This window comes from Cyprinodon tularosa, unplaced genomic scaffold, assembly GCF_016077235.1.
Source record: "Cyprinodon tularosa strain WSP-4 unplaced genomic scaffold, ASM1607723v1 ctg582, whole genome shotgun sequence".
NCBI lineage: Eukaryota > Metazoa > Chordata > Actinopteri > Cyprinodontiformes > Cyprinodontidae > Cyprinodon > Cyprinodon tularosa.
Window position 1 is genome coordinate 577,055 of NW_024039321.1, and position 68,850 is coordinate 645,904.

Below are 68,850 nucleotides of genomic sequence, written 5' to 3' on the forward strand. Positions count from 1 at the left end.
TCGCCACAGAGTCACTTTTACCTCACATGACTAATAGGGTGACCATTTCTATAGCACCAAAGAGGAGGCCATTATGAGGTGTATCAATAAATTACTAAGGTGCACATACCAATCTTTCAGTTATAGTACAATTTTGAGGTTTTAAAACAGGATACTTGTGTAGTTTAATAGGAAAAAATATGACTGAAAAGTCAAAAAGTATTGGTTCACGGTATTTGAATTTATTCAATACATTGTGGTGTTCAAAAAGTGATTACTGCTACCTTTTAAGTGAATACTGCCAAAAAACATACCATATGTGGACTTCAATGTAAAATTAATTAATTAATTAATTAATTAACAGTTGATGCATTTCTTTACATTCTAATATTGGATACTATGCTGTAGCTCAGCAACAATGGAAATAAATCTGCTCTTCAAGCCTCTTGGCTCATAAATGATGACCATTATGTGTCCTGCTGGATGCTTGGCCAGACACCAAAAAGGCCTAAATCAAACATCTGGTCACTTTAATAACTAATCAGCTGATTCTGCCGTTGGCATCTTCCTGGTTGTTCCTATTATGTATTGTTGGGGCATAAACCCTAATATTAATTTTGGACATTCAGGACCAATGTTCATGCTGATATTTAACTTGGTCATTGGTTTGGGAGTTGACTCAAACAAATGTAATTGCTGCAGAGCCTTCTACATAAAGACAGTATTCACAACACAATGCTAAAGAAATGCATTTCTACCCCCCATGGTGTTTTGAGGACAGAAAACACCAAATTCAGAGGTTTTTTTTAGGGATGTCTGATAATATCGGCCGGCTGATATTATTGGTTGAGATTAGCATAATAATGTATCTGTCCATTTCCTTATGGCTTTTCCCCTGATAATGGAAAGCAAATAATAAAATGCCTAGTTTTTTTGAAATATCCTAAAATTTGTGCTTTTGCGAACATGTGGGGCTCCTTGATGACATCACTGAACTGCACAGGACAGCAAACTGTGTAGCAGAAGCGAAGCTAACCAGCAGCCTGCTGTTTGCAATTAAAACAATAAATCTGTGGTGTAAAATTTTTTCAAAGTTTCAAATGCTGATTTTATGCTTCGTGCAATTTCCATTGAATTTGAGGTCCTTGTCATGCATGGGGAAACCTCGTCCTTCAGCAATTCGAATTTAATACCTCAATTCAGGAGGTACCACCCGGAGAAACACACAGCATTTCTTCAGCAAAGCCACGCAACCTTGAAACGACTTATGCAAAGAAAAACAACACAACTGTTTCTTAGAGACTGAACCAAGAAGAGACAGAAATACAATCAAGAACACCTAAGAGCGAAAATGAGTTATCAGAAAACCATTGAGCGTATTGGGAAGTCAACCAGCTATTTTCCATGGTGCAAGATTTTGTATTAAAAAAACTAAAATTTCTCAATCTACGCTTTGACATGCCAAGTCGGTGATATTTCTGTAAAATTTGCCTCCCCTAGCTGTATGGTTTTGTTCATGTACAAAACAAGAGGTTAATATCTGATAGTATAGCTATTAGTTTTTATTACGCACATATGGTCCTCAAGTTTTAACCAAGTTAGCATGCTGAGCTTGACATCATTTATGATGTTACGGGCTCAGGACATGCAACGCTGGGATGAAATGTCTTTCGTGAAGGGAAGAGGAGCTCAGATGATCTTCTCTGCTGTTCTCACCACTCTCCTCACTTTCTTCCAGTTTGAGGCCCTGCAGCCTCCACACCACATAGTGTGACAGCTGGTCAGAATGCTCTCTATGCTGCTTCTGTAGAAGGCGGTGCGGATGGGTGGGGCCAGGTGAGCTCTCCTCATCCTCATCTGCAAGAAATACATGCGCTTCTGTGCCCTTTTGACCATTTTGGGTGTTTATATTCCAGGTGAGGGTGTCTGTGATGTGCACCCCAAGGAATTTGATGCTATTGACCACCTCTACAGCTAAACTGTTGATGACCAGTGGAGCATGGTTAGGCCGGTTTTTCCTGAAGTCCAAGATGATCTCCTCTGTCTTCTCCACATTCAGGATCAGGCTGTTATCTTTGCACCAGTCCACCAGCTGCTCCACCTCCTCTCTGTAATCCAGGTCGTTGTCATCTCTGATGAGGCCCACCACCATGGTGTTGTATGCAAACTTCACGATGTGATTGGTGGTGAAGTTGTATTGAAGTATATAAAAAAATATATATATATATTTTCTCACCCCTCGTGGGGTGGTATGTGTCATCCTCAAGCTCGGGTCCCCTACCAGAGGCCTGGGAGTTTCAGGGTTCTGCGCAGTATCTTAGCTGTTCCTAGAACTGCACTCTTCTGGACAGAGACCTCTGATGTTTTACCTGGAATCTGCTGTAGCCACTCTCCCAGTTTTGGGGGTAACAGCCCCCAGTGCTCTGATTACCACTGGCACTACTGCTGCTCTTACTTTCCACATCTTTTCTAGCTCCTCTTTCAGCCCTTGGTATTTCTCAAGCTTCTCGTGTTCCTTCTTCTTGATTTTGCTGTCGCTTGGGATTGCCACATCTATCACTACTGCCCTTTTCTGCTGTTTGTAGATCAACACCATGTCTGGTTGGTTAGCCATCACCTGTTTGTCAGTCTGGATCTTGAAGCCCCATAGGATCTTAGCTTGGTCATTCTCAACTACCTTAGGAGGTGTCTTCCATTTTGACCTTGGTACTTCCAGTCCATACTCATGGCAGATGTTCCTGTACTCTATGACAGCTACCTGGTTATGGTGTTCCATGTATGCACTTCTTGCCTGCATTTTACACCCTGCTGTTATGTGATGTATTGTTTTAGAGGCATCTTTGCACAGTCTGCACCGGGGGTCCTGCCTAGTGTGATAGACCCCAGCCTCTAGTGATCTTGTACTGAATGCCTGTTCATGTACTGCCATGATTAGTGCCTCTGTGCTGTCCTTTAGTCCAGCCTTTTCCAGCCACTGGTAGGATTTTTTGATTTGGGCTAACAAGGTCCGCGTCAGTTGCTAGGGAACTATGGCAACCAGGGCACCTTGATGAGAAATGGGCTACTTGAACAAGACACACATGAACAAGAGCAGAGAACTTGGATATATATGATGTATGTATATATATATATATATATATATATATATATATATATATATATATATATATATATATATATATATATATATATATATATATATATATATATATATATATATATATATATATTGGCAATCATTTTGGGGAATCCCACTTTGGATAGTGCAGCTCTTCTTTCTAGGAATCTGGCCACATTTATTAGTCCTCCAAAACCCTGACCACCCAGGGTGCAGACCAGGAAGCAGAGTTGTAGTTTAACACACATCTCTTGCCCATGACCAAAATCTAATAAATTAGCAAAGATTCCCAAAGGAGTAAATCATGATAATCTAATTAAAATCAAAATAACTCCAATTGGGGAAAAAGTTAAAACAATTAAATGTGGTCTGTTTAACATAAGATCTCTTTCCTCTAAAAGTCTGCTAGTTAATGACTTGATTTGTGATAATCACATTGACTTGTGTTGCCTTACAGAAACCTGGCTGCAGCAAGAGGATTATGTGAGACTAAATGAGGCAACTCCTTCAAGCTATTTAAATTTTCACATACCCAGAGGTTCTGGGCGAGGAGGAGGAGTAGCAACAATCTTCCAGTCTGACTTACTGATTACTCCCAAAACAGTTAATACCTACAACTCTTTTGAACATTTAACCCTTAATTTCCCTGATCCAAATTTCAAGGCAAGAAAACCTCTTCTTTTTGTAACTTTGTATCGTCCACAAGGTCCTTACTCTGAATTTTTAGATGAGTTTTCAGAGTTCCTTTCTGATTTGGTATTAAAAACTGACAGGGTCATCATAGTGGGATATTTTAACATCCATGCTGACATTGAAGGTGATAGCTTAAGAGCAGCCTTTAATGCTATCTTAGACACTATTGGCTTTGTTCAAAATGTGAATAATCCCACACATTCTCATCTTCATACTTTGGATCTTGTGCTGACATACGGCATAGAATGTGAAGAAATAACAGTATTTCCTCACAACCCTGTCCTCTCTGACCACTTTCTAATAACCTTCAGGATTACTATAACAGAGTTCTCTTCCCCCAAAAGAAGGTTCAATTTTAGTAGATTTTTATTAGATAGTGCAGTTATACATTTTAAAGAATCTGCTTCACTTTCTCTCTCCTCTGTGTCGCTGAGCAGTGCTGCAGAGTGCAAAAGCATAGCTTATTCCCCTTCACAGGTTGATGATTTTGTTGATAGGGTTGCTAGTTCTCTGCGTACTGCCTTAGACAACGCAGCTATTTTTAAAAAGAAAACCGTTGAAAATAGAAAGCTTGCTGCTTGGTTTAATGCAGAGCTGCGCACTTTGAAGCAAAATGCTAGGAAACTGGAGAGAAAATATCGCTCCACAGGCCTGCGGGAGTCCTTCCTAGTCTGGAAAAATAGTTTACTGCTGTATAAGAGGACCCTTTGTAAAGCAAGAGCAGCATACTTCTCCTTATTAATACAGGAGAATAAGAATAATCCTAGATTTCTTTTTAATACAGTTGCCAAACTCACCCAGAGCCATAGCTCTGTTGAACCATCCATTCCACCTGCTCTTAGCAGCAATGAGTTTATGGGATTCTTTATAAATAAGATTGATCTTATTAAAAATAAGATCATAAGCACTCCTCCATCCGCGATTGTATCTGAGGTAGTCATGGAATCTGAACTGGGTTTTGACTGCTTTGATCCAGTTAAACTTTCTGTGTTAGCAAAATTATTGTCTTCATCTAAGTCTTCAACTTGTATGTTAGATCCAGTTCCAACCAGGTTATTTAAGGAGGTATTCCCTTTGATCTCCTCCTCCATTTTAGATGTGATTAATCTATCTCTGTTACAGGAATATGTACCTAAAGCTTTTAAGGTTGCTGTAATTAAACCTCTGCTTAAGAAACCGTCTCTTGACCCAGATGACTTGATCAATTATAGACCTATATCCAATCTTCCTTTCTTATCTAAAATTCTTGAGAAAGTAGTTGCCAAACAAGTTTGCGATCACTTACACCATAATGAACTTTTTGAAGAGTTTCAGTCTGACTTTAGAGCTCATCATAGCACTGAAACCGCTCTGGTGAAAGTCACTAATGATATTCTTATGGCCTCCGATAATAGACTTGTATCTCTGCTCCTCCCGTTGGATCTCAGTGCTGCATTTGATACAATTGACCATAATATTCTTTTAGAAAGGCTTGAATATTTTGTTGGAATTAAAGGAACAGCACTAGACTGGTTTAAAACTTATCTATCTGATCGAAATCAGTTTGTTCATGTTAATGACAGATCTTCCTCATGCTCAAAGGTTACCTGTGGAGTACCACAGGGATCAGTGCTAGGACCAATTCGCTTTACTTTATTAATGCTCCCAATCGGTAGAGTTATTAGACAGCATGGGATTAATTTTCACTGTTATGCTGATGATACCCAGCTATATCTGTCTATAAATCCAGATGAAGCTAACCCATTACATAAATCACAGGCATGTCTTGAAGACATAAAAACCTGGATGACTCTTAACTTTCTCCTTCTGAATGCAGACAAAACAGAAGTTTTAGTCATTGGACCAGAGTCTTTGAAAAAGAAGCTGATTAGTCAGTCACTTCATTTGGATGGGATTAAACTGATTTCAGATAATAAAGTAAAAAATCTTGGTGTTATTTTTGATCAGGACCTATAATTTAAATCCCATATCAAAGAGGTTTCTAGAATTTCCTTCTTTCATCTGAGGAATATAGCAAAAATTTGAAATATCCAGGGTGATGCTGAGAAACTAGTCCATGCATTTGTTACTTCAAGGCTGGACTATTGTAATTCTTTACTATCAGGAAGTCCACAAACTGTAGTTAAAAGCCTTCAGCTGATCCAAAATGCTGTAGCCAGAGTTCTGATAAAAATTAAAAAGAGAGATCATATCTCTCCTATCCTGGCTTCTCTTCATTGGCTTCCTGTTAAATCCAGAATAGAGTTTAAAATCCTCCTTCTCACATATAAAGCCTTAAATGGCCAAGCTCCATCTGATATCAGAGATCTGATTGTTCCTTATGTTCCTAACAGAGGACTTCGCTCTCAATCTGCAAGTTTACTAGGGGTTCCTAGAATTTCTAAAAATAGAATGGGAGGCAGATCTTTCAGTTATCAGGCTCCTCTCCTGTGGAACCAACTACCAGTTTTAGTCCGTGAGGCAGACACCCTGTCTACTTTTAAGGCTAGGCTTAAAACTTTCATTTTTGATAAAGCTTATAGTTAGGGTGGCTCAGGTTATCCTGAGCTATCTCTATAGTTATGCTGCTATAGGCTTAGACTTCTGGAGGACATAGGGACCCCCATTTCATCATTCTGCTTCATTCTCTCTCCATTCTCCTATTCTGCAGAATCTGTTAGTCCAGTCTCTATCATTCTGCTCTCTCTGCTTTTCCTCAGAGTAGCTTTGCCTCATCTGTTCCTGTTTGGCTGTGACGGCATCCTGGAAAGAAACATCAGCTGTGATGCTTCCATCAACACCCTTGTTTATAGATGCTGGAGATCGGCCTGTTTTTCTGTTTCTCTGACCGTGACTGAGTTGATGTGCTCTCTTCGTCCTCTGGCATGGGAGCTGGCTCGGAGCTCGTCTGCCTGGCTGTGTGTTTCCTGGACGGGGCCGCCTTTTACAGCTACTTTTTGTATCTCTGCTTCTGTCTCCTTGAACCCCAGTCGGCCTCAGCAGATGGTCGCTCCCACTTAGCCTGGTACTGCTGGAGGTTTCTTCCTGTTAAAAGGGAGTTTTTCCTCTCCACTGTCGCTACAAGCATGCTTAATGTGAGGGATTGTATTTGAGTCAATGAGTCAATGCAATCAACTGGTTTTCCTTAGATAGAAAACTTTGTATCAATTTGACTGTATGATCTGGTTGAAGTGTAAAGTGCCTTGAGATGACATGTGTTGTGAATTTGACGCTGTATAAATAAACTGAATTGAATTGAATTGAATATATATATATATATATATATATATATATATATATATATATATATATATATATATATATATATATATATATATATATATATATATATATATATATATATATATATATATATAACTTCAGTATGAGCGGCCAACTGCCGAGGGTGACTGGGGTTGAGGGCGACTGGGGTTGAGGGCGACTGGGACTGAGATTAATAAATGGCAACAAGCTATTGTTATTTAGTCAATTATTGGGATTGGGCGCATTGATAACAGAAGAAGGAATGGAAATCTGGTTGAATAAAAAATTTTTTTTTACAAAAGCAGTCCAGAAGGCAATCACCTGTGTAGCAACTGACGCGGACCTTGTTAGCCCAAATCAAAAAATCCTACCAGTGGCTGGAAAAGGCTGGACTAAAGGACAGCACAGAGGCACTAATCATGGCAGTACATGAACAGGCACTCAGTACAAGATCACTAGAGGCTGGGGTCTACCACACTAGGCTGTGAAGACGCAATTTTTCAATAATTCTGTCTCTGTCATGTTTCATAGGCACAGTAAATAAAGCTTACAAATGTGTGAAACAATATATTAATTAATTTGACACTTTTCAGACTATTTGAGCGTAAAGACACTGACTGTGTCTAAAATTTTAAAGTCAGCTAATTTAAGGACATGTTTCATCGTCTATTACCAATCATTTTAAATGGGAAGCCAAAATAGCTTAAGAAGACAATGCAAGCAGTGGTGTAGTCTATGTTATATGCGGGTATATGCAGTATACCCACTAGAAAAGCTTGTGAATTTTCATATAACCACTTAAAAGTGCCCAATAATGCTCCGTTCACACCGGACACAGCAGTTGCAGCGAGTTTACATGCAAAGTCAATGGTTGACGCGCGCGATGCGCCGCAAACGAGCTGCTGCTCGAGATGGAAAAATAGAACTTTTGCTGCTCGACGCGCCGCATCAACGCCTAAATTAACTGAAAATGCTGAAATCTGCCGACAAAGCTTGTTTGCTTTTATTATCCTGGTGCCTGCAGTTTGGATTACGTTCATGAAAAGCGCTTCCAGCCGCCGCGGCGAACCGCGAGGTGGTGACCGGGCCAGAGGCTGCTGTTGAATGGGATTCCTACTGACAGCCCACCGCTGGTATATGGGGGTCTGAGCGGCTCCGACAGAAATAATATTGCAAGGCAGGATGGTAATCTGGATGTACTGACTGCACTGATGAAGTTTTCAGGTGGACTTACTCCTACTTAAAAACATATTAAAACTACTTTATTCCCACTGATCACAGCAAATATAGCTGCAAGGCAAATAAAGGATAGAGCAGGGAGCCTGAAAACCTTAAACCACTGATCACTTGCATGCAAACCATTCCATGTAGCACAGCTGAGTGTGAAAGAGGGTTCAGCTTAATGAACAATATCTGTACAGATAAAAGATCTTCTCTGTTGTTGTCAAATATAAGTCATCTCATGATGATCAGTATAAATGGGCCTCCTGTTAATCTTCTTGAGAAACCACCGCTCTGCAACAGAAACAAGAAGACAAGAGAAACATAAGGAGCCTCAAAACAAACATGTCTGGAACATTTTATAGACACAGTTTTAACCTGCATAGTACTTCTGTACTTACATGTAGTACTTGATACTTAAGCATGTTTTGTTGTACTGTTTTATAGATTGTACGTCTTTTCAATGCAAAGCCAACTGTAGTACAGTTTGTTGTTTATTGATTCAAATGTAAGCAACAGAGAAATTAAGCAATGTTAAATATGCCTAAAAAAAAAAAAATGGTTAAATTACATTGCACTTACTGGCGTGCTTATTTCTAAGCACAGTATACCCACTACAATAATGTTGACTACACCACTGAATGCAAGGTAAGGTCAGTTTGTTTTGTATTACATTTAGAATAAAGTTTAATGAAAAAAAACAACTAAAACGCCAATGTGCATTGTCTGAACAGAGGAAGAGCTTTTAGCTCTCGTGTATAAAGTGGTTTCAGATCACAAAGAGTACTTTCTATCCATTAGCTGAGGTATGATGTGTGCAGTTTGAGCCACAGAAGAATCAGAAACAACAGTGAGTTTGGACAGTCAAATTTATGCAAATTCTTCTTTGGTCGTGACATAGAGCAAGTCACACACACCCTCTGGATGGACGGAAGGACAAATGGATGGATGGACAAAAAGACAGAAATACATACAATATGCAACATCATGCCTGAAGTCAAACTACCTGATAAAAATGAAAACGTAACACAAACAAGTGAAAGATGAGACAGTAGCAGACATAAATCCTCCAGCAGCTTAATGAATGTTTGGTAAATATAAAAAGAGGTTTGCAATTTATTATTCTTTCATCATAACAGAATTAAGTTAAGTGACATTTAAAAGAAGTTATGAGGAAGGTTTTTTTTTTTTACCTATTCAGAACTACTAATCAAAATGAAAATTCTGATCAGGCTCATGCATAAACTTTGGAAGATAAGTACTTCAGGATACCATAGGGACACTATGCATTCAATGGGGAAATGGTTTACTTAAACATCAAGCAAAAGCCAACAAACACTCAAAACAACTGTTTCAAAATGGGCAAAGTATGACAAAAATTACTGGGCCACATCATAGCAAGGAATTAGCTCTGTAACTGCATTAGTTGAAGCGCAATCTCAGAAATTCCAATGTTTGGCACATTATTAAGTTCAAGTATAAGCCAGCGCCATAGGCATACATTTCTGAAGAAGCCAATAGAAACTCGAGATGGGCACAGCTGTCTGTGTTCAGAGCATTTTCACTCAAGGTTTTTTTTCTCTCTCTCCCACTGTCGCCAATTCCTGCCAACTGGTGTAACATTACACCATATAACATCACTAGATCTGTCCGGAGCCCTGCAGGTAATTCTCCCAACCCTAACACCTAACTCTGTTACTTTGAGAAATTAGCCTATATGATTGGCGGTCAAAAGGGCACATAAGCATATGTACTTTCTGCAGACGATGAGAAGAGCCCACCTGTCCCCACCTATCCTCACAACCTCCTACAGAAGCACCATAGAGAGTGTTCTGACCAGCGGCCTCACTGTGTGTTATGGGGTCTGCAGCTTCACAGATTGGAAGAAGATGAGAAGAGTAAGGAGAACTGCAGAGATCATTGGGGCCCCTCTTCTCTCCATAAAACACATTTCATCCCAGCTCTCCATGTCCCGAGCCCGTAACATCATCAATGCACCTCACACCCCCACTGCTGCTCTCTGGGAGGAGCCTTCGCAGCATTCAATGCAGGTCCAGCAGATTCCAAAACAGACATTTGAATTGAGAAAGCTTTCTGTAGGGGAAGCGAAATGTCTTCAATCCTTGGAAACCAAGTCCAGTAGATTGTTTTTTAAACTTTAACAGAAAGCTTCTTCCCCACCGCCATCAGTCAGCTAAATGTTGAAAAAACTCTAAATCATGTTACAGACTCTGCATCAAACAGATACATGTAACATCAATGCGTTCAATGCAAATGTTTTTTTTCTTTTCCCCAATGAGGTTAGGATTCCAGTTTGTGGAGCTTGTTTATGTTATTTTGCAGTTCATCGTGCACCCAGTAGATGAGCCATTGTCCTCTGCTGGTCTAGAGGGTGTTCCTGTTCTTCTCACCTCACACCTGCAGCCTATTGGGTCATCAGTCCCTTAGGAGTATTTAATGAGCAGACTGTCTTCACTTCCTCACCAGAGTGTTTGCCAGTATTGGGTACTCTAGCCCCTTTGAGTTTGCTGAGTCAACCTTTGAGTCTAAGTGTCTTCTAACCTTATTTAGGACTCTTTTATTCTTTGGCAGGATTTTCCTGATCCTCTGGATAAGCTGGCACTTCAAGTCTGGAAGGAAAACACTCGTCACACAGAAAAGGAGACAGATCTCCTCATCTGAACACAGCCCTTCAGGAACCAAGAGTCAGTCTGCTAAGTTGCTCCTTAGGATTCACATAGTCTGCCCGTCCGCCCTCCAACGAACCAAGCCTTCTACAGATCAAGCCTCCGCAAACGGGATCTTAGGAACCCTCCCCTTCTACCACAGTGAGTCCAAGGAACCTTGTATTGAGACCTTCGGCCCGTTTTCCCACAGTCCTTGAGCTCACCACTCTGAACTCTTCCTAGAGCTTCTGCTTCAGGTTCACCAGATCGCTGGAACCTCCCCAAACTGAATACCGTTTTTCCCATCTGTGTACAGAACCTTACAATAAACTGTTAAATCTTTTTCTGTCTCTGTGAAGTGCTTCTGCATGTGGGTCAAACATATTAGACCCATCATGACAAATGTTTACATTTGATCACTGCTGCTCTTAGAGTAAATGGAAATGTCATAAGCTGTAAAAAACTACATTTTTTTTGTATACAATCTGTGTACACACTGCGTACGTTGTAGTGATCAGAGGAGAGACAACACACTGTAGCAGTAAATTTAAACAGGGCTTTTATTTTGGACTAAGAGTTATGGGACAGGTTGGTTTAAAAAAAAAGTGACACTGCTGAAAAAGCCTTTAAATATACACAGCTTTAAAAACATCATCAGCAAAAGAGTTTTTATGCTAAGCAGGTTAGTATTATAAGGCAATAGGTTTGACACACCTTGGCATTTAAAAGTTGTGTTCCTCTTTACTATGTCAAAAAAAAATTCTGCTCAGCTCCTCAGAGGATAATGACACTGAGTTACAAGTAAAAATTAACTCATATTTATCGTTTTCTTATTTAACAGAAATTTACCAGACTGTAACAGTTCTAGAGATCCCAATTGCTGAGTTCTTAAAGTCACGCAGAGGTGACTTGAATATTAGTTTCTCTAGCATCATTTTAGGAGTCAACATCTTAATGCCATGTGTTTTCCAGCAGAGCACAGACACAGAACAGGGACAGCTTCAGACTTAAAGATTTACTGGGATATGAAACATACAGTACAATCTCAGAAATATTTTACAAGAAAAAACATGTTATATTATATTTAAATTAGCAATGTTATGATTTTGGTTCTGTTAAAATTTTATCTTTTAGTTTTCATTGTTTTTTATTTCCAGTTTGTGTTATTCAAGTTATTTTTGATTGTATTTGAGTTCTTAGGTATTTCCTGTTTGCCTTTGGTGCCCTCATGTCCCAGTCTCCTTTTCTCTAGCTCCCATCTAGACTCCTCTGTCCGCACGTGCTCCCAAACGGCTAATTATCCTGGTCTATGTTTCTCTCTCCCATACATCCACCTCCTGCTCAGTCACTGTTTGCTGGTTCATCGTCATTTCTTTGCCATTGCAGTGAGTATTCCTGGTTCTTAGTATTTTGTGGATTTATGTTTTTGGATTTTTGCTTATGTTGCCACCTTTTAAATTAAATCTGTTAGAAAACACCTTCAGATTAAGTCACTACATTTGGGTCCTCCGCTCAGTCCTCCACCAAACCTGACAGAACCAGCCGAATCAGCTGTAGAGCCAGACTCGAGAGAAAATTTCAATTTAAGAATCTTACAAGATTCAAAGCACTGTTAGGGTTAGGATTATTCAATGATGATTATAAAATGAATGTGTGCTTATGAAACATTTTTGCAAGGGGATGCTCCACTCCTGTCTCATGATTCAGTCAGGAGACCATCCTGCCTTGTCATTCTGATGGAGAATTCTGTCTTCATGAACTGATAAATTGTTCTGTCAGAACAATACCCGTTTGTAACCATGCGTCATGTTCTGTTAATAAACGCTCTGCAGAGGAGGTCCAGTGGGAGACAGTGTGTTTGAGTTTGGGGTTCAACTGTCTCTCCTTCCTGCAGGAATTGTATCAATAAGTCTGTATTTCAGTTCTTCTTAAGAAAAAACCTATTTATGAACCCGACAAGCACATACAGTAAAAATCTGTGAATCTAAAATTTGATATACAACCTTCAATATTCAGACTTAGCCATAGGTATGTGTGGGAAAAAACATTCAGTTTTTCCTATTTTCTTAATTCAGTTAATTCTTAATTAAAATTGTATAAATGCAGGGATGCCCAATATATCGCTATTGAAATCAGCTGTTACTATTTGTTTTGTAAATATATATCGATTTTTCTAGTATTGTTCCTGGTGATTTAGAATGCTTTATAAATGAGACACCAAAATATCTGTCTATTTACCTGTAATCATATATATTTGTGTATTTTTGCCACTGTTGCGTTCTCACAATAAGAAAGCATTAAATAGACATATGGCTTTCCCATTTGTGTTTGTACTCATTTCTTGCAGAATATCAAAAAACCTAATGGAAGTCGCTGGGTCCTGTGGCTGCAGCACCCACACTTGTAGAGTGTCCCCACCAACTTTAATAACAAAGTCACACCCTTGCTCCACTGACTTGCTTAAAGTCAAGGAACACCCCAGTTGTTCCTTGACCACTGTTGTTTGAGTCATTGTGGACTTAATGGGAGAGGATCAAGGAGGAAACCATTGTTAAAAGCAAACAGGCATAAAGAGGCGAGCCTGGAATTTGCCAAATTTTGTTTTGACCAGCCATAAACCTTCTGGGAGAATTTCACAAAAAGGAAAGTTTCAATGGCGCCTCTCAGATAAAAAGGTTGTACAATTAACTACTCAGTTAAGGATACCGTCATTTTTGTCCAGGCTAGTTTAATGAGTTTATTATATAATTCATTCTGTTAAAGCCTGCTTAAAAATCAATTTTACTTCATGTGCACAATTTTTGATATTTCTAATTTATTTATTACTACTTTTGTCATATTCTGGTTATTTCTGTTATGGGGTTTTCTTTCATTTAAAAAATGCTTATAATAATTTTGTCAACGTGTGTACAGAAATTGTGAATACTTTGTCTGTCAAACCACTTGATTATGCATACAATCAGGTTAAAAGAAAGCTGATTCTTGGTGTGAAATGACATTCTGTTAGTGGGGCTGTTTAATTTGTCACAGTTTTTGCTGGAAATTGGTCTACACCCTTCTGCTTATGAAAGGCAAATGATCTTATCCTTTGCTTTAAATGTTAAGGTTCAAAACAAGGGAACATTCAAATACATCTATGAGCCAGTGACATCCAAAAAAAATGTTTTGTATATACTTTGTTAAACAGATGTGTTGTCAATCGCAACCCTTCTGTATATCTTAAGTAATTTACCTCTAAGTAATATTCCTCTTTAAGTAATTTTCCTCTGGGATTATTAAAGTATTTCTGATTCTGATATCTCACAATATGTGTGTCTACTTTTTTAAACAAACAGCGAACCAGTGAAACAATGGTTGATGTACCTAAATGATGACCTTAGATGAAAAAGATACTTCCTTGAGACATTTTGACCTTTTCACCTAATTCAATAAACTTTATTTATGCCAAATAAATAAATACTGGATAAACCATTGTTGTCCCATAAACCCTGATAATAATTTTGGACATTGAGAACTAATGTCCATGTTTCACATATCATGATCACTGTAGAAGAGATTGCAGTTTAGCTTATAAAACAGTGGTGAGACCTTTCTTCTCTCCACGGGACCCCTCCCACAGAGGTGTGCCTTGGCCCCCCCACTGAGCTGAAAACAGTAAAAAACACAGCACAGAGGATTTCTCTCTGTCCGTAGAGCTGCCTGGGGGTTCACATTGGAAGAGGACACCACCATGGCGCCAGGCCCAAAGGCCCAGGTGTCCAGAACGACCAAGGATAAGTCATGATGGTTGAAATTTCAGAACCGAACTGCTGCAAAGCAGACTTTTTGTAACACATTTCTCTGAGTTTCAGAACTTACAGAGCCGGACTGGAGGGGAAAATAACCTGAAGAAGCCTTTCACTTGGTGTGGGCCACATGGTTCAAAGAAAGAATTGCCTTGCTAAGCTGCTGCTGGATGAAAACTCAAAACTTCCAAAATGCACAAGAACAGAGGTATAAGGTCTGGCAGGGTTATGAACAGATTCTATTTAAACAATATGTATTTTGATGATATTGATCATTTCATGTGTTTACTGATAGTAAAGACAAAGCTAACAGGATGGATTGCATGGTGCACTATGCTACAATAATATGTTTTGAGCTGTTGTTGAAGCTTGAACTAGCTTTATTTCAGTAAGGGGTTTAAACAATGATATAACATTAGTGTTCATGTGTTTCCTCATATGCTCATTACATTTGGATTACCGAATTATGACCAAAAGTCATTTAATGGAATCCTCATGTCTATTCGCTGCTAGCCATTTCAAAGAGGGTAAAGAAGCCTTTATTTAAAGGTTACTAGTTCCCCATTAAGCAAATTATTTAATAAAACATTATTTGGTCAAATAATGTTTTATTCGCCTCATGGATTGCATTGTGAATTGATTTGAAAACATTCCAATTGCTCTAAATGACTGAAAAGTTAATTGGATCACATCCCAATTTCTTTAAGATTAAATTTGGTTCTCAAACACAACTCCATCCTTAACAGTGATATGTTTTTCAATCACGTTTCCTCTTCAAACATTGTAGTTTTGTTTAGTTTAGTTGAGGTTTATTAGTTTCAGTGCTATGGTGTCCCAGCTGGCTGGGAATTGTATACAACAGTTATTTACAACACCATTAACAATAATTTAATCAAATAATTAATCAGAAACTGAATCAAAAGAAGCTTTTATTTATTATGAATAATAAAAAAATTATTATTATTCATAATAAATAAAAGCTCAGAACCTAAGGATTCCTAGCTCTATGCCCTAAACACTAGGCCGTCACTCCCAAACCAGTGTATGTGTATGCATTTGGGCAATTTGACTGACAAAATCTAAATTACAGATTTACTGCAGATTTATCAAGCAAAATAATATTCAACAGACAAGATAGATCTGATGTTAAAATAGATTATAAAAAAACAAAAAACAAAAGTGAGATCGGAAGCAATGTCTACAACAGAAGAGTGAAGGGAAATCTAGTTAAATAAAAAACAAGTTTTATAAAAAAAATGAATGGTTGATCCAAAGGCACATCACCTGTTACTTTGTGTTACTACTAACTTAAATAAAGATTCAGTTTTCAAACCATCTATTTATGTGAACAGTACATAAATCTTAAATATCTGTTAAAAATATAAATAAATGCATTAATTAATTCGGCAAAGAATCTATTGTTTTTATTTAAATTAGACGCAGGCACTATTTTCCATCACCAATAATATTCAACATATTCTTATTATGAGTGCGTATGAAATCGTACGAAAAGTTATGCACACTATTTCGTACGTTTTGGACGTTTTTCCTCAAAAAACCACATCAGTGCGCATGCGCTGGCAGATCCACGGACGGACGTAAAAATGGGAAAAACAGTGCAATCATCACTTATTCAGGTCTCTAACTACATTGCTTGCTGTTTTATATCTTAGGGTTAGGGTCAGGGTTAGGGCTAATTGTAATTTATATTCTATATTCACGAATGGTGCCTCAGATGTGCATGCACATACGACGAAAAAAACGTCCAAAACGTACGAAATTACGGTGCATAACTTTTCGTACAATTTCATACGCACTCATAATGAGAATAGGTTTTAATATTAGATGAGCAACTTTCCTTGAATGCCAAATCCAAACCACCGAACAGCTAGAGAATACCTACGCCATGTTTTCTTGCCATGACACCCTTCCTGCTGGTGAGACGAAGTGTTGGCAAAGTGCCCCCTCATTTGCCCATGCTCATTGAACCAGCTGTTAGTTTTTTATCCTCTGAATCTACATAGCCAGGTAGGCCTCAGACTTATGTTGTCCGAGGAAGTTGTGTAGACAGAGACATTTGAAGACAATGGTGATAACCTTGTCTGGATCCAGGCGAATCTGAAAACCAGAACCGATTCACCAGAATTCCAAAAGCATTCTCCACAACACGGCATGCTCTGGGTAGTTGAAGACGGTAGTTGAAGATGCGCTGATCGGTGTTTAGGTTCCGAAAGGGATATGGTTTCATAAGATCTGGTCGGTGGGGATATGCTTCATCAACAATTAGCATGTAGGGCATCGGATTATTAGTGCCTGGCAAGGTGTCATCAGGGGGGACAGTCAGTGTGCCTGTGTCCATAGCATCTCTAAGATCAAAGTGAGTGAGCACTCCGGCATCAGACGCTCTTCCTTGCCCTAATATACACAAACCGGTGGTTTGCGTCAACAACTGCCATAAGTAAGATGGCAAAACTTGACTTGTAGTTGTAAAACATGCTTCCGCTTTTGCCAGGGGGTCGAATAAATACATATTTCCCATCTATTGCTCCTAAGCAGTGTGAAACTGCCATTTCTCTTCAAAGTCTCTGGCAATCACCTTCCATTCAGATTCAGTTGATGTTGTCTGTGAAACATAAAATTTGATGTATGAAATAAATATTTTGTGAAGACATGTTTTCCATGTCATAAACACTTTTTCATAACCCATTTCGCAAGGACTAAAAAAATGCAACTAAGACTTTAGATTAACTTGTAGAATATATTTAACAAATGTTCAGTAAACCATGAAACATTTTAAAAATAACGAAAACATAATTTTCATTACAATTTACCTTTAAGTAAACATTACGCAGCACAGCATTAAGGGCTTTGCAGGTCTCCATCGCTATCCTACCCAGTGTTGTGCTTCCAACCTGGTATTGAAAAATTAATGACCTGATGGTCTCACCTGCCAAAACAAAGAAAGTGCTTTAAACATTGGGGTGTATTTATATCAGTTGTAACCAACCTCATTGGTGTAGTGTCATATGAAAGGCTACAACCAGATAAGACCTCTGAACTAGAAAATTCTGCATTCACCTCTACTTTGTTTTATATAAACACATTTTAAAAGCTTTGTAGAAATAAAAAGTTGTAGATGCAGCTTAAGGATGAATAGGTCTATTTTAGATCAGGCTCATGGCAGCACAACGACCTTGGGGCTACTTGGTACCTGCGGGCAACATGTTAGTAACCCCAGATTTAGATGCTTTATGTAAAGGAGAATGGGCATGGATGGTGCTTGACAGATTAACATCTACTTATTTATGTGCTGTTGAATAGAATATAGTGGTCCTATGAAGGACAGATATCCACTTACAGGGTAATTGTAGCTGTACAATTACGGACAGGGTTACCCAGAATGCGGTTGCTTGTAGATGAACGGAGAAGACTGACTGCCACTCAGATTTCCTGCGGTACTTGAACGGACTGTGGTGCTGATGAATCCCTTGCTCAGCGTGAAACTCAAACGATTCCTCAGGGGAAAGTGGATCCAAACCTCCGGTTTGTATCCCCAGCTCAGTTTTAAGCTCAGTAGATCCTTCCAGGGAGAGAAGGTACGAAAATCCAGTTTGCAGGATGACTTCCTGCCGAGAGGCAAAAACAAAAAAACAACGTAAAGACTCAGGTTGACAAAAACTTAGTTTGACTCAGCAAAACTCAGCTTGGCTAACCAAAACTGGCAAAAACTCTGGCGTCGAGGTAGTAGCAGTCAGCAGCTTAAGAGCACTCTGTTAATGAGATAACCCCTTGCAGGTAGGCGAGGAGGAGAATCAGAACCAGGCGCCCCCTGGTGGAGGAAGGAAGACATACATACAAAAAACACAGACCACACAGACTGGAGCCCTAACATTTTGTCTTTAAAATTAGTGTTTTATTATGACAGCTTTTAGGTCATGTGACACAAATCTAATATAAAATCATTATACTAGGACAAAAGATGCAGACTTGCATTAACTAACTTTAGTTAACTTTTATAATAGAGAAAAAAATGGTTTATTTTAATATATATTTTTTTTTATTGAGTTTAATTTATTGTCAGTTCCTAATCAAAACCCATGAAAAATTTGTTTTTGCAGCATATTTTTTGGTTCATGTTTGTGTATTTACTGTGAATTTGTAGGTCTTATCCACCATAGTTATCAACTGTTTGAAAACTAAATAGTTAAAAAAGCACAAACTCAGGAGATGTTTGCTTATCCTCCAACCTTTGGAGATAAGTCACATCACATTGCCCAACTACAATATTACTGATTATTGAGAACATTCTGCATTCCTCTTTGACCAAAGTGTTTCACTAAAATAAGTTTTTTTGTGATCTATAATGTTTTTGTGATCTATAATGTGAACAATGTGATCTATAATGGCTACTGCATTGTTTCAACATCCTCTTCAAGTGTGGGAATCCTAAACAACATACTTCAAAGGTAATACCAAAGCACTTTTTGGTTTAATGTAAAATTCCCATTCTAGTCAGTCATTCACACATCGAATAGCTTCTTTTCCTCCACAATTAACTTGTATAAATGTTTAAGTAATATCTGCTCTTTAAAACTGATATTTTGATTTAATCACTGTATATTATGTTAAATCTTATGACAATTGATTCCTATACCTTATACCATGAAAAGTAAAGACTATAACATATACAAAGGATAAAATGTTTAATTTGGTACAGTTAATTTGGAATTTTAATGCTGGAATTTTAATGCTGACTTATAAAATTTGTAAAATCAATTTAATTTAATTGAATTCAGTTTATTTATATAGTGCCAATTCACAACAAATGTCATCTCAAGGTATTTTACAGTTCAACCAGATCATACAGTCAAATTGATTCAAAGTTTTCTATCTAAGGAAAACCAGTTGATTGCATCAACTCATTCACTCAAATGCAATCCCTCACACTAAGCATGCTTATAGCGACAGTGGAGAGGAAAAACTCCCTTTGAACAGGAGGAAACTTCCAGCACAACCAAGCTCAGTGTGAGCGGCCATCTGCTGAGGCCAACTGGGGTTCAAGGAGACAGAAGCAGAGATACAAAAAGCAGCTGTAAAAGGCGGCCCCGTCTAGGAAACACACAGCCAGGCAGACAAGCTCCGAGCCAGCTCCCATGTCAGAGGATGAAGAGAGCTCATCCAGCCAGTCACGGTCAGAAAAACAGGACTACACTGGAAAACAGGCCGATCTCCGGCATCTATACACAAGAGTGTTGTTGGAAGCAGCACAGCTGATATTTCTCTCCAGGATGGAGTCACAGCCAAACAGGAACAGACTAGGCAAAGGTACTATGAGAAAAAGCAGAGAGAGCAGAAGGTTAGAGATTGAACTAGCAGATTCAGCAGAGTGAGAGAATACAGATAGAGTGAAGAAGAATGATGAAATGGGGGTCCCTATATCCTCCAGAAGTTTAAGCCTATAGCAACATAACTTCAGAGATCGCTAAGGATAACCTGAGCCACTCTAATTATAAGCTTTATCAAAAAGGAAAGTTTTAAGCCTGGCCTTAAAAGTAGACAGGGTGTCTGCTTCACGGACTAAAACTGGTAGTTGGTTCCACAGGAGAGGAGCCTGATAACTAAAAGATCTGCCTCCCATTCTATTTTTAGAAATTCTAGGAACCACTAGTAAACCTGCTACGTGCTTTGTTAGGAGCATAAGGAACAATCAGAGAAGGAGGATTTTAAATTCTATTCTGCATTTTTTTTTCTCCAGTGTCCTGTCTGGAAATGTGGCAATAAGAATAATTGTCTTGATGCCAAAAAGAGCCCAACAGATTTTACTATCACAAGTGTAGCAGTATGGCAATTACCATATGGCTACACTTGTTTCATGCATATAAATTGCTTTATTATAATTATGCAGGGAATTTTACACTTTATATGGACATTGCAATGTAAATAGAACAGAACAAGAAAAACAGAAGAAGAAAAAGGGAGAAAAAAGAGAAAAGATGAAAGAAATAGGAGATAGAAAGGAGACAATGACAAAACATTTTCAGTCTGCTTCATAACCTGCAACAAGATGCAAAAAAAAACGTCACAACCGAAAGACATGGTACGAGACATACAATAAAGCAACACCTTGAAACTATCACTGAAGTACTATTATTTAGTCTGACATGTACTCTGTGTTACCTGAAGATAAGAGTGTGGGCTTTCTGTATGGAAGTGAATCTCTGAGTACCTGGAACTAAGCACCTGTAGTTGTTTGTTAGAGTGCACTTGTGCATGTAAAGTTTATCCATAGAGAAAATGCTCAATAGTGGTTGTGGAGAGCCGAAGAGGCCCCCCCCAGAGCACTGAGTCCAGCGCCGGGAGACCCAAAGCCCCAGGCGCCCAAAGGGATCCCAAGAGCGAGGGCATCAAGGAGGGTCCAGCCCAGGAAATCCGACCTCCACCAAGGGAGGAGGAGAGACAGCCCCGAGGAAGTCCCACAGTCACCGCAATGTCGGCGCCGCGGGGACGAGTCCGCAGGCTCCGCCGGCAGCCGGCCACCCTGAAGTAAATCCGGCCCTGGGCCCCAGGGATCTGAGGCCCCAGGGGCGCCCGACCCCCAGGCAGGAGCCCCAGCAAGGCCCCGGCCTGCCGGGCCACGCAAAGAGGCTGCCAGGAATGAGCCCAGAGAGATCGGTCGGATGGGGATGCAGATGCTGTCTCAAGATTAATATGATCCAACAACAGATCTATATACTGATTGAGTTTATCCTTACTTTTCCAATTCATGAGGATAGCTTTCTTTGCGATACATAATGCAGTAGGTTGTGATATTCATAGGGAAAATTGGAAAGGTCAGACACTGAAACGGGCTGTGGAGAACAGTGAGGCTGGGAGGAAAATGCTGACTGTAAACATTGGTAAAGACAGGATGAGCTCCAGGATTCAATCTGTGAGCTGGACCAGTTAATGTGGGGATCGTGTTTCCAGAGGCACTGGATTATGGGCCCTCCTGAGGCCCAAGGAGGGCAGACAGACCACCAGAGAAGGACTGACAAGAGCTCCCAGATCCCAACACTTGAAGGGCCCGGGGGGCCAAACTATAGTGCCAGGGTCCCAGGGGGCCACGGCAGTGAGCCCATGGGCTCTGCTGGCAGTCAACGGTTCCCTGGTCTAATGTCAGGCGAGCAAGTATGATGAAAGGGGGGCACCCCTTTCAGGTCTGAATTCCACATGGAGAGAGAGCATTCCACTCAGATCAGGGAATACTCTAACCTGACAACAGCCAGATGCATGTCTCGCTCCGCCCAGCTCCACTCACATACATCTGGGAACCCGCTCATTGAAAGTGATTTCCCCAACCGAATTTATGGTCTGTCCAATCAGGACGCAGGGCGGGTGTGTCCTGGAGTGGAGAAGCGACCGTGAGATTCCACAACAATGGCGGCTCGCATTGAGGAAGCAAGCGTTAGCATTGATGCTGCTATTTCTTCTGTGTTGTCCAATCTATCTGATATTGTTTCATTAAAAGAACATCAGAGAACGGCTTTGAAGGCTTTTGTTGGTGGATACAATGTTTTCGCCCTTCTCCCGACCGAATTTGGCAAGAGCTTGATCTACGAAATGGCTCCTCCTCTCACAGCGTCATGGGTTAGCTTCGGTGTGAGTGGTTGAAATAGCACGTCAATAAAGATGACAGACAAGTGGCTTATCCAATCATATGCAAGGAGTTTTGATAAGGCCCAGCCTTCAGTAAAGGCAATTCCTATGGCGGGTTCCCAGATGTATGTGAGCGGAGCTAGGCGGAGCGAGACATGCATCTGGCTGTTGTCAGGTTAGGAATACTCATGAAAGGGCAGGAAGAAAAAAAACAAATGTTAGTGGAACGAAGAGTTTTCCGATGTTTTAAATGAATGCAAACCATTTTTAGGAAAGAAATGTCATCTTGTTGCCCCCTTTACTTCCTATCCCATCTAGAGCAAACACACTTTTGATTTTTTATCCATTAATTTTTACGACTTTTAATTTTACTTCATTATTTATGCCCTACTTACTTTATTAATTTGCAGTTATTAGTTATGCGTTATTTATTTCCTATAAAGGTTTTGGAGTCTTTAAAAGCACTCCAAAAATAAAAATACAATAATAACATTATTATCATTACATGATTTAATTATCATTATTATTATTATTAGATTAATGTAAGGCATTGGCGTAACGACACAACTATAGGCCCATAAGCAACATTATCTTGGTGTGACGTCTTGCATGCTGCACGCATCTTACGTACGTAATATGTTCAGTCAGTTCATCATAACCCATACCTCATAATTCCAAGTCGTAGTGCAAAAAATAAAATACTCAAATACATTGTTCTTTTAAGATCTTTATTGTGGTTTGAAACATTATATGAGTATAGTTAAAGTGTATTTTTAAACCAACCGTCCAATGAACTATACACAGTTACTAACATAGTAATTACAAATACCACTGCTTTGCTACTGGTGTCATTTTTAAACGGCTCACCATCATGTTGAAATCTGGCATGTGTTTCGGTATAAATACGGTCTGATGCGGTCAGTCACTTCAGTATCAGGTGTGAATTTTCCGCACCATTTCATAAGCAAAGAAACGTCCTATTCTACAGTTGCATAGGGCGCCCCACAGGTGTCAGTGATGGGGGGCCCGAAGAGGTCGTAAGCATCTGCTGTCTTTGCTTACCGACAGTTACATCATTGAAGTAAGGTTAAAACACTGCCTTTAAACTTAGGCTAATTTTAACCTGTTTTTCTCTGGATCTATGGAGATTTTTTGGAACCTTGTCTCTAGTTCTATTATGTTGGAACTGCAAATTTTATCCATCATCCACAAGTAATTTGCCCATAATCAATATGCACAACGTGTCAACATGGATAAATGGTAAAATCAAGTATCCTCTGGCGATACCTACAGCCATGCCCCTAGTCCTTTATCCTTATTTATCATAGGGGAGTCCTCTCACTTCCCTGTGGAGGTTTTCATGTTCTTAAGTGGAAAACCCAAATCCACCTTTGTCCCCAAGTACAAACTGTTACCTCTATATTAATTTTAAAATCTAAAAATATTTGAGGCAAGCTGGTTGAACATTTCTCACCGTTTCAAAAAAAATAAATTAATTAAGTTTGGAATGTCCTGCCGACCTCTCGGAAAAGTCAGAATTCCTCCATCCCTTATAGCTGTATTGGGGTTGAGGCCAGCACATTCCCACACTCCCATTGAAATCAGTGAATTTATCCTTTTAAAACATGCTAACAAGATTAATTCATTGTATGTGCTGGGCAGAGATGGCAAAAGAACTCACTTTCTGTACTTGAGTAAAAGTACAGATACTTGTGTTAAAAAATACTCTGGTAAAAGTGGAAGTAATGATTAAACTTCTTTACTCAAGTAAAAGTAACAAAGTACTTGTAAATTTACTTAGAGTATAAAAGTAAAAGTAGAAACCACTTTTTTCATGCCGTTGCCTACATTTTAAATGGATGTCTGCCAATAGGACTAGATCTCCGTTGTGTTCATTTCAATCATCTCGTCGTCCATACTACTATGCTAATGCCACCGCCACCAAGCTGCAATGATTTGCCGCAAATGAATACCGCCAATCTGTCAATTCATCTTGTAGTGGTGCGTCAAATGCAACGTAGATTCCCATCCAATTAGATTGAATTTGGTATTGATGATGTGAAAAATAATAACGGTAACTCCATTGAAATGATTCAAAACTAAAGTAACGAGCCAATTTTTTAAAATGTAAGGAGTAGAAGTAAAAAGTCGCCATAAAAATAAGTAGTAAAGTAAAGTAAAAATATCAGAAAAATCTACTTGAGTACAGTAACAAAGTATTTGTACTTCGTTACTTCCCATCTCTGGTGCTGGGTGTATTTTCATGTGTATGTAGTTATATGTTTGCATGTATGTCTATGTGAACATTTATATGTGCATAAATTGGAATAACATGCTTAATCCTAAACTGGGATTCAAACCGCCAACCCCTCTGCATCTTATGCTACAATTCCAAAGACCACTACTTTTGTTTTCAGACTAAGCAACTGATGCATTGACTGTACTTTTAACATACATCACCAATACTGGGAATTTTAACTTTTTTTTTTTTTTTTAGTGTAGCATTAATGGGTGATTTAAGGAGTCATTGCCTGAAAATTTGTCTTTCTCATGTTAAAACATGTGTTTTAACACCCTGGAAGGGTGCTAATATTCCATTAAGCTATTGCCACTCCTGTGTGGTTCCACCAGTCAGGGATTCACCTACAGGTGGTCTGTAAATATTTCTGCTTGTTTAACTTTTTTTCCAATTATGTATGAAACCGGAAAAGGATAGTGAATAAACTATCAAAAGTGTCAATGCCATTAAATCTAAATCCAGATGAATGTTCTTATATTCAAGATAAATTCTTGAGCGTACTGTTATGAGAAAAAAAGCTGTATGGAAAAGGAAACTAAATGCAAAAGGCAGAAGCAAAAGCATGAATTTAAAGTCAATGTCTGATTGCATAATTAAAACACACGGTTATTTCCTTCAGACAACAAACACACACACAAACTAAAATCAAAATAAATACTTTCTGACTGAAGGTTTTTTTGTTTTATTTGCCAAACATAAAAAAACAGCTTTCAGTGTGGAATAAACAGCTTTAAATTAACTTTCAGGATGTCTTCTATCTGCAAAGTCGACCCTCGAGAACCACTGTCCTACAGGTTTTAGAGGTTTCCCTGCTTCAACAGAACTTTTTCCATTTCGACCTGATTAACAGGCTTTTGCTGAACTTCAATCATCAGAATCAGCTGTACTGAAGCAGGTAAACTTCTAAAACCGGCAGGAAAGTGGCCCTCGAGGGCCGATTTTGGGCCCTGCCATAGATCTTTAAGGAGGAGTGTCTTATTGATATTTTACAGCTTCATGGACTCCGTATGTGTGATTAAGGCATATGACTGCTTGTAGTCGACCCAGGCAGTCCAGCATTTGTTAGTATGGTACATCAATCATGGTTAACTGCTATGCACACCAGAAGGAGAAATTTTACTCCTTTGCTAGAACTCCCAACCTCCTTCTAGTCTCCTTCTAGTGTATATTTACTTTTGCTGCCACAATGCCTTTCATGTAGTGCAGAGGCCAAGGGCGTAGGTTTGATTTGAACTTTGGTAGGGACACAATTGGTCAGGTGTCATTGGTGCTATGCAATATGCATGCCTTTTTTTATGCTCGATGTGAGCATCCGTACTGATAAGAGCAATTCATTGTTAAAAGAGAAAAGCATAATTTTGCTACATTAATAAAAATGTTATAAGCACTACACTCATTAGATGCTGTTTATCAATGTTTGAAGTATCACAGGCTCTGATGAATGTGGAATTAGGACTGTTTTCCACTTTGAAAATGGTTTCATTTGAACGACTAAGAGAGAAGGTAAATACAGTATTTTCTTTTGAAGATATACAATTATGCAGAGGTAAACCCACTCTTATATTTTTACCTACTATGCTCTCTTTATATCAAGCAAAATAATACATTCATTAAAATATTAACTTACACTATAAAAGTTGAACATCTGGGCTGTAGTTACTCGGTGTCGCCCAATTCATGTATTTTATCTGGGGCTGAAAAAAATAATTATATTAATTGATTATTTCAATAATTGTCAACTAATTTAGTGATTCATCATTAACTGAAGAATGACTATAAAACATAATCTAAATGTAAAATGTGCCTTTCCCCGACAGAGCAACCCACTTAAATCAGTAATTATACCAAAATTGTAAAAATACTATATATATATATATATATATATATATATATATATATATATATATATATATATATATATATATATATATATATATATATATATATATATATATATATATATATATAGATAGATAGATAGATATAGATATAGATATATATATATAGATATATATACCGGTATAACTAATATTTAAAAAAAATGTTTTTGTCTGTCAATATTCTCCATCCAGAACTCCTCATGTGGAAATATTTTAGTTTCACCTGGTTTATTTAGACATCACCTGAAGCACTGAAGGGCAGCTGCTTCACCTACAAGCTGCCCTGCATCATTATTACTGGATATCTGTGTTTCCTATAATCATATAATGTATAAGTGCATTTTTAATAGTAAAGGATTAAATGTAACACAACCTTTTATCACCATCCTATATTGCTTACTGTCTGACTGTTTAAATAGCTCCTTATGTAAATTTTCTTTTTCAGTGGCATCATCTACAAACACAACACTAAGAATGAGCCTAAGTGTATTCAAATATAAAATCACTATTAACAATTATAAAAGACAATGTAACACTATCTTATCTGTAATTTAATAATATCAAAAATAAACAGCCATATTCAAGCATTTTTACCAGCCATTAATGTTTGTACTAATTTACTTATAGACTGCGTGAAAATCTATGTAAGATAAAATGAATGTTGATATTCTTCATCTGTTTGTTCTTGTCTTTATCCTATTTCTAGAAGTAGAAATAGTCAATTAAATTACTATTATTATGTGGAACCCTAATTATGCTTTTTAAACGATAAACAGCAGATGTTTAGCCACCATTTCTTGTTGTTATACTCTATAAGAGAAATAACACCTGCTAATAATTATACCTGAACTTCCTCAAAGAGTCATCAAAAAATGAAAACAGTAACAGCAACTAAATATCGGTAAAAAGGAAACCCTCACATTTTCTTTTTTAGTTGGCTGTGGCTAAGAATCAGAAATGTTGATGGCTTACAGCCTTTATTTGCCCAATTTTCCAGCAGTCTTCAGAACTCCTGGCTGACTCAGAATATTTTGTTTTATAAAAGAAAAAAAAAAAGGTTTTTGTTTTTTAGTGTACATGATATTAATTTTTTTTTATTGGGACTTGTAGCCTAATAATAACCGCAGCATTCTAATGTGAATACATTTCCAATGTTGTGCTCCAAGCACACGCGGACTAGAAAACAGCCAATCAGAGGGAGAGACGGCGGAACTTAAGGCAGAACAACCAATGAGAGTTGAGTTAAACAGCGCAGCACAGTTCCATGCGCTGCTACATGAAAGGGACAGGAGAGAGCAGGCAGAGGAGCTGCGAGAGGAAAAGAAGCTACTGCTGCAACAACTGCTGTAAATTATAAACATGTTGCTCACATCCAATTATTGGTAGGGACAATTAGGTCGGTTCCAAATGTTGGTAGGGACATGTCCCTATGGTCCCTATGCAAACCTACGCCCATTGCAGAGGCTGTTGTTGTTTGGTTGAAGGGGTATGACTGCCAATAATTGGCCACTAGCAGATTTGTTGTTTCTATATGAATGTAATTCACCACCTCAAGAACAAGCAGTCCACCTCTAAAAAAGGATGGCATCAGCAGTACTTTCAAATGGAATGTCCTAATTTCACTATTTAGATGGTTAACCTTTTTCACCTCAAGTCTAGCGATAACTTAATAATAACTTTATGTCTGTCTGATTTTTGAGCCTTGTGCCATGTCTTAGACATAGATTATGGGGTAAAACTCTTTTCAAACAGCAATGATGAAAGTTAGTTAGCAGTTACACTGAAAAAAATAATGCAACCATTTTTGGCATTTACATATTTACTTTTCATATTTAATTTTCACATTTATATACTTTAACAAAATTGTAGCAGAGTAGGACATAAAGCAATTGTGTTAAAGTAACTAAATATGATTAAGTAAATACCAAAAGCGGTTGCATTATTTTGTCAGTGTAGACATTTGCACCGATTACTGAGATTACACGATTACTGTTAGCAAGTTGTTATACCCTTGTTGTGACAAGAAAAAACAGGAATACTACAAACGTCCTGCCTTAGCTGAACCCACTAACATATTTTCCTGTATATTTTGTCATATGCTAAAAGGTAGATTTTTCAAACTCTGTTTGAATAAGTGAATCCTGGTCATTTGGGAGCTGCCAGTGTGCTTACAAAGTTTCCAAATAGATTAGATTTATATGTAAATGTTTATAGGTAGTAATCTAAAACTCACAAATTTTTAATAAAAAAAAAAACAGATGACAGTTAAAAGTCTTTGTCAAAAAGCGACTGAAAATATAACAGTTTCTAAAATATAGGGACATTTCATAACTCAAGGCTTTAAAGATAAATACAATTTTGAAGTTTAAGTATTTTAAGATTTCTTGTAACAGAAAAAGTTTCTTCTCTCACTGCAGACTTTGATCCTAAAGGATGTCTGGGTCCGCTTCAGAACAGCACACTGGGATGCCGGGCATTTTGTAAGGTCCTGGTTTAGTACAAGTTCTCCACCCACCCAGAACCACTCATCACCTAGGTAACGTAGACCTGTCCATATCTACCAAGATTAAGCAGAGAGTTTCACATAGACACAGTATGATCTGGTCAGCCACAGAAGAGCATCTCAGAAAAACAGCCTACCTCATCAGTGGTAGCAGTTTGGGCGAGCTCTTGAGCAGAGTTGTGGTCATCTACAGTGAGCAGGGTGGCCAACTGAAAGCTGCTTCCATCAAGAGCTCTGCAGTACTCTAAAGCCTCCTCCCATGTCTTATTCTCCTTCACCAGAACCAGAATCTCATCGTGACATATGACCTTAAATCTTTTGTCACATTCCCAATCTCTCCATTGGCCTTCTGATAGGAATTTAGAGACACGGTTTTGGTCATTGTAATCTGGTTCTGTAATAAATAGGGAAAAAGATTGAATCATAATAATATACAGGAACAGGACCTATGAAAACATATTGTCAGTTCTGTAGATATTTACATATGCACAAACTTTTCTTAAAAAGTCTCTGAATAAAAACATATTATATTCTGCAGATGATAATCCTATGATAATCTGACTGACAATTTTTCCTAACAATGTCATTATATGTAACTGTTATTCTGCTAGTTTGAAATGATTCTGTTTTCTGAAAAGTAAGAAAAGAAAGGAATCAGAAAAAATGGACAGAAAATATTGGGGGAAAAAACAGAATAAACAAATCCTGCATTGACTGAATTTAAAAATTTCCCCTGTTCGGGCTAATTGTTTGGTGGAATGTTTAAATTCATGCCAACTGATCACTAGCAGCAGACAATGTGGGTGTCTTACATTTTGTTCACCATCCAAGTTCCCATTGTTTTATTATACATTTGTATACAGAGGTGTTTCTAGAGACTGTTGGGCTATAAGCAAGGCTCTATAGTCATGGCCAAAAGTATTGAGAATCACACAAATATTATATTTTCAAATGATCTGCTGCCCTCTGGTTTTCATGTGTGTATTTCAGATGTTGTCATCAAATACAGAAATTCAATTGCAATCATATTATGAGTAACAAAACCTTTTAATGCAGCAAGTCCATATTTGCAGTGTTGACCTCTCTACTTCAGGACCTCTGCAATTCTCCCTGGCATGCTCTCAATCAACTCCTGGACCAAATCCTGACTGATAGCAGTCCATTCTTGCACTATCAATGGTTACATTTTGTCAGAATTCCTAGGTTTTTGTTTGTCCACACGTCTCTTGATGATTGACAACAAGTTTTCAATGGGATTAAGATTAGGGGAGTTTCCATGCCATGGACCCAAAATCTCTATGTTTTGTTCCCTGAGCCAGTTAGATATCACCTTTGCTTTATGGCAAGGCGCTCCATTATGCTGGAAAAGGCATTGTTCATCACCAAACTGCTCTTGGACGGTTGGGAGAAGTTGCTCTCGGAGGACATTCGGGTACCATTCTTTATTCATGGCTGTGTTTTTAGGTAAGACTGTGAGAGAGCCGACTCCTTTGGCAGAGAAGCAACTCCACACATGAATGGTTTCAGGATGCTTTACAGTTGGCATGAGACAAGACTGTTGGTAGCGCTCACCTCGTCTACTCCGAACAAGCTGTTTTCCAGAGGTCTCAAACAATCGGAAAGGGGATTGATCAGAGAAAATGACTTTACCCCAGTCCTCAGCAGTCCAGTCCCTGTACCTTTTGCAGAATATCAGTCTGTCCCTGATATTTTTCCTGGAGAGAAGTGGCTTCTTTGCTGCCCTCCTTGAGACCAGGCCTTGCTCCAAGAGTCTCCGCCTCACAGTGCGTGCAGATGCACTCACACCTGCCTGCTACCATTCCTGAGTAAGCTCTCCTTGAAGTCCTTGATGATGCGAAAGATTGTTGACTGAGGTGCAATCTTTCTAGCTGTGATTCTTTTTCCTGTTAGGCCACTTTTGTGCAGTGCAATGATGACTGCACGTGTTTCTTTAGAGATAACCATGGTTCACAGAGGACAAACAAAGATGCCAAGCACCAGCCTCTTTTTAAAGTGTCCAGTGGTGTCATATTTACTTAATCATGACAGACTGATCTCCAGTCCTGTCCTCATCAACATCTGTGTTGATGGAGCAATCACTAAAGCGATGTTAGCTGGTCCTTTTAAGGCAGGGCTGCAATGATGTTGAAATGCTAATTTTGTGAGATAGGAATTTTGGGTTTTTATGAGCTGTATGCCAAAATCATCCGTATTAGGACAATAAAATACCTGAAATATTTCAGCTAGTGCTAATATTTTAAGAAGGACCTGTATCTGCAGTGTGGGGACTATGAATCTGATAGAATTTTTATTTTTTTATTGCTATTTTGTATAATTTGCTTAATGAAGTATTTTTTGTTTTGAATATAATTTTTCTGATATATTTTTTACACATTTGTTTAAATGTACTTATATCTTTCTAACCCTTTTATATTAGATTTGCGATTATTTATTCATGCTACAGGTGGTTGTCACCTTTGTTCCACTATGTATTCTCATAAGTGTAGTATTTGTTCACTTTACAATGAAAAAAATAAATAAATAAATAAAAACAGTAGGGAAAAGTTCGGTGTGTCAAACATAATTGTCGCTAGGCGACAGAGCGTTGGACCTTTGAAACCACTGCCAAAACTCTTTCGGCCTCCTTATTTCACGGACCTCGAAGGATCCAGTCCAGATAGAACCGGGTACTTGGAGGTCGCAGCGTTTAAAATCGAGCAAACCCATGGTGTTGTTGCCGGTCAGGTGGTTTTCTGCAAGAAGACAAAAGCATAATTGTGGGGCTTGATTAGACATGCTCCCTTTTTACTGGGCACATGCCTCAAAGACTGACTTCAGATGTCCCATTACTACTTCAAGCATCTGAACTTCCATCATGGTACCTTCTAAGACCCCTGCTTACCCTCCTCCACCTCCGCTGCTTGGCTTCAGAAAAGCTGAATTAATCCTGGAAAAAGGATATTCTGCTACCAGCTTTCATGAGCCTGTATCTCCTCCTAGGAAACTGCTCATCTCCTAAAAGCAAACATTCTCCTTCCTCCCTTTGTTGTGTTTTCCAGAGAGCTGATGTGTCACAGTCCCTAGAAGGTTCTGTTCCAGATTCTGTCTCCAGATCTCTTAACTGCTCTAAAAAGTGTGTCCTGTATGTGGGTCAGATCTCTGGCTAAAATCATCACAGTTCTGTTTATCAACTGAACCATTAAAAACTATTTCTGTAATTAATAGTAATTCTGAGAATTAATGTATTTTCATTATTGCCCTAATTATTAACTGAAAAATGTATCCTTTGAATGCTTGAGAGATTTCAGATTATTTTATTCATGAACTGGTTATTTTTCTAATAAACAGTTGTTGTTCCCCTGTGAAGATGTTAAAGGAGTTTATTTCATTTTAATTTAAATTTCACCGCAATAAACTAGAACACTTTCAGATATGTTCTATATATTTTTTTGCTAATTTGCTCGCATAACATTTTCGGACACATATTTATGAAATATTCAAATTTTTTGCAGTTACAGGAAATTATTTAGTGGATAGTGAAAATAATGAGATGTGTTAATAAGACATCCATTTGTCCATTCATTTGCTGTCACGCTTATCCCAAACAGAGTCACGAGGGGTGCCTGTCTCCAGCTGTCTACGGCCGAGAGGTGGGGTATGGCCTGGACAGGTCGCCAGTCCATCGCAGGGCATTTAACAAAACAGCTCTATATTTCTTTGATAATTTTAATTCCAACCAGACAAACCTTGAAATGTTAATTTCTACTTACCGCCATCATACCAATTGAAGAAAGTTGCAATCTTATCCCCTCTGGACCATTTCCAATCGTCATCTTTGTTCTCTTTATACAATCCGATCCATCCTTCAAAAGAACTTGAAGCAGAATTTTCCTCTTTATTTCTTATTGTTGCCAGATCAGTGTGGTGTTTCCTGCAGAGAGACTGGGCTTCTTTCCAAGTCATCTCTTTTTCGTACATTTTAAAGCCCCTTTGTCTAAGAACTGACTGCCCATATATGGGGGGAAGGATGAGCAGCATTACGATAAAGATGAAAATGCCACCTGACATGTTTTCACTGAGGGAGTTTTATTTTCCTGCAAGAACATAACAGTAAATCATATCTTATATTTAGAATGAGCAGTGGCACCTGTTATTTTGAAAATAACTCAAAACTGTACAAAAAATAACTATTGATGCCAAAAAACACAGCAAACAATTCAGGGATAAAACTGTTGATACATTTAAAGCAAGGTACTGTGCATTCAAACATCTGCCAATGACCTACTGAGCTATTTTTGACAAAAATTGGCAGGCTAGGAGAACATCACTTAAAAATGTGATGATGTTAGTGTAAAAAATTCTTCAGGAGCACAGTGAGATCACCATACTGCCTCCTTTGTACAAAAAAAAAAGAAAAGTTAAAATATAATCCTGTTAGTCTACAAAAAAAATGACCTAAAGCAGAATTATTCTCACCCCATAGAAAGGTTTCTATGGGGTGAGAATAATTCTGCTTTAGGTCATTTTTTTTGTACCCCATAGAAAGGTTTCTATGGGGTGTATTTTAAATCAGGTTTTGAGCATGAAACGTTTAATGAGAAAACTTGACACTTTTCTCTACAGTACATATCAAGAAAAAGAGCACATATCAAAGAGTTTCTTTCATCTGAAATAAATTATGTGGTGGCAGTTAGGCACTAAACATTTAAGGACTTATAGGTTGTCTAAACATCATATCAACAGACACATTACTGAAATATGCTTATAATTATTTAATCCAATTGTACTTTACTCACCTTGGTATGCAACAGCATGCAGTGTTTCTGGCTCTCTGGTTAAGACCACACATTTTATCTGCAAGATCTCTGAGTAAAAGGACACCACATTCATTCAGATCACAGTATTTTACCTATTTGGAAATGAGGATTAGAGTGAACCAATAACATGTAAGCCAATAAGTTGCACTCACTTCACCTCCTCTATGTGTCCGCTGAGTTCTGTTTAGCATGTTAGGCTCTATCTGTTTATATGTTTTAAGTGGGAAAAATAGTGCTGGTGCTCATCTTAATGCCATACAAATATGCTACAGAAACATAGGTCATATCTTTTTACCAATCTATCAATAGTTGTATTGTACAGATATTAATTTAAAAAAAGATCTAAAATGTAAGAGTGATGACAATCATTTATTTCCTCCCCTCTTCCTTACTCATGTGAAATCCCTTACAGCTACATAAATGTACTGCAAGCATTTTTTACTGAAGCAATGGATTTCTTTTAATGCATTTTTCATCAACAAACATGATATAACATATAAACTGCACAGAGGAACAAAGGGCGGGACGGAGTGTGGGGTAAGGTTATGAACAAAGAACCTGATAAGCTTCCTACACTTGTCATCCTCTACTTTAGTTAACATTGAGATAACAGCTTTGCCATGGATCCCATATTGGCCTTTAATGCCATTAGCCTGGCATTAAAGGTTAACATGGGATTTTTTTTCACCTAAAATACCTGTTGGTGGAAAAAAAGTATAAATATTTATTCAGTTTTTTTTCTGTTGTTCAGCTGAACAAAACCAAATGGCTAGGTCTGTGAGAGAACTTTTTTAAATGGAAAAAGGGAAAACTTTCCCGGTGATGTGCTTTGTGTGGTCAGAGGTAAATAAAATAAAAAGTCCTCATCCTACATACCTGCAACCAACATGGTCAAAACATATTTCTAATTAATTATATATTATTAAATAGTTTTCATTGAGAATTGTTTTTAGTAAAACACACCCAAATTATATTATTACTTTCATTCAGAATTTGAAAAACTCTTTTCTTAAAGTATGCATATTCTCAGATTTATCTATTATACTAGAGCTAGAACCAGCTGGCTTCTGCAGCCTGAATAGAGACAGATGATGAGCAACCATATACTCCTCTGATCCTTACTGAACAGACAGAATCGGCAGGAGCTCCATCTCCTGCCCTCCCTGCTTCTAATCAGTTGGAGGGATAAGAATGGATTAGGGATTACCACTTTGTAATCTGCCTGATTCCTTGATTAACGAGACTGGGCTGAACAGGAGCCACTAAGCTACATAATACACTTGTCAACTTCTACACTTTCCATGAATCCAAGCATTAGCAATAAAGATTACCCCAGCGTATCATTTGTCTGAGACAACCATGAGCTATACACATATCACTTCATCCCAGTAGCCACTACAACAGACACAACAGCAACTTGTGGGCCATTCATGCAAATGGAGATTTCTGTCTCTGACCCACAATGGGAACGACAGGGATAATGAATACTCAGATTTGTAGTGTATTTTTATGTAAATGCTTTTGGTTTTATATTCTTTAAGGTCTTTTGAAAGCTTGCAGTGGAATAAACAAATATTTTTAACTTATGTTCCCTGGTTGTAAGAAATTGCTTACCCGAGTGCAACAGCTAGTCTATGTTTTAGCTTAATTGCAGATCTGAATGTTTTTGGATGTCCTCTCAGTTCGGGGTCAACAAGTTCAAATCCTGTTTATAAGTAATTTATTATTAAAGTAAAGGTTATTTAGAGTGTTGTGGATCCATGCAAATAAACTGGGTGAAAGCTCTGAGGCATACGCTCCTACCTCCACTCTCAGTCTCATATGGCCCAGAGCGGGGCTGAAAGGATCCAAAGGGTTTAGTGAAATGAGGACACAAACTGCTCAGTGTTAAGCAGAGTGTCTCGGTGGCATCATTAACCACAGCATTGGACAAGGTTGTAGTTGGTGCCAGCTACAGAAAATACAGTCTTACTAATATTAAGCTTACCAATTAAGGTTTGACCAACTTCTATGCCTTGTTTTGCTCAAGCAGCCAATATTTATTTTACCCAGTGAAATGGAAATTGTGCTATTTGACTGTATGATCTGGTTGCCTTGAGATGACATGTGTTGTGAATTTGGCGCTATATAAATAAACTGAATTGAATTAAAAATTGCTATGGGGTGGTACAGATTTTATTGTTGCCGTACAGCAGGAGGGTTCTGGGTTTGAAATGGCCTTTCGAGTTTGCAAGTTCTCGCTGTGTATGCATGGGGTCTAGAAATATGACTGTTGGAGTGATGGGTGAGTTTAAAATGCCCTTAGGTGTGAGTATGTATATATTTCTGTTACCATTTGATGGAATGACGAGCTGTCCAGGGTGTACCCCGCTTTTTGCCAAAAAACTGTTGAAAATAGGCAACAGCCCCCACCCATTCCTTTAGTGCAGAAAGATGACGTTAGTCATTTATTTGACTACAAGTCCTTTTCAGCATGCCAAGCATCATTAAAAATAGTTTTTGAATGTTCTGCTTCAAGGCATAGGCACATTCAAATGTTCCTGTGGATCACTGAAACGTCAAACCTTAAATTTGCAAAACCAATTTGTTTTTGTTTTTTTTTACCAACACTCCTTCATTCTCTGAGATATTTTGTGTGTTTTTTGTGTGGAAATAGGGAATGCAAAAACTTCCAAATCACTGAATCATTATTTAGAAACAGAGGAGCTAGAAACAGAAACAGTTCACACAAAAAAAAAAAAAAAACACAGAAACTAGCTTTCAAAATACCCTAATCCAGATTTCAAAAAACCTTTAAGTGCCCAAACAAATTTGCCAGACAGTGGCAAAACCATCAACCATTTTACCCAGGGCTCTTTTGAGAAATTTCTGAGATATCTTTAGGCTTTTCAGTGATGTCAAACATGATGAAATCTAAAAAAAAAAAAGAATTTAAGAAGATATGATTATTTGAAGGTTGGCAAACTGCACAGTAAGGAGAAATTAGTCTTTAAACTTTTTTTAGATCCTACATAGAAACCTAACCTGGGATAAGGCAGATGGATACGTTGTAGAATACAAATTGAACCATACAAATCAATCTGGGAAGCATCCTGTAAAAAGTTTTCAAAAAAGTATACTTGTTCAAGTTTATTAGGTACCTGCTTTCCATGTCAAGTTTTAAGCCAATCACAGCCGCAGTAGCAGCTGAGATGTTTCACATTCAGCCTTCCTGGGGGTTTCAGTGGGGTTTTTAAGAACCCCCTCAGGCTCCTGTTCGGTTGTAGCTGGAAAAAAATAATACAGATTGATTAAGTGCATTTGTCATTCTTGTTAACCCTGTCATTTTGATGGGTCTTTCACTTATTAAGTCTGTGCTATTTACAAATGGTTTTTTTCCAGGGCAGCACACCTCTAAAATGACTCACTGATTTAATTAATGAAAAAAAAAATCAGGCATGGAAAACACTCTACTTTTGGCAAAAATCTGGATTCCAAATTGGTTACATGGATGAATTGAACTTTTCCCAGAAATAGATTCATTACAACTTTGGTAACGCACCAGAGTGCCACTAAACATGGCTCTAGAATCGAACTTAGAATGTTTGTGCTGCCTGAAGGTAGCATTGATTTTAAGAGGATATTTCTGTACTACAGCTTTTGCAATGAAAGTGCTCTATCTCTCTTCCCCATTCTGCAGTATTTGTTAGTTCAATCTCTAACATTATGTTCTCTGTGCTTTTTCTTCCTGTAAAAAGGGAGTTTTTCCTCTCCACTGTCGCTACAAGCATGGTTAGTGTGAGGGATTGCCTTCGAGTCAATGAGTCGATGCAATCAACTGCTTTCCCCTTAGATAGAAAACTTTGACTGTCTGATCTGGTCAACTATAAAGTGCCTTGAGATGACATGTGTTGTGAATTGGTGCTATATAAATAAACTGAATTGAATTAATAAAAAAAGCTTTCTATGTATAGCTTTTACCCATTCTGGTGGTTTAATAACATAAATATATGATTAAAAACAATAAATATTTATGTTCCTGTTTGGCAATAATTTAGGAGTACAACTGTTACCATATTTTTGCTTACTTGAATATAATCACCAATTTGCATTATATAAGGCAGTATTGTGAGGTCAAATTTGGTCTGCAGAGTCAACAAGGTTCACTTCTGTCTTAAAGCTAAATAACCACCAGTAATTTAATGTTGCCTACTGTGTGTCATATGTCACCTACTGTAAAATAAGTACAATGAAAAGTTGATATGTTAAATTAAACTCCTAATAAGCTACGTTAAAAAGCTCATTTAAAAAGTCAAAGTTAAACAATGTAAGATCCAGTATCAGCAGTAGTGTTCTGAGGAATTGGTTGTAATAAAACAAGTGTCTTTCTGTAAGTGTTTTTTACAAATCTCTTACAGAAGAGTAAAAAACTCTTTCTAAAGCAGGTAGCTGCTTTAGGAATTTATTTTGACTTTTATATTTGCAATTAAAAACACAGTTTTTAAAAGTTACAAAGTAAGGTCATGTTCTCCCTTTTAATAACATTCCACTTGAAAATCGGAATTTCAGTATTTCATCAAGTGCCCTATAAAGGTTTAATTAAAAAGATTTCCGGTTATAATGCATTTGCATTAAAATTTAAATTACTCGATTAAAAACGTTAAACTAGTGGTAACACTAATTAAAATGGTTTGACTGATTTGATAAAAAGTTGATGATGAAACTATTACAAAATTAGGAATCTGTCCAATCATGAACATTAAGCTATCAATCTAACTTATGACAATATCCAAAAGAAATTAACAAAAATATCTTTATTAAGTTAAGGTGAATGTTGACTGATCCTGTTAGTATGTCAGCAGGCTCGGACTGGTAATCTGTGATACCGGGAAGGTGCCCGGTGGGCCAGTCCTAAATTCAGCATGCAAGGGCCAGCCCTCCTTAAAGGCTGAACTTTAAAAAAAGATGAAATTGTTCAGTGAGCTGTTCCAAATTAAAGTTCTTTTTGTTTACACTTGTGTAAACAAAAACACAAATAAAATCTATCCAAGTCTATGATCACTTCAAAGCAGTAAGAAGGAGAAGGGAAGTCCACTATTTCAGAATGATAAACTTCACTGGGCATTGGCAGAGAAACTGGCAGATGGATTAAAATTCAACAGTAAAACAGATAAAAATAGGAAAGTACAAACTATGTGGATGTGAAGATGCAACATACAGCAGAATGGGTTGTTGACTATTTCTTTAATTTCAGGCAAAAGTTCCTGTGAGTTCCTATGAGCCGGAAAGCTCTTAAAGGAATAGTACACCCAAAACATGATTAGCCTTCATTTTCTACTCACCCTCATGCTGAACAACAGTCTGGAGTACTTTTTTGATATCTCAAATGCATCTGGAGATCTGGGAGGCTTCTTGCTGTCTGCTGACATTCAAATAATGGAGGTCCATGGCGCCCGAGACAGAAAGGTCCACAAAAGTCCACAAAAACGTGTAAATATTCCTCCATACTGCTCGTCCAATGTAATCCAAGTGTCCTGAGTGGGTAGCATCCAGAATTTACTCGAAACGAAGTCATTTAGAACGTTTTAGAGCCTAAACAGTAGTGTATAGGATTTCCTAATAGCGCCCCCATGCGCGCTCACGATTCTACGGAAGCCGGCAGACCAAACCGGAAGAAAGTGCGCATTCAGCGTCTGCTCTGCCGATAATGCAAGCGTAGAAGAAGAAATGTGCTGTTTACCTGTGCAAAGAAAGAAACAACGAAAGAAAAATGTCTGAGGACTTCAGTGTTGAGGAAGAGCATGAGTTCTTTGCCGAGCTGAATGCGCTGGTTTGGTCTGCCGGCTTCCGTAGAATCGTGAGCGCGCATGGGGGCGCTATTAGGAAATCCTATACACTACTGTTTAGGCTCTAAAACGTTCTAAATGACTTCGTTTCGAGTAAATTCTGGATGCTACAAACTCGGGACACTTGGATTACATTGGACGAGCAGTATGGAGGAATATTGACACGTTTTTGTGGACTTTTGTGGACCTTTCTGTCTCGGGCGCCATAGACCTCCATTATTTGAATGTCAGCAGACAGCAAGAAGCCTCCCAGATCTCCAGATGCATTTGAGATATCAAAAAAGTACTCCAGAGTTTTGTTCAGCGTGGGGGTGAGTAGAAAATGAAGGCTAATCATGTTTTGGGTGTACTATTCCTTTAAACTCCAATACCCAGCATGCAATGGGGCTTGTGGCGTCACGGGTTGGAGGCAGAGCGAGAGGGCGGTTCTGAATGTAGCTTCCTACTGAAAGGTTCTGTGGAAGTTTGGAAATAAATATACAGAACGCCTCGTCTGTTCTATATGGAATCAAAGAACAACACATTTCCAAAAATCTTTCGAAGAATCTGCCACGGCTCAGCCGCCTGACGTCGGTGTGCAGCAGCAGATCAGTGTGGTCTGCACCTGCCTCCTCGAGCTGGGCACGGAATAAACGCCTCTGAAAACTCCTGGCCCGAACAGAGCAAGCGATCTTCATCGCAACGTCCATGACATGCTTCATTTTTAAAATACTGCCGCACAGCTGTTGTTGATGAATGATGCAGCGGTAGCTCCAAAAATCTGGGAAAGTTTGAGACAGCTTGAACAGAGCAATGAATCCAGCAGTGCGCCCAACCATAGATGGAGCCACATCAGTTGTGATACTGTAGATGTCATTATCTCTGCAGATTCCTCTTCGCGCTTTAGAGTCCCTGGTAACAACCTAGCAACCGTGGCAAACCATGCCCAGCAATCAGCATGCATAAAAAAAGGTTTCCTGCATACTTTTTATTTTTCATTTTATTATTATGAAAATTAACATTGGCCTCTCGTGATCAATGATTTGATTAGTGTTTTTTACAACTTTTTTTCTTTTTTCTTTGTCATAGCCATAAACAGGTCTACATTGTAAAACTTCTCGCGATCGACTGGTAGAACGCGATCGACTGGTTGGGCACCCCTGCTCTAGCTGAAGCACCTACCTGTGACAGTAAATAACTCAAGGAGCTCAAGAACTAATACAATGTTAACTACCTAAATGATGCATGCAGTATATATAGCCCTTACTTGTCATGCACATCCTTGTGAAGGTTGGCATATGGTGTAATTTTCTATTTCTTCAAACTGTAAAATCCTATTTCTTTAAAACGTAAAATCCTTGCAACAAACTAGATTATATTGAAACTAAAATGCTTTCTTTAAACCAAACTATGATGTTCCTCTTATATTTGGCAAATGTATGTTAGAATATTTGCAAAAATATGTTGCAGCGCATGATGGGGTTTTGTATCTAAAGACTAACTTTTACTGTCTTACATACATTGTTGCCAGGTTGGGATGTTTCCCAATCCGGCAGTTTAGGACGGCCGTCTATGGGTGAAAAATTTTTTTCTTTAGATTTATGGCCTAAGAGATCAATAAACTTTGGTTCAAATTGGGTGAGATTGCATATATCCAGGCAGTTTATTAACATTATTTGGTCTGGAATGCATCAGTTAGTAAGATCTGGCAACCCTGCTGATGTGATTAGAGTGGACGTTATGCAGTAGCAGTCAATGTTGCGTCCTTGTTAATAACCAAAGCCAGTAAAGCTGCATTGTAGAAGTCTAGGTGATGGTTCTCGTGTGATGCTTGAAGATAGATCAGTTACTCAAAATGGGTATTTGTAATGCCTGTGCTTTCACTTATTTTTCAGGGGGTGGAGGTCCATAAGTGAGCCGGTATAGGTGGAAAAATGCCAGGGCGGAGATTTGTTCCCAAAACCGTTTAATCCGTTCCCAAAACTGTTTCCAAAACCGTTTAATCATTCCCAAAACCGTTCCCAAAACCGTTTAATCATTCTCAAAACCGTTTAATCCGTTCCCAAAACCAAAACCATTTAATCATTCTCAAAACCGTTTAATCCGTTCCCAAAACCAAAACCATTTAATCATTCTCAAAACCGTTTAATCCGTTCCCAAAACCATTTCTAGTCACCGTTCCCAAAACCGTTCCCAAAACCGTTTAATCATTCTCAAAACCGTTTAATCCGTTCCCAAAACCAAAACCGTTTAATCATTCTCAAAACCGTTTAATCCGTTCCCAAAACCATTTAATCATTCTCAAAACCGTTTAATCCGTTCCCAAAACCAAAACCGTTTAATCATTCTCAAAACCGTTTAATCCGTTCCCAAAACCATTTAATCATTCTCAAAACCGTTTAATCCGTTCCCAAAACCATTTAATCATTCTCAAAACCGTTTAATCCGTTCCCAAAACTGTTTAAACCGTTCCTAAAACCGTTTCTAGTCCGAGCCAGGATGTCCGCACTGGAAGAGAATCCCATGACTTAATACCCAAGTATAAGTATAGTATCACCAATGAGTGTGACAAAAAATCTGGATTAGATGGTTAATTTGTAACAGTGTTTAATTGTTCTTCAAACTCCTCAAGGGATGAAGCACAACACTTGAGTAAACACAACAGCCTTATCACTCAGGGTGAAACTCACATGCTCTTAACACACACCCCCAAAACAACATGAACTGATGCAAATGCAAACAATGAAGAACATGAGCATCAACCAAACAGAATGACAAGAAAATGAACAACCAAACAAACCAAAACAGTGCCCCATAATACACATCTTTGTCCCTCGGCTACAGTAATTTTAAGCCTTAAAAACGTTGCTGACCTCTTAACCATTTATTATTTATTTGGGGGCAAGGGAACCACCCAAAGGGAACGAAGAAAGCTTAACTCCGCCCTTGCAGCTGTCGCTCCCTGCAGCTCGCCTGTTTTGGAAAAACAGCTGACCGCTCGCTGCTCTACGGTAAACCGACACCTGCCTGCCGCCTCACTGCCGTCGAAATGCGCCTGTTGGAGGTCCTGCTGCACCCCTCCTCAGACATGAAGAACAAACATAAGAGGGATGTGAAGACAGCGCTTCCTGATCGCTTCAACATGTCCAGCTTTGAGGTTTCTCTGCAGCAACTCAACGATCTACTGACGGATGAGAGCGGCTTCTACAGCTGGCCCACCAAACACTTCCATGAGGTATATCCACGGATCTACATCGGCAATGCGTGAGTCTGAATTTATAGAAGTTCATTATCAGCTGATCTGTTCATATACTAATGCTGCAAATAAAGTCTTGGACATTCCTTATCTTCTAAAATGATAACCATGCAATTTAATTATCTGTCTGTCTGGGGGGTATCTCACATTCAACACTGAACAGTCTACATCTTTCTAGAAAGAGTTCATTGAATTGGTTCCCTGCTGCACCTTATGCTGCTTCCCTGGTTGGTGGATAGGAGCAAAGATATGATGTGCTGTGTCACAGCAAGGAGGTTAGGGAAAAGTGTCCTGTAAATAAAATGGAGCACAGATGAAATATGGATGAGCCGAAAATAACTGCTGTGCTTCTTCTGTCTCCTGGATGAGTTAGACCTCTTTTTCTCTGCGTTCTTTTCATCCTCATCTAGCTGATCCTTTTTTGATTCATCAGACAGGATAGAGGGATTTAGTGTTTGTGTGTTAGGTCTGGACTTTAACAGGGTCACTCTTTGATCTAAACCAAAATATTCTGCTCTGCAAAATATTCTTAAACTGGATAGACTCAATTTCATCCTTCAAAACAATTATATCATCCTTGTTCACAGACACCTGCAGCTGCTTCTCTACATAGTTATTTTTGGGTTTTCTGTTGTGTTCTCAATTGTATTTTATGTATGGACTACTAATGTATTCTATTTAATTAAATTAAATTCAGTTTCTTTCTATAGCGCCAATTCACAGCACACCATCTCAAAGCACTTTGCAATTCACCAGATCATACGGTGAAATTGATTTAAAGTTTTCTATAAGGAAAACCAGTTGATTAAATCGACTCATTGACTTAAAGGCAATCCCTCACACTAAGCATGCATGTAGCAACAGTGGAGAGGAAAAACTCCCTTTAACAGGAAGAAATCTCCAGCAGAACCAGGCTCAGTGTGAGCGGCCATCTGCCGAGGCTGACTGGGGTTCAAGGAGACAGAAGCAGAGATACGAAAAGCAGCTGTAAAAAGCGGCCCAGTCCAGGAAACACACAGCCAGGCAGACGAGCTCCGAGCCAGCTCCCATGTCAGAGGATGAAGAGAGCACATCCAGCCAGTCACAGTCAGAGAAACAGGACTACACTGGAAAACATTTATTTAAAAAAATGTCCTCAGCACAGCAGGGTAAAGTTGTTGAGAAGTTTAAAGCTGCCTTTGATTACCAAACAATATCAGATATTCCTTGGATCAAAAGTACTGAACATAAAAAAACATACATGACCAGTTTAGACAAGTAGGCAATTAACAGAGGCTCTCATGTAGGATAACTTGTGTAAGAGAAACTAACAGCTTAGGCTAAATCCACCAGTGGGCCTTGAACATTTAGCCTTAAACTCATTTTGATTTTAACCCACATGTTTCTAAGCTTAACTCTAATGTTTGGATGGGTTCAGCAAGAGTCCTGGCTTAAATTCCATAGAATAGCAGGTATAGATGTGCAATAGTTGACTTTGAGGTCATTACCAAAGATAAAAGTTTTCAATAGCTGGTAGTGAATATACTCCTGATAAAAAAAAAAAAAACGTAGCTGCAAACTAGGTGAAAAGGAGTGAAAATTATTTTTTATATTTTTTCCTTTTTGATAAAGCCATAAAAAAGGGATATCTGAATCAAAGCTTTTTCTCAGTGTCACATCTACAACAGCTGTAGATAAAGATCAAAAATGGCTAATGGCGTTAGTTATAACCATCGCAACATAAACTATTTGGTCTCGTCTTGTTTCTCTCTCTTCTGTTTATTTTTAAGATCTTGATATTTTTAAAACCTAAAAACATTGCTCAACCCTAAAATTAGATCCTGTACTGATTCAGACGTTTAGGCTGAACGTCTTGGATCTTTATTTGTTTTTGGAATCCATCAATTTCATGGTTTTTTTCTGCTTTATGTTGATCTATCACATGAAATACCAATGTTAAAATTGTAGGTTGTGTTTTTCAAAATTCAATGAGTCGTAGAGTCTCTGAATCATGTTCTGCGGATTGTATGCAGGAATAGATTTGTTTCTGCATACACTACATATTCCTTATTAACAGTATTTTAGAGTATTCATGAAATATCTACATCAAAGGGTTAAAGTAGTGTCTAACACAAAGTATATGACTTAGAACAATCACACATTTGGTACACAGGAGGTAGAGCAGGAGATGTTAGGGAAAACTATACTTCTAATCTTTTCATAGCTTTTCAAAAGCATTAAAAACAAAGCCTGCTTTCTAATTGCAGTCATGGTAGAATATTTCCAGATATGTACTCTATTTTTACCTTTTTTCATACCACCTACTCTTATACTGAATTAAAAAAGGAAGTTTGGCCAAATTTAGTCTGCTTATATAAAGGTGCTTGGAGCTGGATAAACAGAACATGCGCCCAGGCTTGGCTGTTTCTCTGATGTTTTGATCTTTAGGTTCTCTGTAGGAATGGATGTCTGCATCAGACTCCACTGACTATTTTTAGCTCTTCTGTTTTCAGAGGAAAGAGGTCTGAAGCATTGCAGCAGAAATTCAGTTAATTGGAGCACGTCTTGCTCCTGAAAGAAAATAGTACAGGGAGAGGACAAAAGACTATTTAAAAAAAAATCTATTTTATGTTAATTATTTAGGTAGTATGTTAACATGTCAATGTAAGCAACACAGAGAAAACTCTAAGCACAGAGTAAAGATCGACATATACAGGGTTTTTTTTAAGGCTGATACCGATACTATGTATTTATTTTTATATCATCATTATGCTGCAGATTATTTTGGTGGGCTGATTCTTTACACTTAATTCACTTACAATTCATTTTCAATACAGCAAAATTTACAGTGGCTCAGGTTTTTCTGACCTACAATATCTGCATGGCATAGTTACGCTGCTATAGGCTTAGACTGCTGGAGGACCAGACCACCTTTCATCATTCAATCTCTAATTTTGAAATCGGCAATATTTTTATTTTCTTCCCTTTAAAAGTCTTCCCTTTTAATCATCATAGTAGGTCCATATGGTCTGTTCCTTTTTTTTTTTTATATATACAGTGTCCTGTCTGGCAATGTGGCAATAAGATCTGGTCTGTTCCTGTTTAGTTGTGAGACCATCTTGGTGGGAAGCATGGGCTAATGACATCAACATCTCTGATCATTGTTTCATCTTATTTGTTTTCAGGATGGAACTTTTTCTGTTAAAAAGATTTACTGGTTTTATGACTTCCTTTTTTGACATACTAATCTCAAGTGGATTTGATGAATAATTTTTTTGTTGATCCAAATATATTTATTCAAAGACATAAGTATAGTTCGTTGAATTGCACATCTGATCTTGTCGATCAGGATATGCAGACTGCAGCCAAAATAAAGGCTTTATTGTTTTCACAACCTTATATAGCCTCCCCGTTTGAAAAGATGGTCCCTCAAATTAATGGTTCACAATCTCTTGATTGAATAGCCTTGCATGTGAACTAAAAAGACCTAAAAAAAAAAATATGTGAAATAAAAAATACAATTGGTAACTCAGACAGTAAATTGTCTTTAACCTTTTAGGGTTCTTAATTTACCATGAATGAATTCCAAGGATCAGCATCTCCAAATACGAGGCCATGTTTCTCCACCGGAGAAAGGTGGACTCCCCTCTTCATGTTGGTGGAAAGTCCTTGTTCACGAGTGAGGGGCGGATGGAGCATAAGATGATTGACGGATTGGTGCAGCGTCGGCAGGACTGTAGTGGTGCAAAGCTCTACATTTACCGATCGATCTACTTTCCAACCCTCACCTATGCTCATAAAATCTGGGTAATGACAGAAAGGACAGGATCGCGAATACATGCTGCTGAAATTAGTTTCCTTGGGTTAGGAGCTCAGTTACCCGGGAGGAGCTCAGAGTATAGTCACTGCTCCTCCACGTCGATCTGTTTTGGATGCCTCCAGCTAGCCTCCCTCGGGAGGTGTTCCAGGCATGTTTCTTTGGGAGGAGGCCTTGTTGAAGGCCCAGGACACGCTGGAGGGACTATGTCTCTGGCCTGGTGTCGCCTCAGGGTGCCTCCAGAGCAGCTGGAAGAAGTGTGAGTCGATCGGGAAGTCTTGGCACCTTTCCTTAGACTGCTACCTCTGCGACCCGGTCCTGGATAAGCAGTAGAAAATGGTGGGATAGATGGACTTCCAAGTCTGAAATTATTAAAACCCTTTGAATCCTTAAATATTTACCTTGAGTGCTATTACTATCTTTTACCATGCATACTTATATAACTTTTAACATTTTCTTTCATAATTCCTAGTACCAAAAAAAACACATAATAATGCAACCATCTGTGCCTTCACCCTGCACATAACACTAAAACTTTCTATTGGTGAATAAATTATCAGAACTTTAGCTCCCTCTACATGACAAAAACGTCACTAAAACAAAGGAACCTGTACGCTCAATGAAATATGAGTAAATATGCATCTGCACTACAAAACACTATTACACACCTTGTGCACTTATCAAACAGGTGCTAAGAAGTTTATTGTGGTACCCTTGTGTGAAGAGCTTACTTATAGTTGCATATATGGATCTGCATGCTAGCAAAAACTCTCTTCTGTGTGGCGGTAAACCCACTTTAAGTGTAATTCCACCTTTAAGGGCTCTGTTGTCCTTAGGAAAACCGGTGTATTATTTTTGATTAAATTTAATGTGACCAAAATTGAGTGACTGCAATTGAAACTGTATTTTATTAAGTTGCGATTGTTAGAATTTCTTCTAAGTGGTGAAAAATATGGTTTCTTCAACACCATAATGTCCTATATTAAGAGTTGTTGTACCTTAATATCATTAAAGGGGAATGCCTTTTTTTTTTATATTGGCCCCTCCGCTTTGTTTTTAAAATATATAAATATAGAAAATTTAACCGCGGTTGTCTGGGGGACAGTGATTCACCTACATGTTATGAATGCTGGTGTACCATAAAGAAAAAAATATGAATAGTTCAGTTTGTGCATTCAACTCGTTCCCATAGGAAGACGTTACTTGGATATAACCTAACCGAATATCTTCAGAATGGCTCCAAATGGCACAAAACTCATATGGGAGAGTAGAACATGATGTAATAACATAAAATCAAGGGCCCAATGTAAAAAAAAAACGGCGTTCCCCTTTAAGTTGGTGCCAAAGGGGCATGATGAGATTTTTCCATTTTCTTCCATTTTCCATTACTGGTACGTTTTTAACCATACATCTGTCAGCACATGACAGGTTGCCAAAGCAGCCTTTTGTTTATTTTAACATAATAAAACATTTTGTTTTGAGTATTGATAATACTGATCTTTTTGTTTTCAGATTTGTTGCAACAAACGTGATGCGCCTTAAGCGTCTACGCATCACTCACATCCTGAATGCAGCAGAGGGAAACTCCTTCATGCACGTCAACACAAGTGCCGACTTCTACGCCGGCTCAGGAATCGTCTACCATGGCATCCCAGCCAACGACACCGACCACTTTGACATCAGTGTCTACTTTGAAGAGGCGGCAGACTTTATAAAGAAGGCCCTGGCTTATAAAAATGGAAAAGGTTGGGGATCTAGTTTTAACTTGAGCATATACAGTTAGATTAATATGCACATTATGCTTTTTTATTTCTGGATCTCATTGCTATAGCAATCCATTTCCAGCACTTAGAAAAAAGGAAAGTGGTGTGTCATATTTATTGGATTAAAAGTACCTTTTCACTGAGATGAGACAAAAAAAACATAATTTTGATGTTCAAAGTCATAATTATGATTTTTTTATTCATAATTTTGTCTTTTATAGTTACAGCTATGAGATTCAAAGTCATAATTTTAACGCTATAAGTAATAATATCCAGATCAAAAAAGTCAAAATTTCATCCTTGAAATTATGACTTTGAATCTCATAACTGTCACTATAAAAGACAATTATGACTTAAAACCTCATAATTACGACTTTCAACATTTAAAAGATGTTTTTTTTTTGTCTAATCTAAATTACTTTTAAATTACTTTGAATCAGATAAATATGACATACTATGTTCCATTTTTTTTCTCACAAATTTACAAATTCAAGAAAAACTTGATGTTGAAACATTTTTATGACCTTTTCTAATCTTATGTGTAGTAAAGCAACTAAAACTTTGGCATTTTTCTCCCTTCTAGGAAAGGTGTACGTCCATTGCAGGGAAGGTTACAGCCGCTCACCTACCTTGGTCATCGCTTACCTAATGCTTCACCAAAAAATGGATGTCCACTCCGCTCTGGCCATGGTGCGACAGAAAAGGGAGATTGGACCCAATGACGGCTTCCTTCGGCAGCTCTGTAGGTTAAACCAAAGGTTGGCAGCTGAGGGGAAACTATGGAACAAATAAGTTACACAAGACTAAAGTATGCTTGGTTGCAGATGGCATAGTTTCCACTTGTTTGAATATCGTATGGGCCACTGGCCTGTGAAGCAATGTTCTGAACAAAATGACAGTACTTTCCTTCTGACTGAGGAGGGAAGCAGCATTGTGTTGTCTCTACTGTACAGAGCAGATTAACACATTTTACACATGAATGGTGTTTAAATTATGCTCACATGAACTTGCATCTGGGTCATTCACTAGCAGATTAATCTGGCCCTTTTAGAAGATACCAGGAATGTTCTGAAATTATCTAATTATTCCAGGTTTATAAAAAAAATGGAAAACTGACTCTTAATGAAAAGTTCTAACATTTGCAGAAATCTCCTTTGGCCAAAACTAAAGGCATACATGAAGTATGTTTTTAAGACTGTACTTTGAGCTAGGGTTGGACAGATTTGCTTTGAGTAACTCCTTTTAATTAGCATTGCCCCGATACTGATACCCAATACCTGGCTGTACAGTATTGGCCGATACCGATACCATCTGTTTGAAATTGATGTGTCAGGTGTGTATATATGAAGAACTGCATAGTACTTGAATGTAAAGTAACTGCCATCATTGCTTTGTCAAGCGCCTGCCTACCTTTGTGAAGCAGGAAAAAAAAACTAATACAAAGTGAATCCTGTAGAACTTTTTATTGCCTACCTGGAAAGGGTGACAATAGTTAAATAAACATTGCTCTCAAAATGGTATCGGTGCCCTATTTGTTTTACTCGCCGATTCTGATACCACCATTTTAGTGCTGTATGGCGCCCCACCTGATACTGGTATCGTTATCGGTGCAACGCTATTGCTAATAATGGTTAACATACTGTAAAATTGATCATTTATGACATGTTTTGTGAATATTCGATTTATTAGAGTTTGGTGTTTTTGTTGTTTTTCCTTGAGGTTTCCATTTTTTTAATAGTATAATGCTGTAACACCTATGGTGAGAAGTAGAAAATAGATTCTGTTGCTGTCAAATCTAGTCTAATCTCTCATCTTCACTTCTATCTATTGGCACTTTGTTTGGCCCTTGTCCTGCAAACACTGCCAACGGTCTCAATCACAGCTTCCCTCACTGTGAATTTTCATGATGAATCAGGAAAATTTTAAAAACTAGAGGATTTTAATAAAATATTTTTTTCTAATGTTTTATGTGTGAAGGAACTTAACAATCCTGAACAGTATTGCACTTAGGAAGCTATTTCAGAAGTATTCCTGAATATTATGCTGTCTTTATGAAAATTTTAGTGTTTTCAATGACAAAATAGCTGAAGTCCTTATCACAATGTGAAAAAATTAATTGTTGTGAATTATAACATTAACTTTATTTGTAGCAAACCAACTGATCAAGAATAGTAAAAAAAATCTACATTACAGATGTTGTAAACATAGTCCTAGGTTTGATTCAAAACTACTTTATTGATCAAATGGAAAATAAATAATGTGGAGAGTCAAGTTAGCATACATAGTTAAGCCTTTTGTGTGGTAATGTAACTAAAATAGGTAAATTATTTGCTTTGAATTCTAGCCTTATTTCATAAAATATAATGACTTAAATCACAAAGCATTAAATAAAAATGTTGAAGTAAGCTACCCAAAGAATTGCATAATTCACTTTATATAATTTCTTCTAGTATAATAATGTAAAATGCCCTTTAAGCTTAGCATAAACGCTGCATTTTGTACTTTTTTACTAAGATGACTAATCTAAAACCTCAATATATAGACCTGACAAAGGTAATATTTAATTTAGTTTGATCTCAAAAGAGTGATATAAAGCTTTATGCCCATCCATCTATCCATTTTTTCTCACGTTTCATCCCAGCTGGGGTCGCAAGGGGTGCTGGTGCCTAGCTCCAGTTGTCTGCGTGTGAGAGGCGGGGTACACCCTGGACAGGTTGCCAGTCTATTGCAGGGCAACACAGTCATCAGCCTAATGTCAAAATAATTCTTTAATTAACTTTGAACATAAACCTTTTTTAGTGTTTCTGTAACAAAGCTAGCTATCTTGAAAACCAAATCTGTGTTGATGTAAAACATGAGTTGGAAATGTGCACAAAAAATGTATTCCATTAGGATTAAATGATTGTGTATGACCTAGAATCTGGATTAGCTCATATAAAAAATTACCTAAGCTTAAACTGTGTTTTAGGGATTGTTTTAAGTGTTGTTAGCCAAAAAACTAACCCCTTCTTTTAGTTGAGCAGATGTTTTTGGTTCCAAGCATCAAATCAGAAGGTTGAGGCCAAAACGCTCTTTTCACAGTGAGAAAAGCTCATTTTGGCCTCTGTAGCTGTAACAGACAAACCATTAATGATACAACCATTATCTTTGCTGGCAATCATCTAGAGCTGAAAACTAACAATATAAAGTCGATTTGGAAATGTGCACAAAAAATGTATTCCATTAGGATTAAATTATTGTGTATGACCTTGAATCTGGATTAGCTCATATAAAAAAATTACCTAAGCTTAAACTGTGTTTTAGAGATTGTTTTAAGTGTTGTTAGCCAAAAAACTAGCCCCTCCTTTTAGTTTTCCGACTTACATTATCAATATTTTATCTAGTTTTAACAACCATTATTCCACTGTATAATAATTTCTATTATTAACTGTGAAATATATAGCCTAGTATTGCATAACTTTAAGTAGAATTCTTAGAAAAAACATATGAAAAAAAAATGGATTCCTATAAGAAAATGTTAATCATGTTTCTTTCACTGAGTAATTGCAACTGTAGACTGAATGTAAGTAGGACTTCCAGAATGTTACTAAGCCAAACTGTACATTTTCAACATGTGGTTAGCCAGTTTTGCACAGTGTAGTGTTTACTTGTTAGCTTTTTAAATGCAGTTTTATATTGTACAGCTGCATGTTTGCCAAAGTGTTGCTTACAGTCCTTGATGGACATGCCTGTCTCTGTGTATTTAATGTGCATTATTAAGAGTGCATTATCTGTCACAGTGTCCACTTTATTGTGCCTGTAGCGTGTGACTCACATCATCTACATTACTAAGTGGGATGTGATGTAAACGAATTGGTCAAATCAGAAGAGCAAGTCTCACAGATTGTGACACAGCTTTGAAAAAGTGCATATAATGACACTTGAGATTATGATTGTTGTCTTTTCATACATTAAATACAAAAATATGAAAAACACAAATATTCTTTTCTGATTCATGTTTCTTTTACTTGTTAGCTTTTCATTTCTTCTCTTTGACAGGTACCAGTTGACTTCTGTGAACATGTTAGAAATGTACTCCATTTTAATTGTAGTTAGTTTAATCCATAGATATAGTAGAACTGCCTGCTAGTAGCTATGTTGTCATGAAGACAGAGATACAAGACTGTTTTGTTTTTACCAGAATAACTAAGCACTGACAAAACTCTCTAAAGCCTTTAAAAGAGTGAATTAAGTACAAAGTCTTTATCCTTCAACAAGAGGAAAAAAAATATTCAAACCCACCTGCCCCTATGTATAAGAGATTCCTCCCTGAGCCTACACCCAGACGTGCCACCTTTGCAGGCTAAAACTCATTAAGCATTTATGAGGACTATTTCGGACTTGCCAGAGTTCATTATTCTGTACATTATCGAAATTAGCTTCAGCTTCAGCCCAGTTCACGAATTAAAGACTATGTAGCCCTTTAGGAGTTTCTGCTTAAGAGATGTATTGTAAAGCAGCAAAGCAACTACAAGTCATCACACTATCACCACCGTGTTTAGCACTATTATCTCCAACCCAAACACAGGAAAGCTCTATATATATATATATATGTATATGTATGTGTGTGTATATATATATATATATATATATATATATATATATATATATATATATATATATATATATATATATATATATATATATATGCATGGCATGTGTGTGTATATATATGTGTGTTTGTGTGTGTGTGTGTGTGTTAAACCAGCTAAAACCCTATCTCAGAAGTAAGTTATAAAATATTTTCTGCTTTTAAAGTTTAAAGAGCACCATCAGGCGTCATAAAATAAAACAGGACAGAGAATTTATCATTGCTTAAACTCAATAATGCATTATGATAATCAGTATGTTTTATGCTGACTCTGAAGCCCCACAATTTTAAACAGAAAGGATTAAAAAAATGTAAACATTACTGACGAAAGTGTTACTTCTAGAAATCGTCACTAGAGGGCAGACTAATACTTTAACCAGATTAGATTTATTCTTCCAACATGAATGGTCTCTTATTCATGAAGATAGTCTGAATGAATGTATGAAGCCTCTTTAATGTGTTTTATTTAATAAAACAGTCTCCACTGCATATGCACTGATGATTATTACGTACCTTAAAAGTTGCTGTGTTATGTAACAGAGTGTCTCTGAGGACACAATGGAAGCACAACTTCCAAGTTTAATTAGATCCATAATATTTCTGATTGAATGCATATTTGCATCCGCTTGGGCCTTCTATGCTTTTACCAAGATAAGACCCTTGATGTGTACCGCCCTCCCCTCCCTAATGCTGTGTCGATCACGGGGTTGAAGCAAGGACAGGTCCATCAGGATGCTGGGGTTATGTAACACCAGTCTGCATGAATGGATCAGCGAGGTGGATCAACTAAATGGTTTAGTATCCAATTGATTTACTTTCCCAAATTAGAAGAAAGAAATAAACTAAAACACATGAATAAAATACAAAGCTAAATATTATGTTAGTATGTCTAATACAGACAGTGGGTCCTTTATTGTAAAACAAAAATAAGCAAAAAAATAAAAAGTTATAAGATTAAGCACAGTCTGTGTAATAATGTGACTTACTCTAATTTATGAAACATAAATTAAGCTGAAAGCATAGCCTACTAATGTGTGTTCTATGAAACTAATTTTAGGGGCTCCCTGGAAGCAGTTTTCCCTTACAGGAAAAATCTGTAATGGATGTCCTGGACTGTCAAACTGTGTCTGTGTCTAAGCCTCTCCCACTCGCCCTCCACACAAACATGGAGTATACACACTCAAAGGATTGTGTCTATGGAGGGAGTTGGGATTGGTGGAGAGCAAAGCTGCTCACTGTTACATCATCTCCACCACAACAAGCAGAGAGCAAGTCTGACGTCTGGCTTTCATGACAGCAGGGTTTGGGAATAATTTAGCTGTCTGCTTCTAAAAATATGGCTGCACTAAAATTGCAATAAAATGTGTTCAGTCACTTAGGTTTATGCACGGTAATAATTATCATTTCAAAATTAACCAAAATCATGGTTGATATTACAAACTTTTACCTAATGAGTGATATCGTTCTCTTCTTATTGACTTCTTTTTGAGTTTTCAGTTATTTAAGTTATTCTGTGCTGTTGATCATTGGTTTCTTTTCCATTTTGTGATATATTTAAAGCCCCTGTCACACCTTGACGATTTAGCCAGCTTATACAAAACATACTGCTGTATGTTTTGTATAAGTTATGAGCACAGTGAAAGATGCTGTCCCACCTCAGCATATGGCAAGTCAAGAGATTTTGAGGATGCTCAAAATTTCCCCATGTATGTATCGTTGACACATATTAAGTGTAAGAAACTTCTAAGTCATGCCGTCTAGCGTATCCAAAACCTCTGTTTAACTTGTGCATAACTTATGCGTAACTTAATTAGAACTTATCTCCAACAAATATCAATGTGTCTGACGTGTTCCAGACAAATACATCTGTTAATGCAGAGCTGGCCATCGGGACTGGGACATTGGGTATACGCTGGGGGCAACAGAGAGTAACTTTGTTGCCCCCTTGTGTCACTCTCCTTTCCCCTACCTCCCTTCTAGTTACTTCTATCCATACCTGCTCCATATCAGCTTATTAGCCCATTCTTTGTTCTGTCCCCCATATATACACTTCCTATGCAGTTCATCATTGGTGGTTTCTTGTTGTTACTTGGTTCCTCGTGTTTGTTTTCTCCTGGTTTTTCGTTTACTGTATTTTGCTCTTAGATTTTGTTTCTGTTGCCTCTGTGGATTTCATTAAACCTGTAAGAACTCATCGCTGCCTCCCTCATCTCTTCCTTTGGGTCCTCAACCAACCTGCAAACTGATGCATTTGCTGAAAAGCTGGGTTTCATTTTTTTTTTATAACTGACAACAACGTCTGCTGACTTCACAGCTACAACTATGACATAAAATGTCTATATTGCAAAACAGATCTGGTAACACCTTAAAGGTGCAGTATTTAACTTTAGCAAATACTATTTTTCCTTTGTACTATGTATTGTTTGTTCAAACTATCCCTATATTTCCTGACAGTAGAATATGAGACAAATGATAAGAAACATATAGCTTCTCTGGCTTCTTTCAGTTCTCCTAGTGCCATTTCCAGAGATATGTTGCTCCCTGTCAGAAACAACAAATCAGAACCAGCTGGAGTGTCTTAGCAATGTCAATCAATCTGCTGCTCACACCCCTCCTCCAACAGAGAGCATTCATTTGAGCTCCAGATTGCAAGTGCAAGTTTTTTCAACAAACCCTTAGCAATTTGGTACATCTAGAGACATAAATCTTAACCACAGAATCTTAACTGAATTTTGTTCTTAATCTTGACTAAGCAATTCGAACACGGCTGAGCTTTGGTCAAACACATTCCGCTGTAGCTCTGTTGTGTGTATTGGTCAGCTTCCGTGAAAATTAGCCCCTACAACATCTGCGGTACACCATACGGCTCTGCTCTAAGTTCTTTGAATTCCAAAGAAACCATGTGTGAGAGGTCCGGCAGGAGCCAGGCGGATTGGAGTTGTTCCATATTTTGACGGTGACAGGAGTCACAGGAAATGGGTACCCGTTAATTAAAATAATGTAGTTGCTCTGTTGGGCGTATATGAATGTATGTGATCAAAATGGAGAAAAAACAAAGGATGTAGAATTTGAGGTAAATCTACAGTGAACAACAGAGACTAATTTAATCTACTTCAAATTGCTACTCTTTTCTCTTATTCATATATCCTATCGCTTTACTTTTCCCAGGGTTAACGTCATCCAAGTTAGGAAAAAAGCTCCAGACTTATTCACATGGAGACACATATGATTGATGCTTGTCACACTGAGGCTATAGCCTATAAGAAAAAAAAGTAACACATGTTCCAAAAGGCTAAAGTTTTCCATCATAGAAAACCCGAGAAATATATCATATATACCCTACATATATAAAAAATTATATTTTTTTTTATCCACATCCTTGAGGTGGGCTGTGTCTGTATTTCCTGTCACATACAGGATTATGAGAAACTGTAAAACTCCTATGTAGTGGATAGGACTGTATGGTCCCTATGATGACTGAACTATTGATAGGAAGCATCCTTATTTCACTTCCTAGCTTACTGCCAGCTCTATTCGGATAGCTCTTATCATGGTGACCACGGACCCACTTCTGCCTTGGTTGGCTTAAATCTCCTTTATGATTTGCACTATTTAGAAGCAGACAATAAAGGAAATAGACACGCTGAGTGATATTACTAATACAAGACAAGACAGAAAAGGGTGCTGGTTAGGTTGATACTCCGTCCCTTGACCTGAGGTCATTTAAAGATTGAGAGGTTATAGATAGGGATAGAAAAGACATGAAAAGGCTAGTTTATTGCAGATGTTGTGCCTATTAAAAGAAGTCCTGTTTCTTCTATCCATCAATAGACTTTTGCTTGACTATCCAGGTCACAGGGGGCTACTGCCTAAGTCCAGAAGTCTTTCGGGTAGAATGTTTGGTACCCTCAGGACAGGTTAGCCGAACAGCACAGAGACACAACCATGCACACAAACACTTAGACCTAAGGCAGTGTAGAGACACCACCTGTTCTAACAGTCATGGGTTTGAACTATGGGAGGAAACCAGAGTACCCAGAGAGACATGAATCGGGAGAACATACAAACAAACCCTGGGTTTGAACTGAGGAGTGTGCTACAATGCAAACAGTAATACAAACTGCTCCACCAAACAACCCAAGTTTTTTTCTCACTGGAATTGCATTTAAAGAGGTTTGAGGTAAATCAGGATTATATTACAGGGTAGCAATCAGTGATGTAAGGTAACATGAAGCTGAGTTTGGTATAGAGGCAGACCTGAGTGTCTTCTGAAGGGAAAATAAGACGAGGAAAGGTAAATGATGAACAACAGGGGCCACCGGACAGAGCCCTGGGAGACACCAGAGGTAAAGTGAATTGGATGGGGAGAGAAAGATATGAATGAAACCAGTTAGGATGTGGATTTCTGATGCCAAAAAAAAGTCTGATCAGAACGATGGATCAAAACGATGGTGTATAACATTGTCTCAACGGCTGCAGTCAGATGCATCTATAAACTACAGTCAGCAGTCAGGAAGAGGTCCTCTAAATTATTGATATGGCTGTGGTGATGTAATGAGGGCTGAGGAAAAGTGCATAGCTCTTACCCCATATGTTTCTCTTAGAAGAGGAAGGTAGTGGAAGGATGTTACATTTATTCAACTCTTTAATTTACGTAGATGGCCAAGTCTTTTTAAGTTTCTAGCTTGGATGGATTAGACAGGTCTGTGATTATTTGGGTGGACTAAATTCCATTTGGGGGACTGAGAGTAAAGGTGACCAAGCATTATTTCAACAAAGACTTTTCAGGTAGTTCAAAATAACCCATTAAGCTTTGAGGAGATTGGGTATTTACCAATACACATCAAATTGTGACTGTTAGATTTCCAATTAAACAGGAAATGTTTAGGGTCAAACATCCTTTAATGCTCCTTTGATGCATTAAAGGATGTTAGAATTATTAGAATTAGAATTATAGAATTATAAATGATTGTAAACACAGAAGGTTCTTTGCTTAAATAGGAGAGTTAGTCTCATTATCAGATGCTTATCTGATCTGTTCCATTGTCTGGTTTTAGAATTAAAATGCGAACTGGTTCATATGCCATATTGACCAAACAGACTTTGCCAGCATTGACTAGATATTGATTAGCAGTGAGTATGTGCTGGGCTCTCTGGGCTGTTAAAACACACCTTCTGTTTGAACAGTAAGTCCCTCTCATTCATTTTTTTGTAGACATTTTGTACAAAATGTCCTATCTAACTTTGTATTCTGTAGAATCACATGTATCTGAATTGACATATTGCTAATCTTTTCAGTTGGGTCTTACGGGTTCTCTTTGCAACATAGCATAGGCTCAGTTAGATTGCATTGACAGCATCTGCAAATAGCAATGTTTAAATGATGCCAAAGCATCTTATATTTACATAGGAACTAAAAAAATCTTTGATTTAAAACACTGAAGCCACTTTCAAATATATAGAAATGGTTTTGGTGACATGAAGTTGTGATTTCCTCTCTACATTACATTTTGAATGTGAGTCCCATTTATCAAACACCAGGCTCATGGGCTGAATCCAACCCCTCACAGCGATTTATCAGGTCATAACGAGCCAAAAAAGACAAACAATGTTGAAAAATGGAGGCATATCTTATTTCAAAGTGCACAAAGTGGGTAATACTATTTAATAAATGGTAGTAAAGTTATCATATCAGAGCAATTGACTCTTTGTAAAAGTAATGATTAAGTCAAGAGTTTCTTTCAAACAGTCATCAGTGTTCATGATCTTGGCACTGATGACTGGATTATTAGTTCATTTCTTTTACCTGCTTAGCTCTGCCCAGTTTTCTGCTGCCCTCATCTGATCCACCTTTTTCAGCTCCTATTTATGCTGCCTGTTTCAAGCATCAGTGCCAGATGATTATCATTCTTGTTGAGTGTGAGAGTTCTTTAGGGTTACCTGTTGTGCTTTGACTGCCTGATCCTGACCTGTTTCTGCCTCTGGACTCTTGAGTTTGGCTTGCCCCTGACCTGGTTTGTTTTTGTTCCTTTGTTTGGACTGCTGTTTGGACTCTGCCTGTTAACGACTTTGGATCTGTCCTCTGACCTCAGCTTGGATTTCCCTTTGGTACCTCTACGTCTCTCTGATCTATTGATCTGGACATCTGCTTCATCTGCTCTGGATTCTGTTAAAAGGGAGTTTTTCCTCTCCACTGTCATTACAAGCATGCTTGGTGTGAGGGATTGCCTTTGAGTCAATGAGTTAATGCACTCAACTGGTTTTCCTTAGATAGAAAAGTTTGAATAAATTTTACAGTATGATCTGGTGAACTGTAAAGACATGACGTCTTATGAATTGGCGCTATATAAATAAACTGAATTGAATTGTTCTGTAGCAAGTTTCTTAATGTATTATCGTGTGCTAGTTTAATAATTGTAACCTTTATTTATTTATATGTTTACTAGGGGTGGAACGGTTTATAAAATCCACGGTTCGGTTCGGTTCACGGTTTCTGGTCACGGTTTTCGGTTCGGTTCGGTATATGTTGATTGTTACCAATATTATCCAATAATAATTAATGAAATGAATGAAAAAATCCCAAAAAATTAATGAATTGTAATTATTTTTAATGATCCACGGAAACCCTGGATCATTTCCGCATGTTTTGCTGCTTTGAATTTAATCATCTCGCGCATGCCCTCTACAGTCTCCAAGGAACTCAGAGTGGAGCAGACGGGAGCCACAGCGAGGCTGTAGGCTTTGCTTTGTGCAGGCGAGGTTAGCCTGACATGTTGGTCGTGTTGCTGTTAGCATAAACAGAACGTGTCACACAATGCTTGCACACTGTTGCACTTTTATCCACAACTTTCTTTCCGCCGTCATCATAGGTCACTCTAAATGCAAAGTGGTCCCATACAGCAGACCTATAAAGTGCTGCTTGCGCGTCTTCCAACTCCTGTTCTTACCGACTCGCCATACCCACACAATTCTCCACAACAACAGATTTTTTTCTGCTTCGCTTCTTCTTCTTCCTGTTTACTACTGGTGGTTGGCTTTGGTCGCAGTACCGCCACCTTCTGCTCTGGAGTGTAAACGCTTCGTGCATGAGAAAAAGGAGCAGCACATGAACCGAACGAAACACACGCGAACCGAACAGAGACAGTCGAACCGAACGGTTCGGACGGTTTTCAAAAACTGTTTCATCCCTAATGTTTACCCTCTACAATATTCATTTTTAAAGTTTTAAAGTACTTTACAACTATATTGTATTTTATTGGGATCCTATGTGATAGAGTTATTAAGAAATACTTAACTAATGCTAAAGGGAAATTAAATGTGCAGCAGAGTTGGAGAAGTCTCAGTGAAAACACTGTTCTTCTTCAGCAATTTGATGAAGCTGATGCTCATTGTTCTCCATAATATTCATAATATTTTATGAAGAATCCTTCTCTGTAATATCATCTCTTATGGTTACTAATTGACAACATGTAAAAAACTTTTTGTAGGCAGAGTAAGGGGTTGTGGTCTGTTTGTCAGGTCTTTGATCCATGATTGTTGATTCCTATACCTGATTCTTGAATTTGCTTTCAAAGTAAGTCAGACTGAAATAAATCTCCTGGAAATATCAAAGAACAAGATCCTCAGAGTGCTGTCTGCCTTGTCTAAATCACAGTGGGTTTGTTGAAGCAGGTGTATGATGGCATCATCAACGCCAACTCCACAGCGATAAGCAAACTGCAGGGCCCCTGATAGCTCCTTGTTTGTTTGCTGAGGTGAACAAACAGAAGTCTCTCTAGGACCTTAATGAAGTGGGATGTCAAAGGAACAAGTCTATATTCTCTGAGGACTGTTGGCTTTGTCTTCAAGGCAGGAAGTCTTCATCAAAACACAGGAACTATCTTCTGGGTCAGGCTAAGGTTTAAGAGGATGCAATTAAAGGTTGTGAATGGTGGAAAGAGGAATACTCTCAACTTTACAAATACATATTCTAAAACACCTGGCATGCATTTATATTCAGCCCCCGTTATCACAACGACCTAAAGGCGGTTCTATGAGGCCTTTACTCAGATGGACTTAATGCTTTAGAATATTAATTTATAAAAAGTTGAAAACTTTACATTCTTCCACATCAATTATGACTTTTTCTTTGTTTGTTTTTTGTGTGTTTTATCATGGTATTTCATCCATATTATGCAGGGTCAGTTTTGCTCAATAAAAAATATATATTACATATTTCTATTTATAAATATTTGATCATTTATCATAAATTATTATCAATATATTTTTAAAGACACTAGCTAAATTGCATAAATAATTGTATTAAATCCTAATTCAATCCAACCTTATAATAGGCAGACCGTAAAACTGTTTTAGCCAGAGGTAGATAATGTTTAGAGAGAAATTTTCTTTTAAAAGTAGTTTTACTTTGCCCACTTTTTTTTAACTTGCTTTACTAGTAATATTCTTGGTGGAGTCTCTTTTACTCATACTTAAGTAAAATTTCTTTGTACCGGTTACTCTCCTTCTATGAGTTATTTGGGCTATCCAGCAACAAAAATATACAGTGGGATACTATAATTGAGAGTCATTTATCCTTCCCTACATGCATTACCTACTATGCATGTTTATGATGAAACATTTGACTTCGAAAAGTATTTTTCTTCTGCTCAAATTTGATATTTTGTGATAATATTGTTTGTTTGTTTTTTTTTATCAAATTTTTTTGGTTTGGCACAGAACTTTCTGCCATATTACATAATTTTAATCATTAAATAAGATGTTGCTAGATAACTCGGTACTGGAGTATCCCTTTTGCAAAGTATTTTTTAACTCTTACTTGGGTCATTTCTTGGTTGACTAGTTGTACTTTTTACTCAAGCAAAAGTAAAGTTACAAAGCACATAAATGGTTAAAGTATTCTCTGGAGGTAAGTCATTATACATTTTACATTATTCAAATTTTTGGTTATTATCTATATCTGGTTTTAGCAGCCTGTTTTTGAATGAATTTTAACTGTTTGGATAATTGTGCACTAATGCATTGTGTGCATATATATGTGTGTGCAGGAATGTTTGAACATTTAGAAAGATAAATGTGTTAGTGTGGGCGTTGAATACAAGCACCTCGAGCTACAGTATACCTTTGAGAGTGTGGTGAAAACGGTAAACGCCCACCATCCACAGTGCCTACGAGGAGCAGATAGACAGGGATGCTGGCAGCATTGCCATCAGGGGTCAATGCTGCCACCATCTATTTGTCAAGCATCAGGCTGCCTGACACAAAGACCCTGAGACAGAGGCACCAATACCTGGGTGACCGGCCCCTAAGAGGTTAAAAGGGTGGGAAGACTCATGACCCTCAGACAGCTGCATGTTGGAGGCCCATGACCATCAGACAGGCTACCCACAAGACAGACACAGGTCACCCAACGTTGCCAGACCACAAAGTAGAACCGAAGTTCCCAAAGGTTTCAACTTATGGCTGAAAAAATAGAACCAGACTGGACTCCTGACCCTAACTAGTTGATGTCAAACATTTCAGCAAAACCAGTAAATCATCGATGTAATCACATTACAATAACACATCAACCATTTTTAAGTGAAGCTTTTGTATCTTTAGCCATTATTGTTGACTTTTGATCGCCAGTCCGAATACTGGTTCAAATCTGCATATCAGCGAGAAAGACCATAAAAGTACAAATGCCAGCACAAAGTAGACCATGACTACTTAGTGCTGGTACATGTCACATTATACCCATAATCGTATTTCCCGGTTGCATCCAGCTGGTTGAGCTAAAAACGACCAAAGAATTTATGCATTCCTGTCTTTATTTAAAAAAGTACTGAACCCTTTTACTTAGTCACACTTTTAGCTCAAAGTAGACATACTGAGGTCAAATACTTTGATGTTAAAAATACTATAACATTCCCACTCAAAACAAAAAGATGTTTTAGAGTGCTGGTATGCTTTTCTCTGATTTCACCACCAACCATGGGTTGCAAAACAAGAGAGCATCTGTGCTTGTTTACTCTAAACTGTTTTCTATGTGGCTCCAAGCCACATCTGCTATGACTGCTTGACATGATCAGTCCAGCTGCTTGTTCCCAGTCTCACATGATGATTCTCTTATCTACTAATCAGAGTCAGTGTGCTACCAAATAAAATTACCGTGGAGGTGCTGTAGGGTGCAACAAACAAGGGGACCAAAGGGCATATTTTTTCTTCAGGAACTGTAAACCAATCTTGTTTGAAGCAACATTCTACTTTCAGCAAAAGAGTGGAAAAAAGAAACATCTATTCTAGTTCCAAATTGTGGGATTTGTATAGGACATAATAACAGCGTTGTAGACCTTAAACTATAAAAGAAAATGGTGCATGTTTTTAACATTTTTTTACAAAAGTAACATGAATGTGGGGAATACATACATGTAAACACCCTGTCTTTATAATGTATGGGACAGATTTTTCATACTGTAATTTTAATTGCATTAAAAATATCTCTTTTTTGGTCTACAGCAGAAAGAACTTGATTTTAAAGGATGACACACCCCTAGATTGACTTGTTTTTACAGATAAGCTGTTTAAATAGATGTCGTATAATGCTCGATACATGTCCCAGGCATTATTATAACAATTTACTGCGCATGTGTTAAAATCCAACTTTATTTGTAAAAACTCCTCTTTGGTGCCTCCCTCAGGTTCAAAGAGTTCGGTGCATTCTCGCTATCAGGTTAGCCAGGGATGTACATTTAGTGTCGAACTGGCATGAGCAGCTCGACTCTAGCTGACAATTACATGGTTTTGTTATAATGGGAAATAGAAATAAATAAAAATTTTCTCCATTTTGAAGGTTAATAAAAAACTGTATTTTTTTTTCTTTATTAAAAACAAGTCTGCATCATCTTTCTAGTCTAACTTAATGGATCTTTATTATTTTTTCTGTCAGTCACTCAAATGTATGCAAAGCTATTACAAAAAAATATTAATTTTTAAGAAAGAAATTATTTTAAAAAATGTAAAAATAAAATTGGGGAAAAAAGGGGATGTGCCCAATCTTTTTATTCCAAAATAACGTAAGACAGAAAGGTTACTCATTATAATTTATTGAGAATATTTGTGAGTATTTATAGACTGTGCCCCTCACCTGGAAAATGTTCCCAGGCAGGGATCTATGTCCACACAGACAGGTGGCAAGAAGTTGATAGGTGTTTCGCCAGTATTGGGTACTCTTGCCAAACTGAGATTAGCAGAGTCTAACCTTAGCATTGTTTCTCTGAGTCTGAACTTGTTTTTTGTCTTTGTTCTTCTGCAGAAGGACTTCCTGTGTCACTGGATAAGCCTGGACCTTCTACCCCTGGAAGGATTTACTGAGTCTCACTGAGCAAGGGGAAAACCTCCACATGATCCGTTCAAGTCCACTCCTGGAAAACAAAGTGACAGTCCGCTCCTTTACTCCTCTGGGTCCAATGTATGTCTGCCTGTCCGCTCTCCAAGGAGTTCCCTCTTCTCTGGATTAAACCCCCATTAACTGGATCCAAGGATAAACCAAGAGCCCTCCAAAAGTGAGTGCCTCTCCAGCAATATTCAAGCCCCAGTCTATTTTCCCACTGTCCCTGAACTGATCACTGTGATCTCCCCCTTCAGAGTATCCAGTTTACCAGTCCGCTGAATTCCAGCATTGTTGTTGTTATCATCCCAATGTTGGTGTATTCTTGCAAATAATAATTATTGCTGTTTTTTGTGAGTTTATTTTAATATTCTAGCAATTAAAGTGTTAAATAATTTAGGACATTCCAGTCACTTCCTTTGCTGCTGCCACCCTCTGGTTTAAAGGGGAACTGCTTGTTCCAGACGTGGTAAATTAATCCACATGGGAGAAAAGGTGGTGGGGGGGACCAATGACTGGCTTTGGGTGGTCCCGGCCACTCTTGGTCACCCCCTAGCTCTGCCCTTGCACCCACGAGAACCACCATATAAGGAGGAAAAAGCAAGATAGAATCTCAGAGGCATCGGGTCAAACCGGTATGGCTCAGGGCTGCTCTCATCCTGTGAATAACCATCTCTTTCCCTCATTTCATCTGTTTCTAGTGAAGATAGTGAAAAGAGATCCTTCAGCTCCTATAAGGCTATTTTAAACTGCTCCATCATACCACTGGTTGTGTCTGCTAGAATAATAGCCTAAACTCTCAATGGTTCTGTTCTTCAAGTTCAACAATGACTTTATTAATACCAAACCTACACTATATTGCCAAAAGTATTTGCTCACCCATCCAAATTATTGGAATCAGGTGTTCCAATCACTTCCATGGCCACAGGTGTATAAATTCAAGCACCTAGGCATGCAGACTGTTTTTACAAACATTTGTGAAAGAATGGGTCGCTCTCAGGAGCTCAGTGAATTCCAGCGTGGAACTGTGATAGGATGCCACCTGTGCAACAAATCCAGTCGTGAAATTTCCTCGCTCCTAAATATTCCACAGTCAACTGTCAGCTGTATTATAAGAAAATGGAAGTGTTTGGGAACGACAGCAACTCAGCCACGAAGTGGTAGGCCACGTAAACTGACGGAGCGGGGTCAGCGGATGCTGACGCGCATAGTGCGAAGAGGTCGCCAACTTTCTGCAGAGTCAATCACTACAGACCTCCAAACTTCATGTAGCTCAAGAACAGTGCGCAGAGAGCTTCATGGAATGGGTTTCCATGGGCGAGCAGCTGCATCCAAGCCATACATCACCAAGTGCAATGCAAAGCGTCGGATGCGGTGGTGTAAAGCACGCCGCCACTGGACTCTAGAGCAGTGGAGACGCGTTCTCTGGAGTGACGAATCGCGCTTCTCCATCTGGCAATCTGATGGACGGGTCTGGGTTTGGCGGTTGCCAGGAGAACGGTACTTGTCTGACTGCATTGTGCCAAGTGTAAAGTTTGGTGGAGGGGGGATTATGGTGTGGGGTTGTTTTTCAGGAGCTGGGCTTGGCCCCTTAGTTCCAGTGAAAGGAACTCTGAATGCTTCAGCATACCAAGACATTTTGGACAATTCCATGCTCCCAACTTTGTGGGAACAGTTTGGAGCTGGCCCCTTCCTCTTCCAACATGACTGTGCACCAGTGCACAAAGCAAGGTCCATAAAGACATGGATGACAGAGTCTGGTGTGGATGAACTTGACTGGCCTGCACAGAGTCCTGACCTCAACCCGATAGAACACCTTTGGGATGAATTAGAGCGGAGACTGAGAGCCAGGCCTTCTCGTCCAACATCAGTGTGCGACCTCACAAATGCGCTTCTGGAAGAATGGTCAAAAATTCCCATAAACACACTCCTAAACCTTGTGGACAGCCTTCCCAGAAGAGTTGAAGCTGTTCTAGCTGCAAAGGGTGGACCGACGTCATATTGAACCCTATGGATTAGGAACGGGATGTCACTTAAGCTCATATGTGAGTCAAGGCAGGTGAGCAAATACTTTTGGCAATATAGTGTATTTTGCAGAGATGGAAAAGAAATTCTCCCCCTTCACATTTCACATACAGTAAAGTGAAATGCTGCCATCAGCCAGAGCTGCTCTTCCTTACATGCACAGCCTCCCCAGGGACTATAAATATGCTTGTTTTCTTCAGCAGATGATCTTTTTTTGTTTCTTTAAGAGAGCAGTAAACACATTCCAGTATCATGTGCTTGGGCAGTATACAGTAGAGTCAGGATTTATCACTAAATCCCACTTTCATCCAATCATCCACAGTCAGTGACTGCTTCTCTTTCGCCTCCAGGAACCTGGTGTTCTTTTCTTAAGAAGATACCGATGGCTTACGTTTTTTCCTGCAGCCATCTGTAGCTGTTTCTTCACATTTGCTTTTTATCTCTTTTGATGCCTATTTCTGGTTTTCCATCCTGATGTTTGCTACATTTAAAAAATGGCTTAATCTTTTGTGATTTTCACAATTTTTAGACTAAGCTGACCTGACAAAAACAAAACATTGTTAGGTTTTGTGTTTCTTTAACTTAAAATAAGAATCTTCAGTAGTTTCAGCTTTATTCTTTGTAATTTATTTATAAATTTTTTACCATATAATAATTTTTTTCTGTTATTTTTTAAACATTAATGTTTCCTCTGACCTCTCCAGGACTGAAAACACCTCCCACCTTGTGAAGAAGGCCCAACAATGACTATTCTTCCTTAGAAACTTCAAAAGATGGGTCACAAACTTCTGGATGGCTAAAACTAAAATAACTATGTCTCAGAGTGACAGTGTGGTGCGGAAGCTGCACAGCTACAGATAGGAAGGACTTAGGACAGCGCAGGAGAATGCATGTTGCTGCCTTTCAGGAATGGATTCCAGGTCCATCCAAATTGTGCAAAACCTTTGCCAAAGATGAAGTGGGTCTGTAGTCACCATTTGAAGTGATGTCTGAAAAGGGCTGGGATTTAGGAAGAAGGGAGCAGGATGCTTCCTGTCATATTTAATTCAGGATAGAGACCTCCAGATGTTCCTCTCTGGTGCATAGAAGCTATACTGTTACCCACAATCCCTTGCATGACGGGATGTATAGGCAGAGCCCACATCGCAGAGGTAAAATAGCATGTAATTTCTTCATGTGAAATGTGCAAATGCCCACACCTTCATGTTTTTAGATTTTATAACAGAGAGCTTCGGTCACTTGCTGCTATTGTGTTTGTGTTTTAGTAGATCTTTTTTCAAAAGGCTGTAGTCCCTATTTGACAAGTGTCATCCATATGTCTTGTTATTGCTCAATGTACAGTACTTGAGGCTGAAGGCTGTCCAGAGCTCCTTTCCCATCCTGAATAGTGATCTTATTGTTTACATTGTAAAAGGTGAAGTGATAGGAGCCATGAACAGGAGCTAAAACCTGCTATTCAGATACAGGCTTGGTGTGTAGTCTGAATGCTTCAGCATACCAAGATATTTTGGACAACCCCATGCTCCAAACTTTGTGGGAACAGTTTGGCCCCTTCTTCTTCCAACATGACTGTACACCAGTGCACAAAACAAGGTCTAGGGATGGCAGAGTCAGGTGTGGATAAACTTGATTGACTGAAAGATTCCTGACCTCAACCCAATAGAACACCTGTGGCATGAATTAGAGCAGACTGCGAGCCAGGCCTTAAAAATGTTTGTCAAATAATGTAGTGAACCCCTATAGATTATGAATGGGATGTTACTTATGCCGATATGTGAGTCAAGGCAGGGAGCGAATACTTTTGGCAATATAGTGTAAATAGTTAGATATAAATATAAGTTTTTAAAATGTATTTAACATTTATATTTAGTATTTGCCTCTAAATATTATGAAAAGCAATAAAAGTAATGAAAGTTTGCTGAATATCATTTGGTGCCCTATAATAACCTAAATTATATTTCCAACTTAAGCAACAATGTCATGTTTCATCTGGAACCAGCAGATAAACTTCTATGTGTTAAAGGTAACCATCGGTTTAAAACAGTCAAACAACACAAGTCGGAGGTTTTCACAATGTGCCTTTAATTACATGATTGCAGTATTTTACATTCCACAGGGAGACACACTCCTGCAAGGATTGTCATCTTTCACCACCAATGAGTGCTCGTAGGAGCCGGGCAGGCTTCTGGACTCAAGACAGGCAGAAAAAGGGAGAGGATAGAAGGTCGGTGCAAGACAGAGGGAAAGACAGAACGATCTGTTTTCCCCGGGTAGGTCAAAGAGAGAACACGCTTTAGTTTCTAGCTTTGTGCTGCAGCAGAGATCACTATCAGTTTCACATTTTTGTTTACTGTAAACATGAGAGAGAA

At 38.2% G+C, this 68,850-nt stretch overlaps 2 protein-coding genes across 2 annotated transcripts; one reads left to right on the plus strand and one right to left on the minus strand.

Moving 5' to 3' along the window:
• Nucleotides 1-16,721: 16,721 nt before the first annotated feature.
• LOC119797421 (secretory phospholipase A2 receptor-like) lies at nt 16,722-33,869 on the minus strand. Its single transcript, XM_038306484.1, has 5 exons — nt 33,819-33,869; nt 32,793-33,116; nt 29,160-29,416; nt 19,974-20,033; nt 16,722-16,823 (listed from the first exon to the last, which is right to left on the minus strand). The coding sequence occupies exons 2-5, from the start codon at nt 33,088-33,090 to the stop codon at nt 16,722-16,724; spliced, it is 717 nt and encodes a 238-aa protein (XP_038162412.1). The 5' UTR covers nt 33,091-33,116; nt 33,819-33,869.
• Nucleotides 33,870-42,581: 8,712 nt separating this feature from the next.
• Nucleotides 42,582-49,623, plus strand: LOC119797423 (dual specificity protein phosphatase 3-like). Its single transcript, XM_038306489.1, has 3 exons — nt 42,582-42,907; nt 48,208-48,440; nt 49,042-49,623. The coding sequence occupies exons 1-3, from the start codon at nt 42,693-42,695 to the stop codon at nt 49,248-49,250; spliced, it is 657 nt and encodes a 218-aa protein (XP_038162417.1). The 5' UTR covers nt 42,582-42,692; the 3' UTR covers nt 49,251-49,623.
• The last annotated feature ends 19,227 nt before the right edge of the window (nt 49,624-68,850 follow it).

Bases quoted from the DNA above. Each gene is read 5' to 3' on its own strand.
- LOC119797421 (XM_038306484.1), bottom strand. From the start codon at position 33,090: ATGTCAGGTGGCATTTTCATCTTTATCGTAATGCTGCTCATCCTTCCC. The intron at 29,417-32,792 runs GTAAGTAGAAAT...TATTTATTACAG, and splicing joins CTTCAATTGGTATGATGGCG to AACCAGATTACAATGACCAA. The intron at 20,034-29,159 runs GTAGGCTGTTTT...TTTTTCTCATAG, and splicing joins AAACTGCTACCACTGATGAG to TACCTTTGCCTAGTCTGTTC.
- LOC119797423 (XM_038306489.1), top strand. From the start codon at position 42,693: ATGCGCCTGTTGGAGGTCCTGCTGCACCCCTCCTCAGACATGAAGAAC. The intron at 42,908-48,207 runs GTGAGTCTGAAT...TTTTGTTTTCAG, and splicing joins CGGATCTACATCGGCAATGC to ATTTGTTGCAACAAACGTGA. The intron at 48,441-49,041 runs GTTGGGGATCTA...TCTCCCTTCTAG, and splicing joins GGCTTATAAAAATGGAAAAG to GAAAGGTGTACGTCCATTGC.